A 64027-nucleotide genomic window follows, 5' to 3' on the forward strand; every position below is an offset into this window, starting at 1 on the left:
AACGAATCAAACTTCGAAGCCTCACAAGCAATGCCAAAATCAGCAATTTTGAGGCGAATTTCCCCATCAACAAGGACATTCTCTGGTTTAAGGTCTCTATGAATGATCCCTTGTGCATGTATATACTCCATTCCACGAGCAATATCCAAAGCAAAAGCTATCACCCTCTTCAGAGAAATTGGCTTGGACTCTACCTTGTTCAAATACACCCTCAAAGACCCCTTTTGTTGATACTCCGTGAGAATGTAATAAAAATCAGTGTCTTTGTATGCGCCTATGAACTTTACAACATTTTGATGGTGGAGACGAGGTAGATGTATGACTTCTCTTAAAAATTGAGCCTCCAAAAGGGATTTTGGGATTCCCTTTACATCATTATCTCGTACCTTGACGAATTTGACAGCAACATGTTCCTTTTTGTATACACCATGGTAAATTTGACTATGTGCACCTTGAGAAAACTTGCGCCCAATGAAGAGATTAGAAAAATCAACGTTACATTCTTGTGCAATTCCAATTGCATCATCTCTTCCACCACCGTGGTGAAAACAATTTGTTAATGGCCATGATGATGATTCCTTGCGGTTCTTGCACTTATCGTGCAATTTGATTGATAACTTCCCCATAATTAATAATTATCTCTCTTGTGAGAACAATGGTGTCTTTTAATGATTTCGCTGAACCTAAAAACTCTTGATCAAAACCTGAATCACGTTTTTTTTTTTATCTCCGCATCTTTCCATAAATTGAGTAGTGTTAGTTCCTAGTTAGTCGGATCTAATAAAAAGTTTCTTTGTATCTTATTATATCAACCTCCCGCCACGATAATTTAACAAATGTCCATTTTTATATCTAGAAAAAAAAAAATCTGTTACACGAAAAAGAATATATTCATTATTATAGGATTTATTCTCAGCTTTCGGGTTAGTTAGTTAAATTTGCCTTCTTAAAGTATTATTCTAATTCAAATTTCAAAACTAGTTAGGCATTGTTTTTAACTAACCTACACCACGGGATAATTGATGTTATAACCCGGCAAACAATCTCTCTCTCAGCCTTTATTCCGCATGATATTAGCTCTAATATCAATTGTTGGATCCTCTTCTTATTAGTAGGCCAAAAGCTTAAACTAATAGTTAGGGTATCATTCTTTTTACTTAAGATCGTAATTAACTCTCTTTCTCTCTCTCTCTCTATATATATATATAACTTTTCCAACAAACTTTTTAGCAATATAAACAATACAATAATCGAACAAGTACACTCAAAATATGACATAATCTTTCTAAGTTTTCATCATAAAATCCAACACTAAACTTAGACATTTTTCAAGGGTTTAATTATAAGAAAACCATACGACATTCTTCAAACATCTATTATTATTATTATAATAATAATAATAATAATAATAATATCTAAGGTATCTCTAGTAAAATAATTTAATATAATAAAACAATAGTTCAAAAAAGATTTATTTCTAATACTCAAAATTTAAGTATTACATGAAATCTGCCTAAAATATTGCATAGCTCAACCTTTTCAAAACTTTATCATTGCATGTTTTAAAAAGTGTTTAAAAAAAGGTTTGCAATAATATTTTGAAAGCACAATTATACTTTTTTTTGTCTTACAAATTTGATTAGTTTTTATTGTTGAACAATTAGATTTTTTTTTACATTTGATATGCGTAACTTATGGAATGTATTTGGACAAACAGAATGTCCGCATACATCTAGACCCAGTCCATAGAGATACAAAAATAAAGATGTCTACACATGTTGTGTTTGTTTGTTGTTTTCTGGAACATAAATAAATATTTGCAAATTATATGAGAAAAGTTACGTCATTTTCACAGATCATTAAATGGGGCATTATAAGCAACTTATTTTACATTATTTTTGTCCATTTAAAATTGTTTTCTAAAATATACAAGAAAATTCTGTCATTTTAACATAACATTAAATTCACATTTTTTACTTAATCTATTTTATAATAATTAGTGTCATTTTAGAATGTTAAGAAAAGATTAAAAGAATTCTGAATTCTAGAAGAAGAAAAAAAACGAACAAAATTATCTTTTTTATAAGAGTAAACATTATTAATATCTCCTGTAAAAATCATTATTAATATTTCGTCTCCTAAAGTTGAATATTTAATGAGTATTAATGTTGAATTCTAGAAAAAAAAAATACGGAATTAAATTATCTTTTCTTTTAAGAGTAAATAAGCACTACTAATATTTTGTCTCAAAAAAACAAAAGGATAGTTATTGAGCATTAATGCAGAAAAGGACAATATTTTAAAAATAACGAGTAAAGTTAGCGTGTTATGCACAAGATAACAGTTTTTTAATATTAAATTTAATTATTTAATTGAATCATATGTTTATGAAAAAAATATTTAAATATTAGAGTTTAATGTCTATATATAGAAGATATAAAATCTTACATTGTCCTTTAGTCACACATCATCCTTTAAATTAATATAATATAATATAATAATTATTTTAAAAGTTAATAAATTTAATAATAAATTTGATTAAATAACTATGTATAACTTTTATACTAATAATATATAATAATTTTTCTCTAAATAAATATTAATAAATAAAAGTGATTAAAATTTAATTATGCATATAAGGGATGAGAAATTTACAACATTAAACTATAAAACAAATATAATATAAGAAATATTATTCTATTGATATAAGCCATAAATTATTGAAATGATGATATGAAATTTATAACATCTTGAAATTCACAAAAATAATATAACAACAGTAAATTCAAATTTGTGTTAAATATTAAAACTTCTTTATAAATCTCATAAATAAATATTTTTGTACACTCTTTATCTTTATTGTTAACTATCAAAATATTTAATCCCTTTTTAAATATAACTCTTATACACTGATCATGAAAAAAAAACTTATTATAGACAAAAATATACGAGATAGATTCACCTTAACTTTTATTAATAATAATAACAAATGAAACAACTATTTGGAAAATAATAATTTAATGTTGAAAAGTAAAATTACAAAAGTTATTGGAAAAATAAAAACCAATACTACAAAAAGGATTAAATTAAATCACATGTTTCACCAACCAATTGTGTCTCAAAGTCTTGTCCTTCCAATAAAAACATGTCTCATTACTTAGAAATATGAAATTAAATTATCTTATGTCTGATCTTTAATTGATGTAACATGTTTTAGTGGATGAAAAGGAGATGAGACCCATTTAGCGGAAGGAAATTATTCAACTTATTAATTAAACTCCATTAACTTATAAAAAAAAAAAAAGCATCGGCCATTAAATGATTTAATTAATCAATTATATTAACTATGCAATAATCTTCTACATTAAAGCAAAACGTACAACTGACCCGTTTTACGGTCACAACGTAATGAACGTATAGTTATTATATTATAAATAAACATAACGTAAGGGGGCGTGGTCTGTCATATACACTCCAGAAAACGTATCATTCTTTCATTTCTTTGTTTGCAGAGAAGAAAAAATGACGTTGAAGGTGTTAGATGCCACAGTGTCGAGCTTTGATGGAGTGTTTGAGAAGTTCCGATCAGAGGCTCCAAAAAATAAGGCCAATCTCATCCTCTTCTTGGCTGACAAAGATCCTTCTACCTCTCTCAGCTGGTGCCCTGGTCTCTTTCTTCTTTCTCTTTTTCATAAACTGCTCTTTACTATGTTCTTGTTTTGTTTCCTCTTTTTGCTCTTACCCACATGAAACTCTCTCTCTCTCTCTCTCTCTCTCTGCGTTCACACAGTTAGCCAATGAGAATCATTAGATAAATAAAAAGACGACTCGGATTTTATCTTGACAAATGAAATGGAACTTAAAACATGTTTTGAAATTGAGCCTTTTTCATCTTCATGTAACTGTTCTGATTTAATAGCTATGGGTTTGTGAATTTGGTTTTTGCTCTCTCATATAATTAGCATGTGCATGGAGAATTTGACTTCATATTTTTCTTCTCCTAGAAGTGTTTATGGATAAACTTACCCAACCAGAGTCTGTATTAGTTAACTTGTGGGAAAAAGAGCTTCTCATTGATTGATGTTCTGTGGAATGTGGATGTTTTAATTTATTTATTTCATTCTGTGGTGGTGAATATAAATTACCAATAAAAGTATTATAGTAAGTATAAAAAGATAAAGTATTATATTAGACAACAAAAAAAGGTTATATTGGCATTGATCATAAGAGGATCTACCTGAATTAGTAGTTGAGCAAAGTGCATGAGTTGTTTGAAACTTCTTAGTACCTGTGTTTGATTCTGGATCAAAAAAGATTGATATTGATTACTTCTTTTTTGTCAAATTGTTGGAATTTGGTGATAGTTTGAGAGGCATGATTAGACAGACTAGTTTACCAGAATCCACCAATATAACTAGTTTTCTCCTCTCTTTTTTTAATATTTTCCTTTTCCTTCCTAGATTGTGTGAGAGCTGAACCTGTGATCTACAAGAAGCTAGAGGCTTCATCTGATGAGATTTCACTTTTGAGGGCTTATGTTGGAGATAGACCAACATGGAGGAACCCCCAACATCCATGGAGGGTGCAACCTAGGTTCAAGCTCACTGGGGTGCCAACCTTGATCCGTTGGGAGAATGACACAGTCAAAGCTCGCTTGGAGGATCATGAAGCTCACATTGAAAACAAAATTGAAGCTCTTGTTGCTGACAAGTAGAAAATGATTCCCATTGCAGTGTCTTGGATAGTTGTTATCTCAAATATAGTTCAAACAATGTTTGCTGTACTCTTATCAGCAATTTATCCCTATCATACTTTTAAATTTGCTGCTAAAGCATTAATATTAATAAATGATGAGTACCAATGGTGACAAGGTAAGTCTAAAAATCAATGGTGTGTATACAACCTAAGTAAGCGTGAATTTTGCACCAGTTACCTATTTGGTGTTTCTGCAGACTGAAAAATAGTCCATTGAAAATTTTGATTCAGAATTTATTGTACCTTCATAGTTCCTACTGCCTAGTCGAGAGCTAAAACCATATTTAAAGGCTTTTTAAAAATCAAGTAAGCTGCTGCATTTTACTGTGCAGTCACTCCTTTCATTGCCAGAGTCATCAGAGAAAGTTGTCATTGGCAGCAAAAAAATTAAATTCAAACACCATTGATTATTGACGATGCTTGTGCCATGTTGAACATGGAGGGCTGTTACATTATACCAAAACTATTCACAGTTTTGAGTTGCATGGAATTCCTTCAAGGCAATGGAACATCATCTTTATCTCCCAAATTTTTGCATATTTTTTATTTTGTACGACCCTACTAGAGTGTCTAACGTATCCATGCCTGATTGTACCATTATTTTTGTTGCATACCTTTAAATTCATAATTAACACAAATTGTACTTCTAAGTTCTAAGTATAAAAAATAAAAAACTCATTTTTGTAAAATGCCTGAAAACATAGTAATCAAATTTAATCATAAATTATGTTCTTTTCAAACTATATATGGATTAAATAAATAAAAAATAGTCAATCATTACATTACAGTTTAATATAAATTAAACAGGATGCAAATATACATGCAAAACAGTGACAAAAATATCTCTTCAAGCTGGTCATATTTGCCTTGTGTCTGCTAAACACACCCCAACTGCATTTCCGTTCTAGAGAAGAAATCCATCTGCAAATCAAAGAGAAATTGAGAGAACTACCTTTTAACATGTGGATCAGCAAACAAAGACATTTCAAACGAATAAAAGAAACATATTTTGGGTTGTTCAGTAAGGGTATCCTCTAAGCAAATATTTTATTGGAATTTATAAGTCACCCCTAATATTTACACGAATCTTATAGTGGCTATGTTGCATGGATACAATATCAAATGAAAAACTCTTTATTGTGAAAAATAAGAACTATAAATACAAACCATTAAATCATATTCTCATTTCTCACAATAATGAGTTATCACTTGATACACCCTATATATGTGTGTAAGTAATATAAATTTCATAATAATTTCTTAATAGAATAAAATATATGTAAATTGTGAAAATGGAAGAAATTAACAAACTTACATCACATATCTAACAAGTAGGATGAAAATGGATATGATATAGCGAGCAAATATGGGAAGCTGAGAACAAGGGGGAAATCCCTAAACTTTAACCAAAAAACTCACTTTTTTGGGGGAAGGGGGAATCTAACTAACACCAAGACATACTTAGTCTCAGTTAGAGTTAGAGCCATACCCAAGCATGCCCTTTTAAAACAATTTTCATGAGTACATGGACTGATCTAATGTTTACACCTGTACCATGATACCTTGCAATGAAGCATGCATGCTTCAGCGGTACTTGTATTCAGATAGCTTTGCCAAAGAACCAATTCACTTTTATGCTATCAATAAAGAAAATTTGTCATAGGTGTCTTAAATATTTATCACGATATCGTTAAAATTAATCACAACCACAACCATAATTGTTTGCCACTCAATTAGTTTCTATAAAATTCTCAAGAGTACGGAACTCTTACCTATATACATAAGGACCTGCAAACGATTACAAGGAACTCAATGAAAATATCAACTTTGACCATTTCAAAGCATAGGGACCAACTTCAAGCTGACATCACCATAAGGTTCTTCTTGTTGTACATCAAGAAGTCCATTAGTCTTCAAAACCTGTAATTCAACTTCCACATCAGTCCCAAAAGATAAAATTTACATGTCACAATAAAAGAAAAGTTGGGGGAGGGGAACTATAACTGTTCACAAGGATGCTTGCTTTTGAATAAAGCATTATTTGTAGGACCTAAATTCAAGTATGGCATAAAAATATACATGCCTTATTTTTACAATCAAATTGACTACACATTTTTCTAGCAAATATTAGCAGAACCAAATCTGTAGGCAGGGTTTAAAGCTATAATTATGTTGATCACAAAAAACATAATCATCCAAAATTAATAGGAAGACACATATAATTATATAAATATAGGAATTCTATATAGTGAGAAAGCAACTTTTATACAATAGAGAGGAATAAAACTTAATACAACTATATTAAAGGTTAATTAAAGTAACATTAAAAACATACACACAAACAACAAATATTCAGATTCTTTGGACATAATCGAGGGTCTTTTACACAGATGAAAATGTTTCAGAACTCAACCCACCAATACTTCAAAGAACATACGAGCGGCAATATTTTTAGTTTTCCCTTTCAAGATCTTGTTTAAGCTGAGATCTCCAGCAGGTTCCTCCAAAATTGGGGAGATTGAAGAAAGTCTTTCAAAATATTGAGCTGCATGCCTGGAATAACAATACTGGCAATGTTCAGACACTATAGAACTACAAAGAAGAAGCAGAAAGTACTATGAAGAAACAAAAGACATAAAAAACTTATGCATGGTGTGAATTAACACATTCTATCTTCTGGGAAAACATACAACATAAAGAAAATGGTTTCAATTGCTATGATTTATTTAAGGATTTCCTCACCTATCACCACATCATTCCTCTAGTTATATACATTTACCAAAAAATAATTACCACACTGTTTTCAAACTTAGTTTTGTTTGTTATCTGAAATTAATTCCACTCTAAATGAATAATCTTTTCAGGCCCAAGGAAGAGGGAAGAAAGTCAGGTAACAGTTTGGAGTAGAGTACCTGGCAAATTCATAATGTGCATGTTCCTAGGCTATATGTGTAAAAAAAAACTATTAAAATGATAGGATCATTTCACAAAATGGTACTTGAACAGAGTATCCTAAAAGCAAATTTTATTAGGGAATTACTATTAAGTCAAATTTCATTAACTTAAATTGTTGATAAGAAACAATTAAGATCCATAATAGTTGTTAAAATCAAGGGATGAGGGAATAGGGATAACTGCAGAGTGTTGATCGCTGTCTATTTAGCAAAATATCATCTGCCTCAGAAAAATGTAGTTTACAAAATATGAACAACTTGAACAAAAGCATGCACATTCTGTTAGTATAGAGGAATGAATAAGTACTTGGTCCTTTCAGACAATGTCTTGTTACTTCCACTTGTACCTTGTGAACCTGCAAAAATTACTTGTGTTATATACAATAAATCTGATGTAAAAATAGATACTGGCCATCTAGTATCATATAATACAAGCAATGCCACAATAAATAAGTAAAACATTTCACAGGAAAATCAAACTGAAGATGGCATTGAGAGAGAACCTACTGGCTGGTGTGGTGCTGTCCAATTTCAGAAACCAAAACTCCTACAAAAACAAGTTTGACAAGCTATCAGATGCATTCAACAATGCAACCATTTTAAGAGCATTAAAGGTAGGATAACTAGCAGCAAATTTTCTTCTCCCCATTCCCCAACAAGAATGGAAACCACAGATGGTAAAAATTTAGATAGAGAGAGAGAGAGAGAGAGATCGAATAACTAAAATAGTTACTCCCCATCCTCACCATTCATTTTCTTGAAATTTAACGGTTAAAGATTAGTTAGTTGTTAGAACCATTAGATTTCAAGAAAATGAAGTGTGAAGATGAGGAAAAACTCTTTGAGTTACTCTTTGGAGTAAGTTCATTCCTATATATATTGCAAATAGAAATGCCAAAAGCAAAACCATATAAGTCATGTGCAGAGTAGAATATACAAGGTTGTAAGCTATTGCTACTAGTTTGAAGAATATGATCCGAAGAGAACTTGTCACAGAAGTATTTCAATTAAAATGAGCATTAAGTCCTAAAAACTTTAAAACTGATTATTGAAGCACTTGACTATCAGAAAGACTCAACATCATGGTGCATACATATACAACAATATCTATCATAAGGGAGTTAAAAGTTAGAGTTACATTTATCCTCCTCACATTCCTTCTACCAAAAAAGTAATCAGAATAGACACATTGTACTGAAAGGAAATGGGATGTGATTAATCGAGAGACTATATGAAAGCATTCATAACAAAACCTAAAAGCTTACATCTGTTTTATCAGAACTCATCAAGTCATGAGTATCTGAATCTGGTGTTTGCATTGCCTCCAATCCATGAACTCCAGGTGACACTGCATAATCTAATGTATGCATTCTCTCAGATGCAATATTTGTATTCAAAGAAGCAATGGATATGTTATGAGATGAAGGCATATTGAAGCAATCTCTTCTATTAGGGCTCGTATAATCATCTTCATGTGGTGCTTGGGCGGTGGCAGGGGGGGTGACAGCAACATTTCGATTGTGTTCAACTTGCATATCAGTAACAGGAGAAGTAGCAGTTATTGCCTCTTCAGAGGTTTGGTCAGTAGTAGCTATTGGCTCTTCATGGGGATGGTCAGTAGCAGCTATTGGCTCTTCAGGGGGTTGGTTAGTAGCAGCTATTGGCTCTTCAGGGGGTTCATTAGTAGCAGCTAATGATTCTTCAGGGGGTTCGTTAGTTGGAGAAAGAGTTTCTTCACCCATCCTAACATCTGCATGATCTTCCTCAAAGATGACCAAATGAGATCTTGAACGTACATATTCACTTTTGGATATGTCCAAAAGATCCTTGCCAATCCCTGAACACAGCCATAAGTTTTCAAATCACATGTTGAAAAGAGTTACATGGTACAAAAATCTACAAAATAAAATATAGAGATCAGCCTACCAGTTAACAAGGGCTGGTCAAAAATGTGTTCTTTTCTTCGAATATTGTTCAATTTCCAGGTACCCAAACTAGATGAAGGAACATCCCTTCTTTTCCGCAGTATATCACGAGTGTTATTAAGTGCACTCCTCATGAATCTAAAAAGTCACATCTACATATGAGTAACAAGCATAGAAAGAACAAGAGGAACTTATAACTATACAGGTAAGAACAATAAGTTGCATGAGGAGAAAGCATTCAACAAAAATCTTAAATTATTACCCATTTGTTAACACTATGGGTTCATCAAAGAATTGTTTTCTTTTTCTTCCTCTCCGTTGTGGCTGCTGTATGGGTGGACTTTCACGGACCACAAAATCGGGAACATTAATCTCTGAAACAGTGTAAGGAAGACAAAAGTAAAGTTTTGTATCTAGGATCTATATACTATGCAAGAGACATAGACAGGCAAATGTATTAACCATCATGAGCTTGTGCATCTGAGGCACCTCCTTGAGAGGTAGGTGGAGTTAGTGGATTCATAGGAGATGGCACAGACATCCTAAAATTCAAATCACGCATCATTCCAGGAACATGATCCTTTTCATTCGTAGTTTGGTCAAGACCTCCGTTTGGTTCAGCAACATCATTATCCTCACGATTTGTAAATACCTGAGGGTTTTCTACATTATCATCATTGTTGGCATCCCGACCAACCTCAACTTGGGTTCCCTGTGAAGGACTGTGAACACTGGGACACAATCCACCAGAATGCTGAAATACTTGAATATTGTCATTGTTGGCAGTGCGACGAAGAAGCTCAAATGGCTCGGGTTGGATTGCCTGTGAAGGACTGTGAACACTTGGACCATGATCTTCAGCACCCACCGCATTGCTCAATGGAGATTGGGGAATAATGCTGTGTGAACAAACGCATGTTATCCAATTGGTTCATAAGCCCAAAAAAAGAAAGAAAAAAATAAATGCAAGGCAAGCTTACTCCTCCATTGGTACAGTCCCCCCAGAATCAGGCAGCACTTCTGTACGCGAAGAATCCATTATTATATCCTAAGTGCAAAAATCGGTACAGTAAATGAAACAAATTTACAAATCCAGAACAACACTATTCAAAAGAATGACAGGAGTTACACATAGTTAATATCAAGGAATAAGGCTGCACCTCATCAAAAGATACAGCTACATACTCATCCATTGTGACAGGAATTAGATCTGCACATTGAGAAGTGTTAAAAAATTCTACACTTTCATGTGCTCACAAAAACTTTTCAAAAGGCATGCAACAAGTGCATAATTAAATTAGTCCCTGAAAGATACAGTGTATCATAAGAGTCTCTGAAAAAATAGAAACAACACCACTCAAGGTCCCCCCAAATGTGCATTTCTTTGATCAAATGAGTCCCCACATCAGTAGCCTTCCATTCATCAACAAAACACACATACAGGAACTAACTCAAGGACTAGAAGCATATTTAGTCAGTGAAGCATCATTTTGGCCCTAAAAGATTTGGCATTAATCACAATAGAGCCCGAAAGACAAATTATTGTCTTCATAAAAAAATCTATAAATTTTCCATAGACTAAATTGATCAACTTTTTCATCTTTCAGATTCCGAAACGACAATTTCCATCTTTCTAGGACTAACCATAACTTAAAACCTCCAGGGACTAACTTAAGTAATTATTCCAACCAACACAAATACAAATTATCCAATCATATAACCTGTCAGCGTGATGTCTTCTGGATTCCTCATGTGAAGATCCTCAGCCCTGAAACACACCACAATCATCCATCCACACTTGTAATACAAATTACACACTACAAAATCAAAATAAAGAAGGCTTAATTGCACATTTAACCACCCAACATTCATTATTCTGCGAATTTTACCAACTAAGTTTTCATTTTTTGTGCATTTTACCAACCTTGACGTGTCGCTAAAAAAAGTCACCAATTTGTGCAAAACATCGTTTTGTTACCACCATCGTGATAAATTTTCAAAAATTGAAAACTTGAATGGTAAAATTCGGGAAAAAACAAACTTGGGTGGTAAAATGCACGAAAATTGAAAAATCGAGTGGTAAAATTCACGGGAAAAAAAACTTAGGTGATAAAACTCGTGAAATGATGAAAATTGGGTGATAAGATGTGCAACCAAGCCAATAAAGATACCTGATGTACTCTATTTGGTCGTCTATGTTTTGCGCATCGAGGTCGAACGTTCCGGGGAGAGTCACCGATTGAAACGGTGCCGGCCTGGCCTCCTCCGGCTGGGCGAACTGAAGCGTGGCGAACGCCTTGTGGAGACCGGTGAGTGCATCCTTGCAGTCCTGGTGAAGGTATTCCACTTTCTTGGAGTATATCCTCACGACGCCGAGGAGAAGGTGTCCCGACATTCGCAGCGCTATGGGGACACCGGGGTCCATGATTCGCACTGTAGTGAAACGACACAAGGAAGCAAGATTTTGTAATTGAGAACAAACAAAAACGGTATTTGAAACCACGAAAACTAACAAATTAACAACTAGCATTGGCCTTTTCGGAAAATGAAGAAAAACAGTGTTTGAAACGGCGTGGAGTTTTACTTACGGACGGTGGAGGGGATGTCGGTGGCGGTGTAGTGCGATTTCTTGAGGCGGTGTTGGAGGTGAGCGGCGATCCACACGGTGGAGAGTGGGCCCTTTCGCGCCAAAAAGGTTTGAGAATAAAACATGTTCTTCTTCTTCTTCGAGTTCGCTGAGGTTTTTTTATGGGACGAGGACGAGGATGAGAATTAGGATTTCGGAGGGGACGAGGTTTGTTTGGTTAGGGTTAATGAGATTGGAGGGATACATTGGGTTTGGGTGTGTTAAAAAACATTTGGCGCGGGAAACTATGAATTGCGAGAGTGAAGAGGCGCGATGTCGGAAAGCTTTGTGTTGGATTTTCAGATTTCGTGTTTTGTTCAAAGGGCCTCACTTCATCCTGATATTTACCGTAACTGCCATTGGGTTTTTTAAGATTGAAACTTGCAAGTGAAGTGCCATCAATTGTGACTTCCAGGCGTCCAGCCAAGTTTTTCAAAGATTTGATTTTTTTTTTATTTGTGATAAAATTAATATTTTATTGAATATTGCCTTCTCCTGCCTCAAATGTATTTTTGGATATTAACGGATCTATTTTAATTAGTTGAACAAAACATGTACATGTTATAAACTCATTAGTACCGTATTTAATTCTTATAAATAAAAAATAAATAAATCATTAAATTTGGTTGAAATTTATACTTAAATTATTGTTTTAATTTGTGTATTTTATAAAATAAGTTTTTAAATGATTGGGATGTAACATGTTAATTGAAACCATATTATTTTAAATAGTTTTATTTGATTCTTTATATTTTTAAATGATTTCATTTTAGTACTTTAAGTTTTTTCATTTCAAAAATAAAAAATTTATCCTCCAATGAGAACTTTTTAAATATGTATCAAAAGTAACATTTAATCTCAAATTTAAATCATCAATTAGAACTTTTTAAATATGTATCAAAATTAACATTTAACCTCAAATTTAAATCTTCCTCCTTGATTGAAAACTTTTTAAGAATTATTCTTAAATGAAAGCATTTCTAGGGATTATAACATGAACTGAACCTTGGTTGCACATCAAGTGAAGGTTTGTCTAGGTGAATTTTCAGGATGTTGATAACTTAATTCAGCATTAAACCTTCACATTATAGAATATTGTTTGATGGCATTGCTTTCTACATCCTGAAGTGCAATTTTTCTAGCCCGATCTGCCTGTGACCGAGTAATACAAATACAAAAATTCATTTAAATGTCATTAACAATTTCGGGCATTGACATCCTTGAACTTGTTCTAAATTTGTTCTTGATAACTTTGGCAATCCATTTTGATCCAGCATTTTTGTTCTCAAATACTCTTCCACATTTATGTTAAGGCACCAGAGTAATCATCTTGTAAGTTTTCTTTTCTTTAACCTGACTAACATATACAAAGAATGGACATCCCTTTTACTTACAACACATCCTTACCTTGATTGAATCATTCTTACAACATTTCACTTGTCTACCATTCAATACAAAGTGTTCCAATATGGCTTCTCTTCTTGAATAGATGAAGGTTCATGCCAAGTTTGAACTTGTACTCTTTACACATGTCATCCTTTTTAAAAATGAGAGGTGCAACTTTTATAGTTAAGGGAGCATCTTTTGTAGTTATATGAGACCGGTCATTATCACTTAGATCACTTTCACTCAACAACTCTTCACTTAAGTAATCCTCATCAATTTCATGCACCTCGACATTGATTTCGGCATCAATATTCTGAAATTCATAATCGAGATAATCTGAAAAATGCTTATTGCGACGCGCATTTTCCTCCATTGCATGTACACTGGCACCCACTTCATTAGACTCGCATTCACACTAGGTAGCCCGTGATTCATACCATGTTCAGAATTTGGCTCACTTCTACCTATATAATCATCCTCATCAACATTACAAGCAACTTCATCTTCAACAGTTTCAACAGCTTCATCGTTACAATGTCTTGTAACCTCCTCATTCACACCCTGACAATGCCCATCTTCTTCAAAGCATATCTCATGAATATAATCTGGTTTTGAGAATGTGTTCAACATAAATACCCACTTCACATTTTTTTTAACTGCATAAGTGACCAACTCCATTGCATCATTGTCATCCAAAAATGGTTTCAGGTTGCCTTTAAATCTAGCATGCTATGTTTTTCACCATAATTTCACTAACCTATCATAAACTTCACCCTTCAACAATCCCACGACATCAAAGAAGCACCATTCATTTATGTCTTGACCATGATATGTTACGGCTTCACGATCATCATAAATTGAGGATGTCTCATAGTTAAATTTCCCTTTACGATGGAGTGCAACAGTGCATGTTCCTTCAACCATGTTAAATAACCAAGCAAATGAAGAATTTGGGTCTCAAATAAAATCATGTATCTTGACATAACCACTTCAGAAAGGAATACAAAAACAACAATTCAAAAACCCCAATTCCAATACAAACCCAAATTTAGAAATTGCATAGCACACTTTCAAAAATCCAATTTAGCAAATAAAATCCTCATACCATAAGGCACAAACCCAATTTAGAAATTAACAACCACAACCCCAAATTAGCAACCATAAATTAATTAACATGCTAACACACATACATCAACGTTGTCCAAATATGTCACGAGAAGGATGCCTTATGAAACGTCATTGAACCTCAAAAACGAAATATTCTGCTCATACCTTCTACCACACAACACAAACACCATTTGATTCTCACCCAAAGTCGTCCAAACACACTGAAACATTGTTTAGGCCCCCACAAATGTCATTCAAACCAACCAACTACACCGTTCGCATAGCGAGACAAGCCTAACACTATTTGTTACTTTTGGGAAAACTCAAGAATCCAATTTAGGGTTCTATCTATAATAATACAATTTTAAAAAAAATCTACCTCCACTTAAAACGCATGGCAATAACTAACTAAGTTTTTGTCTGGCACATCACCAACATACTTAACGTCATTTTACCAAAAGGAACAAAAAACACAATTTAAAAATTTTAGGAACTAAAAAAAATATTTTTAAATTTCAGAGACTAAAAAAACACACATCCTAAATTCAAGAACTAAAATAGTAATAAGAAAAAAAAGAGTTTTGAATTCCCATTAAACAAAGTGTCCACATTAAATGTCTATTTGAAACTTTACAAGAGTATAATAAATTTAAAATCATATTATGTTCGACTAAAATTGAATATTGAGAATATAGAAAGTTAAGAACAAAAGTCACCTTCCATATTCTATTACTGGAATTGTTAAAAAAAACATGTGAATTATTAATATGGTAGGTTGATATTATCTAAAAAAGGACAAGACTTGGTTAAAATTGGTGAAGGCGTGCTGGATGCAATGACAAACATTTGCATAACGACTCCAAGATTTGCACGTGCATATTCATTGTAACTGAAATTCAGGAAGAAAAAAAATGGAATTGAATACATGCATATATCAACAAGAGTTGCAACACTGAAGCAGAGTAGAAAGGTGCAACAACATGATCATGAAGAAAAAGTGAGGTCTCAATATCCTGGACTAAAGGAGCAATGCCTGCAACAGAAGCATGAAGCACTATTTTTTCGTAGAACCTTATCAACTGAAAATGATTAGGTTTATGCTATACAAGAGACAAGGAAATTTGCTAGTGGTTTCAGCCTCACACAAAGTATACATTGTTCCGGCTAGATGACACGTGGTCAAACATGCTCTCCAACATTGCTAATTCTCTATGCCTTGTTTACACGGATTGTTTGGCCTTCTAACAACTGCAGTCAACAGGTCATCAGACAAATAATAAATCACTTACAGCATAACATTTAGAACTAAACTAATTATTCGTTAAAAGTTGCATATTTTCTGTCTACAAAATTCAGCCCTATTAAAAGGCACAACATGCAAAAGCATCACCAAAAAGGGAGATAGATGAGATGAGATCAGCTATTACATCATTTGGCGATATGGATGTGCACTTCTATGTTTTTGTCTTTATGAGGAAACTAGATAATGGAAATTAAGCAGACCATTTTTTTGTAACTATTATAATTAGGGCTTTTGACTTTTCAATGGAACCCTCACAATATGGGACTAATCCTTTCTCGGGGACTTAGTCACTTGTTCCTTGCCTCTCCCCAATGATATATTTTGCAGGAATCAAACTCAGGTCTTTCTTGACAAACTCAGTGTGTGTTATCAATTAAACTACACCCATTGGATAATTGAGCAAACTATTGTGGTTGTGTCAACAAACATTAATTCCATTCATTACTTATATTTAAAAAAAGTTGATGCATATTGACAGTCACGTTGGGATAAACTTAAGATATGTAATGGACTAAAATATGAAATTAAGTTAGATGCACTCAGTAGATTGTATGCAATATTGCAATATCTATACATTGCTGACCGCAAACTACCCTAGCAAGTATATAAAACCTGCACCACTATTATCCGTGAGCATGATTAGGAAAAGGATGGTAAGAACTAGTTCAGATTATAGAAAAGCGAACAAAATTGGAATGGAAGAAAGAAATTTTTGCCGAACTAGATTCTTTCTTCAATCAAAGTTCACTGGAACTCAAATACAAAGAAGATGAACCAGCAGAATGCAATAGGTCTCTCTTGCCCAGGAATATCAAGAGTATGTTTAGGATTTAAATTTTAGAAGGAAAAGGAAGGACAGATTTTGTATTTTTAAATTAAGAGATATATATTTGTAAAAATAAAGAATAGACCAGGACATTAAATTTCATGCTAATCTATCATTTTTTCTTTTATTATATAAAGTTATCAAAATAAACAATATATTTAATAAAACAACTACCTTCCCTTCCATTTCTCTCCAAAGACCCATTTCCAAACATAGCTTTCTGAATACACTCAATCTGTTTACATCTTACTCCCTATCCCTTTTTTATATCAGTCAATACTAGTGATTAACAGAATTGGTTGCAACTGCCAGATTCTTAACTAATGCATCCCAAGATGGGCACAAGTAGCCTAATGTTCTCCATATCCTTTCTTCTGATGTATGCTTTTCTAATTGGGGATCTAACATGGAAATTCATCCTCTAGGTGTTATATTTAAGGTATCATGTATTTGGGGTATATTTGGATGCCTCGGTTTGCAAATAAACAAGAGAAGTAAACAAACTTACAGAATTGTTGAAAGATGAGATTGCAGCTTCTACATCCTCTTCTGACGAAAAAGTAACAAACCCATATCCACTGGATTTTGAGGTACCAGGGACCCGTGAAACCTTGGCACTAAGAACTTTTCCCTTCTCAGAAAAAAAGTTTTTAAGAGTATCAGTTGTTACTGTTTTGGCCAGATTTCCCACATACACCTTGTGGGGACTGTCAATAAATTCAGATTCCTCAGCTTGGAGTAAAGGCAAATCTGGTGTTGATAAAGGTTTTTCCGTTACGTTTACTTTGACCTCACGTCCTCCAATTTCCTGTCATAGAAAACAGTAAGTTCACAAGTTCTAACAGAGATCTAAAGTCTAAACTGCTGAATGAACATCAGTGATCTTTCTAGGGGTTCCTGTAAATTCTGCAATGAAACTTACAGTGCCGTTAAGTTTCTCAATCACAGCAGTTGCATCCTCAACAGTTTTCATCGTAACAAATGCAAAGCGGCGGCTCCTTCCAGAGTATTTATCATACATAACCTATGAATCATGCATAAAGAAATGTTAATAGTATCCTTGACTAATACTACTTTGTGTGGTATTAAAAACAGAAAATTAAAAACAAGTCACACTCATTGGATTCTCAAATAAAATAATAAGAATTAAAAACAAGTTAATTTTATTTTATTAGAGACTTAGTGTCAAAAAACTTTGCAACACAGGAAAAACTTTGCAACAGAAAATTCAATCCAACAAGCCACACTCATTGGATTCTCAAATAAAATTCAATCCAACACAGGAAAAACTTTGCAACAGAAAATTACAAATACAACAAGTTAAAAAGGAACGAAAGGGCGACAATATGAAAATACCTCAGCTTTCTCAACAGCACCATGTTCTTGAACAATCTTGGCAAGCTCTTCGTTGGTGACGGTGCGGGGAATGTTGCCAACGTAGAGCCTCCTCGCGGACGCCTCGGTCGCGGTGGCCGCCTGTTCCGCCACCGCGGCAAAGGGTGGTCTCCCGAAACCGTGTCGTGTGGTGAGAAGAAGGGGTCGCAAGTGGGTCGTGGAGAGTCTCATGGGAAAGAGAACGTGAGTGGAAGAACTTGATGGGGTTGTGAGGGAAAGAAAATTTGATGTAAGGAGGAAAGAAGAATGAAGAGAAGCCATTGTTGTGTGATGTGTGAGAGTGACGAGGATGTTACGACGCCTTGAGAACAGAGTCGGAGGTTTATCTAAACTAGTTCCGGACTTATCAGTAACTTGTAAAATTATATGTATAATTGTATGTATTTAATTTTGAATGTAAAAATTATTAAATTAAAATTAAAATTAATATGATTAAAATATATAATATATTATATAAAATAATACTGTTTTTTTAGTTTTGATATTTATGATAAATTTTATAAATAATGAAATATATTTAATTTTATTAAAATTATTGGTGTTAGATATGTTGTTAATATAATATTTATAAAAAAATTAAATTATGAAGTAAAAATCTACTAACATATTGAAATGTATTCATAATAAATAAAATTAAAGAATAATTATAAGACTAATTTAGAATATCAGTTTGACAATGTCACATGATAAATGATTTAATAAAAAAATAAGCTGAGAACAAATCAAAGTATATTTGTAGAATTTAGAAAAAAAATTAAACTAAAAAAATAAAAATAAAATATTTTATTTTATGTTTATATATAATTATTTAAGAAAAAGATATAAATGATGATTAAGATAAGCATGAAAATAAAATACTATGAGATTGAATATTATTATTCTTTATTTTTATCATCGTCTTCATCGCATCCCTGTAACAACGATAATCAAATAATATTATAATTATAAATGTGTAAAACATATTTAATGATAACTAAAACTAATATGATTGAAATATATATTATACTTGATAAAATAACACTATTTATTTAGCTCTAATGATATTCATCGTTATTCATGTTTTAAAATTTTATAAACAATGAAGAACAAATTTAGTTTTACTAAGGTTATTGTTGTTAAATATTTTGTTAGTATATTATTTACATAAGACTAAATTATGAAGTAAAAATCTAAAACTATTAACATATTGAGATGCATTCATGGTAAATATATTAAAAAATAATTGATTGACTAATTTGGAGCATGAGTATGAGAATGTCATGTGATAAATGATTTAATAAAAACATGAGAACAAATAAAAAAATTATAAAAAATTAGAAAACAAAATTAAACCCCAAAAAAAAAATATTTAATCTTATGTTTATATATAATTATTTTTTTGAAAATATATAAATGATGGTTAAAATAAGCATATTGTATATTATTCCTTATTTTTATTTTCTAACATCGTCTTCGTCACCATTACCATACATATTTACTTTTTTTTTTTTGAGATTTTGGATGAGTTTTGAGATACCATTTTGGAAAACTTCCTTAAAATATGATAATTTATATATATATATATATATATATATATATATAATGGTATAGACCAAATATCAAAATGACATCATTTTCATATAAAAATGTATATTTATATTTCTATTTTTTTAAAACAGTCTTTATTAATCAAACTTATGTGTTAAAGAATTTATAACAAATAACAAATAACACATATTATTTAACTCACCAATTTAAATTTTTTGATGTTGAATTTAAATATAGTCAATAATATAGAATTTTAAATAATTTTTCTATTATTAATAGATGTTAAAATGATTAAATAATATTGAATTTAATATTATACTTAAGTTTTATTTTTTTTTAATTAAACCACCTGTAATAATTATATATTATTTCTTTTAAAAAATTACTAAATTAATCTTATTTTCACCTACTTTTGTTATTTTTTTTATCATAAATGTCATATTCCTGATCGCATATAATCACTCTGTTAAATACATCTATATATCACGACCAATATCATATATTATTTATGTTTTTTATTTTACCTTTTTTGTGCAGTTATTCATTATAAAATTTATTTAAGAAATGAAATTAAAGAAAAAATTAATTAAGTTAATTTATTTGATAAAAAATATATTGAATAAGATAATATATTTTTAATCTATTTAAATATGAATTTTATTTCAAATTATAGTTTCTTTGGTACACAACTACACATTATTTAATAAATTTTTAATATATCAAGTTATAAATTTGATAAAAAAATAATACATTTTAATTTAAATATTTTGATCAAATTAAATTTAAATTATTTTTTCCATAACTAATATCAACTTTACTACTTAGATTTTAAACAGTAGAATTTTTATTTGCAAAATTATAATAACAATACTTTTATAATAAAAGTTTTATGTAATAATTCACTAAAATTTATGATTAATTTGAATGGTTTACATACCGATCACAAAATGAGAAAGAGATGATGGATTATGTCCCGTCGGTGCAATTTATGAAGCGTTGAGTCATAACATGACCAATTTTTATACTTTTTATGTTTTTCATGTTCATGTAAGAAATTTATTTGTATACTAATAATTTTATTTTGTTTAAATTTAACAAAAGCAAATTATTACTATTGTTTTTTTTACCTTTTTTTATCATCCAATGCTTGCAGATTTTTAAACATAAAATAGATGAAAAGACCTGTTCAATCAAAATTCTTTCGAGATTGAAAGTGTGACGAGATGTTTCAAATTGATTTTTTTTTTTTTTTTGCCTAGAACGATTAAGCTATAATTCTTATGATAATCTTCTCTTCCATTTTAACTCCACGTTTGTATGTGTTTTTTTTTTATTAATAACAAATAAAATAATCTGATTATTATTATTATAAAAAATAAAAGAAAATATATATTTTTTTTGTTATTTCTCAGTGTGTGCAAGGAAGAGTTTTTTTTTGTGTCCTGTACTTTTTTTTAGATTCTAGATTTTTTCAATCACCTAATTTTCTTTATTTCTATAAACTAAATGATGATTAGGGAGAAAAGTTTCTCACATCAAAACTTACGTTATATTTAAATTATTTTTTCCACAGTTGATATCAACCTTACTAACTAGATGTCTAAATAGCAGAATTTTGATTTGTAAAATTACACTAACAACACTTATATAATAAAAGTTTTACGTAATAAGTTCATACGAAATTTCATTCATTTGAAACACTACTGGAAATGTTTATATCAGAATAGTTGCCCTTATGCTTCCTCTTTCGATGTCTGCTACCTTCTTTTCAGAGCATTGACATCCACTTCCATAGTCAGGTTCAATCAAAGCCTAATAAAAATGAAAAACCTCTTTTAAGAGTTGTACTTAAACAAAATGATACAAATCATTTAAATCCAAGGAAGGTAAGTTATGTTCGAGACTTTAACACACTTAAATTTCCTCTTCTTGCCGCCGCCCAAAGATGTGTTTAAAATTTAATAAAATTTTAACTATTTCTAATAGTTACGTGAGAATGGAACCCAGCTCCTCCCCACAAGCCACATTCATTGGATTCTCCAATAAAATTCAATCCAACACAGGAATAACTTTTACAAATACAACAAGTTAAAAAGGAACGAAAGGGTGAGAATATGAAAATACCTCAGCTTTCTCAACAACACCATGTTCTTGAACAATCTTGGCAAGCTCGTTGTTGGTGACAGTGCGGGGAATGTTGCCAGCGTAGAGCCTCCTCACGGCCGCCTCGGTCGCGGTGGCGGGGTGATCTCCCGAAACCGTGTCGTGTGGTGAGAAGAAGGGGTCGCAAGTGGGTCGTGGAGAGTCTCACGGGAAAGAGAATGTGAGTGGGAAAACTTGATGGGGTTGTGAGGGAAAGAAAATTTGATGTAAGGAGGAAAGAAGAGTGAAGAGAAGCCATTGTTGTGTGATGTGAGAGTGACGAGGATGTTACGAAGGAACAATGAAAATTGAGGTTTTGGTTTTGAGAACAGAGTCGGAGGTTTATCTTGTTATCTAAATGGTGTTTGGTGCCGGAGAAGATCCATTTTCGATTTGCATAGATGGATGGTCCGGTTGGCCTCTTCATCGGATTCACTCGTATAAGGTGAATGCATTTAGCAAAAGAATAAATTATATTTTTAATTTATATTTTTAGTGTCTGAATTTTGTAGTCCCTCAATTTACTTTCAATCCTTTTTGTCCTTTGTGTTTTTAATCCTTGGATTTTTTATCGTTATTTTTGGTTTCTTACCTTTTTTTTCAAGTAAAAAGATAGAAAAAAAGAAGTTAAAAAGACTAACAATAAAGATGAAAAATTCAAATTCTAAAACAAATAAATTCAATGACTAAAAAATAATAAACACATTTAAATATGATGAAGCGTCGAGCGTTACCTATTTTATAATAATAATATTATTATGATAAAGAACATACGCCATTGCAAACTGTAATCACTAATCATCATAATAATATGATTCAAGCCCAGGATTTGTTGCTCAAAAACAAGAGTGGCAATATAAGTCGGAGATTTTTATTCAAGGTATCTTGGGGAACATGGCTCTGAGGAGTCGTTCCATGAAAAGCAATACAAATACAATTTGGAATGAGGATTTGATGTTTGTCGTAGCAGAATCCTTTGATGATTCCTTGCTTGTGGAAGTTGTGTGGTTCCTTTGAAAAAGAATGTGGAGCAGAGAATTGATGCCACTCCACCAACTAGTGTATGGCACAACCTTCAGAAGCGAAAGGAAAATGAGGGTGAAGAAGAGGTTGGGTTTTCTAGTAAACTTAATATGAGGATCTCTTCGGATGGAGGGTACCATGTTCTTGATGAGATCACTCACTACACTAGTGATCTTAGGCCAACATCTAAGTATTTGAGCAAACCCAGTTTTGGTGTTCTGGAATTAGCTAGGAATTCTAAATGTTGTGGGGATCTCTCCAATGAAGAAGAAAAATCGCACTTATGCCTATTGTGTAGCTAAGTATGGTCCCAAGTGGGTGAAGACGAGGACTATTATAGATAGTCTTTCTCCAAAGTGGAATGAGCAATATACTTGGGAAGTGTATGACCCTTGCACTGTGATCACAATTGTTGTGTTTGATAATGGAAAATTACACTCACTCTTATCTGCTTATAAACCTGCACACACAAGGAGCCAGGAAGATGGGGGAAATTCAATTGGCTGTGAGGTTTTCTTGTTTATCTTTGTTAAGTGTTTTGCAAACTTATGCACAACCTTTGTTTCCAAGGATGCACTTTGTCGATATTTCAGTTGGATAGTTTGAGGAACCAAGTTGCTGCAATCACTACATTGAGGTTCAAAAGGGCTGAAGCACCACTTAGTAAAGAGGTTGTGGAGTACATGCTAGACGCGGGGGAAAATGTGTGGAGCATGAGGAGGGGGAGAGCTCAATTTCACAGGATTGCTGTTCTTCTAAATGTTTTGGTCTTTGTTGCTAAACATTTTGACGAGAAAAAAATTACCACGGTGCTTAGCTACTTCATGTTTCTCTATGTTGTTTTCTGCCCATGGATAATTTTGCCATCAACGATCTTATTCCTCCTTTTGGTTGGGATTTGGTGCTATAGAACATGGCCAAGATATCCTTCCCATACGGATATCAAATTGTCTCATGTTGATACAACCACTGTTGAGGAATTAGAAGAAGAATTTGATAATCCTTTTCCATCTAAATTTAGTGGTGATAATCTGAGAACAAGACTCACACTCCCCCACTCATCTTTGTGGTGAAATTCTCTAAGTCTATGATAAATTTTTTAGAAAATGTGTTTTGATGCCAAGTATTCTCGTTCTTGGATTTTGAAATCATATTTCTGCTAGTTAATAATAAGCCTTTGACATATTTCTTAAAAAATGCCTATCTTAAAATGTCTTCTATTGGTGGGAAAAGAGGGCAAAAGGATTTGCAGTTGGAAAAATCTAAACTTAATTTGGAGAGTAAATTTGGTTTAGTGATGGTTATTTTCAAAAGTACATTTGTACATTAAAATTTTGTTTGGAAAGTAAGTTTTGTAGAAGTAAGACATGAATTGCTATTTTAAATAATTGAATTTGCAAATATAAGTTTAACTCAAACTAAATTTACAAACTTTAATTTAAACATGCACTTTGTATCACACTTTGTATCATATAGTTTGCTTTAAAACCTAGTTTATATGCAACATAGTGCATTTAATTCTCTTGCACAAGTTGTTACTAAATTTAACTAATCTTAAATATATTTATCATATCTGATAAATTAATAAATTTTATTTTGGATCCTTAATAAAAAAAAATTATTTTGGATCCTTAATAAAAAAAATTTACATTGAGTCCTGATGATGAAGTGAAAATTTAGGTTTTGGTCCTTCTTATTTTGTTTTAGTGCTTCTAAGATATTTTTATTTTATTTTATTTTAATCCTTATAATAATTTATTCATTTTGTTTTAATCCTTTTGAAAAATATTTTGTTAGGGATTAGTAACAAATTATCTATAAATTTTAGAGACAAAAATGAAAAAATAAACATATTAAAAAGACAAATAAAATAATAAGAATTAAAAACAATTTTATTTTATTTTATTAGAGACTTAGTGTCAAAAAAAATATTAGGAACTTAAAACAAAATTTGTTAATTTTTTAGGAAACCCAAAACATATTTAAACCATTTAATTAATATGATCGCATCCAACAATTATTTTGATGACAAGAGAAAAAGCCTCCTTCCTAACCAAACATCTTATCATTTTTCTTTAGTTGAATGCGTAGGTAGCTACAATAACGTCTTATATTGTAATCTTTTAGGATTTAATTTTATAAAAGCTATTTCTTTTTCCAATATATCATAACCATATTGCTCAAACTCTATCAATCTTAATAAAAATCTGTATTCATACAATTTCTTAGGTAAGCAAAATACACAATAAAGAAAAACAAATAAATAAAAAAAGAGAAGTATGTAATAGGATATTTTTTATATATAAATATGAAGGAAAAAGTAAGAATAAAAAATGAGAGGCATGTAATAAGATAGATTTTTTTGGCACATATGTGATAAGATAGTTGATACAATGAAGATAAATAGAAATAAAAAATATTGTACAAGTAATATATATAACTTAACTTAATTACCAATAAAATCTAAAGAAGAAGAAAATCCAAGATTCTACCACATGTGCATTCACGTTTTACTTCACTAATTAAGCAAATTAATGTCATTTTTTAAAATATATTTATGATTATATAGGCATGAGTATGTTAATAAATAATAGCAAATTTAATGATATAATCATGGATTTTTCACGATGATGATCTTTTCATATTTTAATCTGGTTCAAGACACTTAAATAATCTGGTTCAAAATTTTAGACCCTCGATCTTCATCCTTTAGGAAACTCATAATCCTTTCTCTAATTTCTAAAATTACGAATCTGGGCACCTCCCTTCCCGTTAATTACATTCATACAATATTATAATTGGTAGAAATGCTTGGGCTTGTAGTGAAGTTTATGCTATCCTTATTTTTACGAACAGGGAAGAAAACTGGCGTCACTTTAATAATCTCCCTTTTACATTTTCCCTTCCTTATATGGCTTTTGGTGTTCTTAATTACATATAAGCACGTCTTCCTTCAAAAGTTCACGGAGGCGATCTCTCTTACAAGTTTGAAACTATGGTGGATAATTGTTAGTTTCTGGATTTTGGTGCAATTGTAAAGTGGGAAACATGTAAGGAATTAGTAGTATCTCTACCAATACTTTGAATACAATAATTTTTTTTAAAAAGGAGAATAGAATTTTCGTTTTCAATAAATATTTTTATTTTATAATTTAAAAAATAAATTTAGAAAAATATATCTATCCATAATGGATATGATTTTGGTAACCATGTTCGTCGTCCTTCCATTAATTTATTATACTAATTAATTTGATCAATTTGATAACACATGTAAAACCGTAAAGATGTCATCAAATTGATAGAAAAATCAATTTATTCTAAAATAGACGTTAAAAAAGATCAATATAAAAAATTTAAATTTAAGAGATTAAATTAAAAGAAAAATTAAGAAAAAAAATATTTAAACCTAACATCTGGTACCACCCGTACGCAGTAGAATATTTTAATTTTAAGAGAAAGATCGAATTGTTAACATTAAAATATAAAAAAGTTGTCGGAAAAAATTGTTAACATTAATAATATACAAAGATAAAGATATTTGGTAAGTTCTGTGTTCCATCTTCATTTACAAATTAGTTTTTTTTAATCTCTTGTATATTATATTTAGCTGTGGATTATTATTTTATAAATTAAATAACTAAACTTTGACAAAAAAAAGGACAAAACTTAAATTTTAACATAATCTTTTCCATCTTCTTCCATGCCACACACATAATTGAGTTTTTTCAATTTAAGAGAAAGTTAACGTCCAGTGTCACACAAATGGAGCAAAATAAATAATAATAAAGACTCTTACATATTAAAAACTTCATAAATATGTTACGTACATACATAAATAATTTGTTTTGCATCCACACCAATTGAGATAAGTAAGAGGGATTTATGTCAGAATTAAAATCCTATGTCTCCCAGGCACATAGAATAATGCTAATCATCATGATCTTCTCCATCTTCTTGGTACTCTTTCTTCAAATCCTATGTCGATCTTCTCAGACATATGGCCTGGGTGGTTGAGCAGTGTTTCTGGATTATATTGTATGGTAATGCAGAGAGAGTGGCCAAAAAGTTTGATGAGGTCATTCAAGAACATATGCATATGAATCGTCGTCAGAAAGGAGCATAGTGATTTTGTTGTGGACGTTTTGCTTTCGATACAAAGGCCAAACGAATTTGGCTTATTTAATATAATGCTATTACTATATTAATTGAATGTTATATTTATATATTACTAACTTACTAAAACTAATTATCTAATTAATTTATTTTTACTTTGAAATCCTATAAAATTATTTATACTTAAAAATCATATAAAATATATTTAAATAAATTTATAAATAAAAATTTACTGATCACTATTTATATTAAAGGTTACAATTTTTATACCAAAAACAAATTTACATTTAATGGTTAATATATTCATTATAATGCAATATTTTGAATCTATGTATAAATTCATTTATTAATATGTTTATTACAAAATACTTTTAATTTAATTTATCAATAATATCATAAATAGAGGAGATAATCCTACAAAGATTATTATTTGTAATAAAACTCTTTCTTAAAATATTTCACATAAGTACATACCAAAACTCAATATATTAAAATTAAAGTCAAATGGGTTATTTAATATTTTTTTCAATTTAAATTTTTATCTTTTAAAAAATTAAAATAGACCTTCCTTCCATGCAAAATTATCGTCATTAATAATTTAAAAATACTAGGCATTAAAAACCGCTGTTTTTCTCGGTTCTTCCCTTTCCCCTCATCTTGTTTTCTCTCTGAAACTGGAACCCAAAACCCTCTCCCCCTTACTCCCAACTTTATTTCATTAATCCACCCAACAATAAACCACAATCTTGAATGCAGATTCAAGGAACTTTCTTTTTTGGTGGATGACTTTTTCATGGGTTGGTAAAATATGAATATTCTCATGGATTCCATTTTTCCTTTTTCTCTCACTATAGTTTAGTGATATTTTGTTTTGTATTCCTAATTAATAGTATATGTAGATGAGTTTCTAATCTCCGGGGGCAGAGGATTTAAAAAATAGGTTGGACTTTTGTTTATAGGATGAAAATCCTATAAAATTGTTTTTACTTACAAAACATTTTGACATAAATATATAATATTTATATTATGATGAATTTATTAAATATATTTTTACTACAAAACAATTTCAAATTACTTACTAAACAAACTCTTTCGTTAAGTATTTAACACATGTGAATACTAACAATTCAATAATATTATAAATTAAAATAATTTTAATTATGATAAAACCTCAATTATCATTCACAGAAAATTGTTTTACTCAATAATTTCATAAATAAATGTTTTTTAATAATATTTATATTTTGCAGTTGGAATTTGTATATTAAAAATTAATTTAAATCTAATTAGTTAATATATTTTTCATAAAATAATATTTTTGCCTTTAAGTTTAATAACTTCATATACAAATTTGTTGTTACTTAATAGTTATATAATAAAGTTAAATATCATTTTACGTAATTATATAATAAATATTTTAATATTAATTCACAAATATATTTTTATTACAAAACACCACATACTCATAATATCATATAGTAAATTAATTTTAATAGTGTTGATTTTGTACATAAATATATAATTAATATATTAAAATAAAATTTATTAACATGGAAACAAGGCAAGAGCAAAAACAATGATTTCAGTTCCCAAATATTTTATAGCAGACAATGATTTAACTAGCTTCAAAATCAGGATTGAGTTGATTTTTTTCTGCTTAATTACCATATTTAAAAAAAAATGTAAATACTAATTATGTTTGTTTTAATATGAAAATTTATTTTTTAAGTAAACGCAGTTTAAAAATACGTAAAAAAATAAAAAATGAGAATGACACATGAATATGTTGTTAGTTAAAAAAGAAAAGTGAGCAATAGAGATAGCAAAACAGTCAGTGTAGTTCGCATGGGCCTTTTAGTCCACGAAAGTATTTTCACAAAGCCCGGCCCAATAGAAACATCAACCCGGTGCGTTTTCAGGCGCTTATATAAACCAGAGTTAGGGTTTTGCGTCACAAGCCTCAGTCTCAACACAGAAGCAGAAGGAGGAGAAGCAGAAAGAGGAGACGAAGCAATGGCGCCGAAGAAGCCCCGAACCACGTCGAGGAACCCTGATTTGGTCAGGGGAATTGGCAAATATTCGAGGTCGCAGATGTACCACAAGAGGGGCATCTGGGCCATCAAGGCCAAAAACGGCGGTGTTTTGCCCCTCCACGATCCCAAGCCCAAACCCGAGGCCCCGGCCCAGAAGCCGCCCAAGTTCTACCCGGCCGATGACGTGAAGAAGCCCCTCGTCAACAAGCACAAGCCCAAGCCCGCGAAACTCAGGTGCTTGGTTTGATAGTGCTAAATGTTAATTTCATTCGTTGTTTATATGATGCTGTGTGTTTGTGTTTAATGTTTTTATTTGTTTGATTTGATGTGGGTTTCTTCTTTTTTTAGTGGTTTTATGATTAGAAAAAGTTAATGTTAAAAAAAGAGTTTTGTTTGGAAACTTGTTTTTGAGCTGCTGGGAGGTGGACTGTGGTGCAGGTTTAAATGTAAGTGAATCAAGGGAATGTTAGATGTTAGCTGGGAAAATGATCCTTGTGTGTTAATAATTTGAGTTGTTATCTATGATGGTTTTTTTAGTGGTTCTATGGTTAGAGAATGTTAAAAAATTATTTTTTTGTGATTATTTATTTTGAAGATTTGGGGTTGGAAGGAAGGAGGTGCAGATTGGGATTAAGGTAGTATGCCAATTCTAGATGTTAGCTGGTAAAATGAACACTTGGTTGTTCTAATAATTTAATTTGAATTTTTTTAGATGTATTGGGTACTGTTTTTGTTATAGCATGGGAAATGGGATATGAGGTGTAGATGGGTTTGGAATAAACAAGATGTTGAATAATAAAATGAATTTTTCTCCCATAAAACAAATCCCATTCTTATGAATTTTAATGTGTCTCTTCATTTAAGTGTGGGATCTTATATTTGGTTTGCTTTGATTTTCAGGGCTAGCATTACTCCAGGGACTGTTCTGATCCTGCTTGCTGGGAGGTTCAAGGGAAAGAGGGTTGTTTTCTTGAAGCAGCTTCCATCTGGATTGCTTCTTGTAACAGGTGTGTGATGAGATTAATTTCTATTCAATTAGAGTAGAGACCACAAATATCATTTAAGGGAGAGGAGATAATCCTACTAAAGATTATTATTTGCAATAAAACTCTTTCTTAAAATATTTCTCATAAGTGCATATTTTGTTTTTTTTCACTTGTGTATTGATCTAACAAAAAATCAAATCAAATTCAAATAACACAAGTTTAGCCCTTTGCCAAAAAGCCAAAGAACCTAGGTGCCGAGCTACAAATGCATTACAAAGTACATGCTTAGTTATTCTGATTGCTCTTTTGTATTCTCATTTTACTTGTGGTCATTATACTTAATTGAGTTATTCTGATTGCTCTTTTGTATTCTCATTTTACTTCTGGTAATTGATTGATTGACAAATGCCCCCTCTTATGTTTGCTGTTGGCTGCTTCTTCAACATGCTTAGTTATGTTTTTGTAAAACATAATGTTTAGGGGTAACAATTGCTTCCCTCTGCCCCTACCCCCAAAACCCCCAGAATAAAGTCTCTGGTAGTGAGATTTTTATTTTACACAAGCTATTCCAAACTGAGACTTAATATAGTGTCTCTTTAGATTATTATTTTTCATTGTAAGTTCTTTGCATTTTCTAATTAGGTTTAGATGTGCATTGATGATTGTAGTTGCTTTCAAATTGTTACTAATATGTGCTTCCCTTCAATTAGTGGGTCTTGCCATGTGATCTGTACCTTCATTGAAATGTTGTCTTTCTTATCTTTTAGTATCTTTGCTGTTTTAGGTCCCTTTAAGATCAATGGGGTTCCTCTGAGAAGGGTGAACCAATCGTATGTTATTGGTACATCCACAAAGGTGGATATCTCTGATGTCAATGTTGATAAATTTGATGACAAGTACTTTGCCAAGGAAGCTAAGAAAAAGAAAACAAAGGGCGAAGGCGAATTCTTTGAGGCAGAGAAGGAGGTTAGTTTGACAATCGTTTTGTTTTGATGTTTCCCATATCTTGAGTTGCTTCTATGATGCCGATCTCTATTATCATTTTTTTTCCATTGTAGGAGAAAAATGTGCTTCCCCAAGAAAAGAAAGATGACCAAAAAACCGTGGACACTGCTTTGTTAAAGGCCATTGAGAGTGTTCCAGAGCTCAAGTCTTACTTGGGTGCTAGGTTTTCCTTGAAGGCAGGAGTGAAGCCCCATGAGCTAGTTTTCTAGAGTGCTAAAATTATTTTCCTCATTCTGTTTTGTCGAGCTTGTTCCCAATAGTTGTACTGTTTTTTCATCATGGTAATGAACATTGTTCAAGAGTTTTTTCTTTCTAGTAGTTTTATTCTTCTGTAGTTCTATAAAAAAAATGAAATAACATTATATGCCAGTGCCTTATACATTATTGATAATCGATTGTGACGTTATCTGACTTTTAATATGCGTATCTTTTACACGTGGTTCTTTGTACTTCGTAATGCATTAGTAGCTCGGCACCTAGGTTCTTCGGCTTTTGGCAAAAGGGATAAACTTGGGTTATTTGAATTTGATTTGATTTTTGTTAGATCAATACACAAGTGAAAAAAAAACAAATATGCAGCTCTGCTTAAATTTTATTCTAAATGGAGGATTATTAAGGAGTAATTTATTTCCTTCAGCATGTTAGAAAATTGAAACGGCTGAAAGATAGAGATGAAAGAAAAAAATCGTTCTGATTCATTGATGAAATTAGTTTTTTTAACCAATAATTTTTTTTTTAATTTAATTTGGTCCTTTAAAAGTGATTTAATTTGGTCAATAATGTAAAGAAATTGTAGATGAAATTGAATTAGTTTTAAAAATAAGAGTAGTAAATTAAATTCAAAAAAATTAAAGGAATAAATTGAATTTAAATTATAAATTAGAGAAAAAAAATTAATTTAACATTGATTTTTATGTCTTTGTATATGTATACCTTTTCAAGCAAGAAATTATAAGCATTAATTTAAAAAATAGTAATGGAAATGATAGCATGTGCATGTATAATAAATTATGTAATGGGATCTAATTGAATTGATGTGAATTTTTAATTCTTACTGATTAAAAAAATAGTAAATTATGTACACGGTAAACCTTATTCTTTGTCTTAGTGGTATACTATTTGGATTAGAGGATTATTTGAAAAATTATTTGGTGGTACTAGACATTAATCTCTACGTAATTAATCATTATGTTTCTTTTTTAAAATTGAAAATTCTGGGACCTTATTTTCTGTTCTATTGAGATTCGCTAGTGATACATTTATTTATACAAGTTGAGATGACCACGACCAAAACTATGTTGAGATTACTACCGTAGATTGACCTCAGATATTTTTTCTACTATATAGTCCATTTAAACAAATGATGTTGGACTTGGACCAAGAAAACAAATAGCGGTTTTCATTAGTATCCTTTAACCGCATGTCAAACTTACAACTAGCAATTCGCATAATCAGATGCGAGTCATCATTGATATTGTTATTGCCTAGAAAAATTTACAGAACTGACAAACTAGGAAACATACAACCATTTCAACTTTTTACAAAAGTATAAATTCAGTGATGCACAATCTTAATCAGTTAATCTGTGGTCTAACATTTATGTCAAGTAACATTGTGAGAAACATTGATGTTAGACATCAGAAATGCCATGAAGTTACAAGTGAAAAGAAAACTACACGAACTGAATAAAATCCACACTGAAGCCTTAAACTTAGCATCACTCACAGCATGCTATCTGTTCTAGCTGGAAGCCTCTTGAAGAAGTTGCTTGGCACAGAAGGAAGCTTGCTGCGAAACTTTGGGTGCCGCAGATAGTACAAGCCTGCTACCATAGCCACCACTTTTGGTGGTGTTGCATAGAGAACCACAGCAGAACAAAAGCTGAACACTACAAAGAGGCTGGTTGCTCTTGTGTCTCTCCAACTCAGTAGAGACTGAAACCTCTCTCCCTGTGTTGCTATGTCCCCAACAACTGTTTGAATCCTTCCTGCCACACTTCTAAGTCTGTCATACCTCATTCTCACCACATCATGTGGTCTAGAAGTTGGGAATGTATCGAACTCTTCATCGAGTTCATCGGGTTGAACAACTTCTGCCCATGAGAGTTTTGTGTCCATGTGGGGTGGGTGTCTAGGCCTAAACCTATAGTTCCACAGGCCAATCAAGAACATGTAGAGGAACAAGGTTGGAAGTATCAATTCAGGGTAGCAAATGAGTATTAGGAAGAGAATGTTAACTAGGATTGATGTGATGGGGTTCTTCCAATGGCAAACTTGGGTAAACCATTGCCCCATTGTGATGAATCCAGAGAAAAGTGACATGATTCGGAAGAAGTTGGCTTTGCTTCTTCTCATGCTCCACATATGGGAATCAACATCTAACATGTACTCTACTACCTCCTTCCTGAGGGGAGGTTCAGCTCTTCCAAGCCTAACAGCTACAATGTTCATGGCTTGGTACCTCAAACTCTCTACTAGGTTAACGGTGAAAGGGCGAAAGTAATGCAGCTTTGGAAGCAAGGGTTGGCCATAAATGTAAACCATGTTAGCCAGTGAGAGGCTAGTGAACCTCACTGCTAGCTGAAGCTCACCCATTTTCTTGACACCATGAGGGTGCAAAACAAGAAGTGGATAACTATGAGTGTATATCCTATGAGCTTCAAGTGTTGAGAGCCTAATTCTTACCTTTCCAATTCTTGAATCCCTGGCTGCAGTGCCAGCAGTGGCTTTTTCCCCTCCACCTAAATGGCAGTTGTCAAAGACACCAAGTGTTATAACAGTGCAAGGATCATAAACCTCCCATGTGTATTGCTCATTCCATTTTGGACTAAAAGTGTCAAGAATTGTTCTGGTTCTGACCCATTTCTGGCCATACTTGGCAACACAGTATGCATCCAGGGTGCCACGGCCATCCCTCATCTTCATTGGGAGGAGTCCTTTTGCTCCTAAGATGCCTACTTCAAGCACCCCAATAGGCTGCTTCCATAGCTGTCTAGCTGTTGGTCTTTGGTCACTGGAGTACAAAGTGGACTCATCAAGGACATGGTATCCACCTTCAAGGGAAATTCTTAGGTGAATCCTGCTTGAAAACTTGAGCTCATTTCTCCTATCAGCTTCCATCATTCCAAAACCAAACTTCTGAAGATTGAACCAGCGCGAATGAACTGGCCGGTGGTCTAGCTGCTTCTCAAAGAGGGTCAGTGGCAAGATTATCTTACCAAGTACTTCATCTCTTGAAGGGTTCACTCGATCCTCCACAGTGATTGTCAACTGCTCCTCAAATGGTTCAGCTGCCACAAATACCAAATCTTCATTCCAAAGTGGTGTGGTTGTTCTACTTGGACATATCTTGGTCCTCAACACTTGGCTCCCCATCTGAGCCTTGACAAAAACCTCTGGCAGCCGGTTTCTGTCACTTGGTATCACATCTTGTGCTTCAATGACATTCACCCTTAGATACCACAGTTTTGGTGACACATAAACCTTTGATCTGACATTGAAAACACCCTCTCCATACACAGTGGCAGCATCAGAATGCCATGCCTCTGAGAAGGCTTCATCAGCTTGAGTTCCCATCCACACTGCAAGCATGATATCACCCCTCACCTTCCCTTCTCCTCGCCGGTCCTCGAGTCTGTACCACTGAGGAGCCAGTGGACTGTCTGGGGGAACTCTGGTTGGAACCTCATTGAGATCAAATGCCACCCTTCCAATATAATCATCTCTTCCCAGCATTTCTCTGTCTTTCACAATGACTTCCAAAACAGAAGATTGAAATCTGTCTTTGGAGAAAGCATAGACTTGGTTCCATTCCGGGTTGGTTTTCTTCTCTATGTGCTTTGTTCTTCCTTTGTAGTTCCCCAGCTTCACTTCCACATAAGGATCACAGCTTGAGGTGAGAGTGCTGGGGGAAAGATCTTTGGCTTTCACCACCCTAACATACAGATAGAACATCTGCTCAACAAGGTCATGTGTGCTTGAGAATCTTTCACCACCACTCATCCACCCTCTTGTGGCATTAGGCCACCGCTCCCCACCAAGCTGTGGATCGGTCTCCCTCAGATTGTAGTCTTCATCATGGCTACTAGGATGGACTTGAGGACCAACTGGGTGCATTGTGACTGGAGCACCTCTTTGTCTTCTCTTTATTGAAATCATTGGCTGCTGAATGCTGATGAACTTGGTGTTTGTGTATTTTCTGTGTTATATCTCTGGGACAGGATCTATGCTTTCGTCTTTTGGATCTTGATCAGTATCAATGCCACTAGACTGAGCTGTTGAAGAGTGGAAATTTGTCACTGCAGCTGAGTTTACTTTCTCAGCTTCTTCTGTGATTAATTTTGGGGTCAGCTTCTGATGTTATGTCAGTAAGCTCTATATTTTCTATGGTTGGGGGTGGACAATGAGGAAGATTAGTAATGTTGGAATTTGGATTTGGATTCCGGTACTTTTGGTGAAGTTGGAGATGAAAATTTTCTAATTCTGAAGTAATAAAGGAAGAAAGAGCTTTGGTTTTGGACTGTGATGATGCAATATAGATTTTCAGGTCAATCTCACCCTTTACAGAAGAGAAAAATCACTTCTTCTCTAAAGGGTAAGTTTGATAAACTTCCTCACCTTCATTAACAAGATTAGAGCAAGGAATTCTTACCCTTCCAAGGAAGTTTCGGCCCGGAATAGGTCTCCTCTCATGGTAGACTAAGAGATTTCAATAGTTTGGTGATGTTAAGATTTGGTTGCATCCAAATGGAATAACAGTTTGTAATTCCAAGTGGGGTTGAGGTTCTTGGGACAATTCTAGTTCTGCTTAGTTGGTTTTCAAAGTCTACTTATTCCACAAATGTACTTGCATATCATGATCAACAATGATCTCCACCACCACCTTTCATATCCTTTTCTTCCTTGTGTCTATGCCACAGGAAGCTAAAGCTTATGTGGCTATCCACAAGTAACCCAATATTCGATTCTGAAGCAACCAAATTCTACTTAAGAAGGCAACAGATGGAAGAAAACACAGTAATGATTGTCTCACTTTCCTACACAATAGAAGCCCTCACTACTTCTTTGGTTTAAGAAAGGAATAATTTGATGAAGAAGCTGCATGAGCTTTAGTAATCTTAATATGAGAAATTAGAAAATGATGGATAAAAAGCTACATATTGAACTAACATAAAACTGGGCCATTGTTTCACTTTATGTATGGAGGGTCGTAATTATTAGAGTCTTATCTTAATAACTATAAAATACATGAGACTATTTACTTGGTATCAAACGTAGAATGTTAAATGGTGAATAATGTAACAGTAAAGGCTTTTGATTTATTTTTACCTAGGTTTTTGTTAAGGTAATGTAGTTACTTAATGAATAGGGTTATTTGCTTAAAGGGAACTAGTTGAAAGGATCAGTTCTTTCTTCTATGTGCAGCAATGCCAAAGTAGAGAAAAAGGACATGTGTAAGGCAGATTTGAATCTGCAAGAAAGCAAAGGTGGCTTAGCTCCAAGGGCTTGTGTTGTGTGACATTGCCCAAAGATGCTTTCCCTTGTGCTTTATTTTCCTTCTCTTTTTAAGAGTGTATATTATAGTTATATTTTCTCTCTTCTATCTTCAGATTGCTTACATTTTTTATTTTATCTTTTTACCACTCACTAATCCCTGCCAAAAGTTGTCATAGGTGCTTTGGTGTCAATTTTTTAGCTGGGATTGGTCATTGACACAACCTACAAAGGATGGGCAAAGAACAAAGGGTGATGCGGTGACATAAAATTTTTAACTAAAAGTTGGTTCTGGCTATAAGATACACACTGATGCTTTTTAAAGTTGTACATTTCTTCCTGGGATGAATCTATGCCTCGAGATTAGAAAGTTTTCTTAGTTACGGAATTTATCACGTGTACAAATGTAATTAGATCTAACTCATGTTTTGGAGATGACTTAAAGGTTTTAATACGAATTTATTGAGACACACTGATAAAGGTTTTAATATTTCCATTTAATAATAAATTGTCATATTTCATACTATAATTGAAAATTGATAAATTCTGAAACAATTATTTTAATATTTTGTTTGGAGTTTTTTTTGGACCACAAACAATTTTGTTAGAACAAGTTCAATTATTATGGGTGACAAAATTTTTCTTTTCAATATTTAACACAATTATATATATTCAGGATTTTAACTTGAGATCACTGGTTAAACTAAAATAGTCTCACATCAATTGATTCAGGCATTTAATGATATTTTTGTTTGGATCAATAGAGATGAAAAAATTTAAAAAGATGAAATTAATAAAACAGAGTGAAAATTTGTGTTTTTTAGATGGGTAGAGTAAGAAAGAAAGAAGTGGAAATTTTTTTCTCCAATTATTAAGATGAGTAGAAAAGAGAATGGACAAATAAAAAATTATATGAATTTTTTTTACGTTGATTAAAAAGGTAATTTTTTACTTTATTGTTTTCTAACAAAAATTATATTTATTATTGCTTTTTTAAATATCTTCATTTAATATGTACGTATATCGTAAAATGTAATAATTCATCGTTACATGATAACTAAATAATATAGTGGAAGACTTATTTTAGTTTATTTCAAACTCTTCAATTAATTTATGTATAAAAATCAACAGCTAAAACCTTATCATTTTAAGATAACAATCCATATATAACATAATCAACTAAAAAAAACTATGTTACACAAGTTACAACATCACAACAACTCTACACACATCCATATATACACGTGTACAACTCTTTAGAAAGGTAAATATCTTAAATACCTAGTTAACACTATACATAAAAATATCAAATAAAAGAAAAGAAGGATCATGTATTTTACGTCCATGAATGTCTATATATGATGTCTCCAAATGAAATATTCACCTCCCAATCATTTGATTCCAATAACATAATGTTTTAGGTCATTATAAACATAATTTCATGTGTCACAATGTAAGGATAAACTTATCAAATATAAATACTTACCAATTTAAAACTCAAAAGATAATAATTATCTAAAGTGTATCAATTTCAAAACATGGCAGTCGAAAACAAAACGTGGTTGGATAAAGTAGCTGTGAGTTGATTTTATAAGTGATTTTAAAACACTTTAACCTTAGTTTTGAAAACAATAAAAGAGATTTTATAATTCATGTTTTTAGTTATGAATCAAACATCAAGAATGCATCTCGCTCAATCTGGGGAGATCCCTCAACTCCAACAACAATCTCATATTCCATAGCAGAGTTTGATCTGTACTAACATTGCCTTCCTCATCATCTGTGATATCGTTGATTACATCACCTAGAAACCCATCTATCTGCGAGCATTGCACCGAATCCACCATTGCTTCCTCCTCTTTCTCACACTTTCTTCCATCTTCAACATATTTTTCTTCTTCTCTAGACCAAATCAAATCACAAATTGGGACGTAAGTCATAACCTATATTTAACAGTCGCGTAAACAAAGGAAACCTCAACTTTTGAAAATTGTAGGTTTCGCCTATCAAATTGCTCTCCTTCGTCAAATCCTAATTGTTGCTCTTGCTTCAACCAGATTGACTTGAGTTATGTAGTTTTGTTTACACATAGATTTGTTGAATTTGAGTGCGAAAGAATGTAGAGTATGAGGAAACAGATATTAATGAAATTTGCGACTTTTATAAAAAAATATGGAAAAAAACAGTTTTGTCACCATATGTTAATGGAAGTGGAGATGTATTTGTTATTCAATACATTTGGTATCATTTTTAACAAAATAAAAAGGTGTAGATTTGTAAACCGTAAATAATTAGTTTTTGTTTTAAAAAATCCCCAGTTTTGGATAGCTGACTAGTTGGTGTGTGGAGAATGAAGATAAATTTGCAAAGAATTTTACAAATTTGAAACTAAAAGTTCAAAATGAAAACTAATTTTAATTTTTAAATATTTTGAAACTAAAAACTAAAAATGAAAACCCTCCAACAAGGCCTAAGTAATAACAACATTTAGTGCATCCATTATAAAGGCAACAATTACAAAAAGCGGGATTGAATTATAATTTAAAAATTTTTGGCAAGCGTTTTTATAAGACCAAGTTATTGGCTATTGATACAAAGTTTTCACAAAAAACCTTTTATGTCATACAAAACTTTGAGCTAGTTTGGAAACATGTGTTTTGAAATAGATGAAAGCACAACCTTAGGTAAGTTAAACAAATAAAGAGAGAAGCAAAGACCCAATAATTTTTTTATTGATTTATCTCTACTAACTGAGATTATATTTAATTCTTCTCAATCAACCAAGTTTTATTATCTTTTCACAGAGATATAAGTATTTTTCAAGTCTCTTATAAAAAACTTATCCCCAAAAACTTTTAAAATTCAAGTATTGTTTTCTATCAAGCCACATTTGATTCTAAAGTAAACCAACCGATTTGTTGAAGGTTGGGTGCACTTATACAAGGTTATTGTTTTACATATGAATTTTTAAATTATGCATGGTCTTTTTCTCTCTAGATATACAAGGTGTTTTGATAACTTTTTACAACTTATGAATTTTACAAGAATGAGAATTTAAAGGTTAGAAAAAATATGTAATTCAAAATTCGCACATTTAACTCTTGAGTATACATAGGCTTCTTCGAAAGTAATCATTGAGAGTAAACAATCTTCATTTTTGTGTCTGGTGTAGCACTTGGAAAAGGTGTCTATTTGGAACATTAAATACAAGTACCCTCCATAATAGAAGTATAATATTTATTTAAGTGTATTTTTTTTTTACTTTATTTTAAGCTTCATTAAAAATATTTTAAGATATAGCATAAGATTAATAGTAGAATATATAATTTGAAAAAAATGTAATTATTGAAACTAAAAATATAATGAAAAGAATTTACCTATAGATAAAAAATACAAGATTTTAAGATTAATTAAAAAATAAAATTATAATACCTTAAAATACATTTTTATCTATAAAATAAAGTTGAAATTTATATAAAATTAACATATAAATATGTTCATTTTTTTATTCTACAATTTTAAATTACTTTAACGATAGTTTTATTGAATACTTATGATTTAATGTGATAGAATTTTAGGTTTTAGTTATTACCTCTTTAGCTCTCAGTCGCATGTTAACTTTTTAGCTTTCTTGAACATAATTTATATATACTTAAATTTTAATTTTTTATTAATCAATAAATTTATCATCTAATATTTATTGATAAAATTAAAGTATTTAACTATATAAAATCAAGATAATTACATGTTATTGTTATATCTATTTTTTATTAAACGTAATTTTTAAATATTGTTAAAAAACATTATTTATATGTTAAAATACATAATTATATTATTATATTATTATAGTAATTACGACTAATATATATTGTTATATGAACTAACTAAAGTAACTATGATCAATATAAATTTCAAATAAGATAAAAAAATTATTTTAAATAAAGGTAATATGATTATTTTCTATTTCATAATATGAAAGATATCTAGCAGAAAATGTTATAGCATTGTTTTTATAATATTTTAAACAAAGGTAATATGATTATTTCCATTAATGTTGTAGCATTGTTTTTATAATACTTTAGATTGTTTGAAATATTATTTCATAATATTTATTTAAATTACCACTTTACCTAACACATAAATAATTTCATTTCTTTGTTTTATTGTATCTTCAAGATTATAGTCTAATAGATATATAATAAACTATATATCTATAAGGACATAAATAAATAATAACTAAAAATATTATACTTTACAAAATATGGTCAAAATAAAAAAAAATATTTGTATATAATTCCTAACATAAAGAAAATATTTTATAAAAATGTTCATAAATAAATAACTTTTATCCATAAGATTGGTTTGATGGTAAGAGATAAAAGAAAGATGACTCATGGGTTCAAATTTTCCAATAATAAAAAATTAACAAACTAATTATTAGGCACTTGTTGATAATAAAAACTTTTATCCGTGCATATGACATCTAATATTGAAATTTAATTCTCAAGTTATATTTAAGTAGTTTAATAATTGATTTAATTTTAATTAACTTAACCTTTTTATGTAATAGGTATTTTTTTTTTGTAAAGGAAATGACTATTGTTGTAATTTCAAAGTTACGAAAATGCTTTTTAAGAATTTAAAGTTTTACAAAATATTATAAACGTTTTTTAAAATTGAAAAGTAGATGAGATAAAAACAAGTGAATTTAAAATTATTAATTTAACTATTCACCAAAATTTATATCTATTTTCTTGAAATTTTCATTAAAAAAATTACAAATATTTTTTAAAAACTAAAAAATGGGGTTAAATAAGTAATTTTGAAAATTATTAACTTTAACTATTTAAAAAATCTTATGAATAAGTAATATTGAAAGTTCAATCTTTTAAAGAATATCTTTTAAATGGTTTATTGAAACTAAATATTTGAGATTATAAAATTAAATTAAAGTTTTCTAGTTTTAATAATTCACAAATTTTTGTAAATTCTTTTTTCTTAATTTTAAACTGTAAAAAAACATTACAAATTCTTTATTGAAAACTAAAACTATGAATATTTGACATTTATTTATTACAAATTCTTTATTGAAAACTAAAACTATGAATATTTGACATTTATTTATTGAAAAATCGTTATAAATGTTTTATTGAAACTATCAATAGTAAACTAAATAATTATGTTTATATTTATTAGTTTTAATTATTTAAATATTTCAAAAATTTATTTTTCAAAAATATTTAGACTTAGATATTTTTTCCCTATTGCATTTAATCCCTAATACCCCCCCCCCCATCCTTATGTCCCTAAATTTTTTATTATGTATTAAATTATTTTAACATTGTTATAAATAAATTTGTAAGGTTTTAAACTTTTTTAAAAATATTACAAATGTTTTATTAAAATTGGAAAATTTTCAAATCACATAGTTAAATTTAAATTTAATTATTTAGAAGTTATTGTAAATTGTTTTTTTAATAAGACACTGACAAATGAAAAACAAGACTAACACTTGGCATCCCAACAAGATTGTAAATTGTTTTTATAAATTGTAAACTTTTAAAAAAAATATTAGAGTCTTATTGAAATGGAAAATAGTTGGCATTAACTAATTAAACTAAAATTTATTAACTTTAATTATTTATAATTATTATAATAATTTTGAAATTCAAACATTTTAAAATATAAATTATTGTTTGGGTTTTTGGCGGAAAATTACTTTTTGGTTTAAATTAGTATTTTTAAATAAACTAATTCTAATAATTAAAATGCATCCTTATTTTTTTAAAATGTCAGAAATGCGTTTATGAAAGTAATAATAATTGGGGGTTAAATGATTAAAGTCATATTCACTGCCTTTAATTAATTAAAAAAATTTATAACTTAGTTCTTGAAGTTTTAAATATTTTAAAATATTATAAGTGTTGTTTTGAAGCTGAGAATAATTGAAGTTAAATTAGTAATTATAAATACTTATTATTAATAATCAATTTCTTAAAACATGATTCATATATACAAATATTTTAAAATCCTATACATAATTTTTTTATATTAATTACTTATAAATTAAAAAAAATACTGCATCTTTTACCAAAAAATTTACCCCATACATTGCATTAGTCCATGCACTAGTTATTAAATATTCAAATATAGTACTGTAAAGATGAAGTTATATTTTCAATTGTAATATATATATATATATATATATATATATATTTTTTTTTTTGGTTGAATTAATTTTTATTTATTGTCAAATAATTAAAAAATATATTTGATAGTAATTTTTAAAATAGTTTATTATGAAGCTATTGATGACGATTTTTTCTTTTATAAAATACAATTACAATGTCATTAGATTTAAATTAGATTTTATTTTATTATTTTTTCTTATTAATTAATAAATACACTGGATACACTTTATTAATTAATTAATACTTTTCTTCTCTCTCTCCCCTTTTACGTCCGTTGCAACGCAACTGGAACCTTCCAATTGCTATTAGGGTTTTTGGAAGGGGTTTTAGGGCATTTTTTCGCAACCAGAAAACCCCCAATTCTCTTTCCAAGGCTTCGTCAATTCTCCTTCCAAAGCTTCCAAATGCTTCGCTCCAATGGCTTTAGGCTCCTTCGATCGCTGCCCGAAAAACTCCTCCGCCACGCCAACGAACCCGTACTCAACCCTCTTTCTCTTGCGTCTTGATTTGGCATTAATTATTCAACTACGATTTTTAAGACAATTTCTGTGTCAACCTTGATTGAGCAATTTTTTCGGATTTTGTTTTGTTTTGTTTTGTTTTATTTTGTTTTGTTTCTCTGATTTATTTTGGGGTGAATCTTAGATATATGATGGAGTGTGCCAAAGGGGTTATAGGACATTGAGTTCTGGTCTTTGTAATCCATCCAGAGTTATTGGGAATTTTTCTCCAAATGGTATGTGTTAAAGTTACTTAGTCAAGTTTCGAAGTTTTTTTGTTTTTGATTTGGTTGTGCAATTATATAGAGGAATGAGAACCTTTTGAACAAGTTAGTTTGACAATTATTGGTCCTATTATATCGAGCATTTTATTAAAAAATGAAGGCTATATTTTTTTTTTATGTTGTTTTTGTTGATCTTTTCCCGCCCTATGTAATTGCAGTTGGAAATGGTGTTAATTTGAAGAACTTGTTGCTTTTTGGAGCCGCGGATACATATTGGGGGACATCTAGATCCGTTCATGGGTCAGGTATGAAATATTGAATTATGCTTCTTCGCGTGGTTGCCTTACTTTTCATTCTTTCTGGAGTCATATGGAAATGCATTTGGAAAGCTGCTTTGGTTATTCATGGCTTGCATTTTGTCTACTATTTTGCTTTGGTGATGAAATAGAAGTGGCCTGAAGTTTACTTTTGTTGAATTAGCTCTGCATTTTCTATTTTGGTCTTTCCCCTGGATGGATAATTGTTTATTGCCCCTTGCATGTGATTGATTACTTTTTCTCCCATAACTCCTTTTCAGCATCATTGGCAAGGGACTATTACGAAGTGCTTGGTGTGAGTAAGAATGCTAGTTCTTCTGAAATAAAGAAAGCATACTATGGGGTAGGTTTTGCTTAACTAGTATCACTATTCATGCATTTTTCTATCAACAAACAATTTGTTTTTAAAATTTGAGGTAAACATCTGACTTATTTCCTGGTAAACATTTTTGTGATTTTGTATATCTTTTCTGGTTAAAAGGGATCACATTTTCACATTCCCACATTGTTTTAAAAATTCAAGTCTTTCCCATATGCTTAGCAAACTTTCCATTTTCCTTCTTGTATGAGGATATTGTAGTCATTCCCAAGTGGGCGACATTAAAAATAATTGTTTGAATTGGATGAGGAAGAGTTTGTTTTATATAATGTTGCTCTTACATATGCAATCACTTATTTACATTCTATAATATGGAAATATATTTTTCACCTACCTTTTTTATGATTTTCTTTTTCAGAATATATTCTCTTGTAATATTTTAATGTCTGCACAAGTTGTGTTTGTGAACATATTCCATGCAGGTCCCTTTATTTTTCCTTTATTCTCTCTTGACACAAAAACACACTTAATAAGTGCGGGTTATTTGTCTGAAATAATTCATTCTCTTTTCCTTTTGTACTCTTTTTTCTCCATGTTCTGCAGCTTGCAAAGAAGCTCCATCCAGACACAAACAAAGATGATCCTAAGGCTGAAAAGAAGTTTCAAGAAGTTTCAATGGCATATGAGGTGTACTGTTGTTGTTGTTGTGCTTGTTACTACCTATAGCTCTACTTGAAATTGTTATTTGATGAATGAACTGGCTTCTGGATTCTTAACTTTCTCCTCATTTGAATAACTGCATTGTAGGTTTTGAAGGATGAGGAAAAACGTCAACAGTATGATCAGGTCTTATGTCTTTCCAGATATTTTTTTTTGGCTCCTTTGTTGAACATTTTGTTGTTATACTGTATTGGGTTAAATTTATAGAATAGGTAACTTACTTTTTGCACTAAAGACCTGAATTATAGATCATAAGAGCATAGCAAAGTAATAATAGTAGGACTTAAGCAGAGGACCTCTGTTTTATGGAGAGATTGGAGAAGAGATATTGAGAGGAAAGAAAAAGCGGAGGGTAGGGGTTGGAGAACAATGACACTTTTTTAGTTCATTGTTATTTATCTTACCTATCATCGATTTCTTTTATTTGATTTAGTTTAAAATGAATATGTAGGTTGGCCATGATGTGTATGTAAACCAAGAAAGCACCAGTGGTTTTGGAGGCAACAGTGGCTTTAATCCATTTGAGCAGATGTTCCGTGATCATGTAACAACTTACTGGTTTCTATATTCTTTTTTATTGGTCATGCCTAATTATATATTAGTTTATCCTATTTCATTTTTTTGATAGTATAGTCTGCATTAGAAATTTTATATATTAGGAATTGTGCTTAATAATCAACTTTATATATAGTTTTGATGTTAAATGTATGCTGTTCAAACACTAATCACACTAATCATACAACTTAATCAATTACTAGTTCAATCCAAAGGCAGAATGATCTATTTAAATAGTGTACAAATGTGCATTCTTTCAACATTCATACAATCAATCAAGCATCTTAATTTGTATATGGTATGTTTGGTTGTGCATCTGTTCTGCTTTTAAATTTTAATTGTAGCACATTATAAATTTTATAAATTATTTGCTCTATAATTTAACATAAATGTCTATGAAATTTTCTCTGTTATATGTCCCTTATTTGAAGATTAATATGATTTCTTTTAATTCTATGGTATTTGCCTCAATGGTGATCAGGATTTTGTCAAGAACTTTTTTCATCAGAATATTGGTGGAGAGGATGTCAAGGTTCTTGTTTTTCTTCATATCTTCTGGACATCTTTAAGTATGCGAGGACTTGTTTGAGGAAATGCATCTTGTTCTGTTTTTCACAGACTTTCATTGAACTATCTTTTATGGAAGCTGTCCGGGGATGCAACAAAACTATTACATTTGAAACAGAAGTGCTTTGTAACACCTGTGGTTTGCTCATGACTTAACCAACATTTATATGCCGAATTGTTAGCTGTCTCTACTATATGTAGTTTAGTTTGTAAGGCCTGTGCACCTTGAAGGTGATAAAGTCTTTCTCTTGCTTGACTATTGCAGGTGGGAGTGGTGTGCCTCCTGGTACAAGACCTGAAACCTGTAGGCGCTGTAAAGGGTCAGGAGTGGTCAGTATTGTCTTAAATTTATCCTTTACTAACATATTATTATGATGGTGTTGATGTTAAGCTGATTGATTTGTTATATGTCCAGACATTTGTACAAACTGGCATATTTAGGATGGAGAGTACTTGTGGTACATGTAAGGGAACTGGCAAAATTGTATCGGTATGATGCAAACAATCATTTTTTTCATATTGATTCTATCATTTTTAGTTTATTGTACAAGTTTGGATATGTTGGATTTGACTGTGATTCATAATGTTGGTTCATCATATGCATGAAGTTATGCATACCGATCACTAGTAATTTTTTCCTTTTCTTGTTGGTGCCAGAATTTCTGCAAGTCATGCAAAGGTACAAAGGTTATCAAAGGAACGAAATCTGTCAAATTGGATATTATGGCTGGTAAGTGGTAACCATTATTTTTGAAATTTTGTGATCCATTGTCATCATGTTCATATGGCTTATTATGAAAAAATAAAATGAATGAGCAATTTCTCTTGGATTTTTCTTATCCTGCTTTGTAGATTAAAATTTGTTTGGTAGGAACTAGGAAGAGACCAAACACTAACTCTGATTTTTGCCATTATATATTAGCATTAATCTGACAACAAATACAAACAGAAAGAAGCTACAAATGTTTAGCATATTAAGAGCATGATTATCAGTTTCGTATGAATAGTACAATACGTATCCCGATTTGGAACAAAAATATGCCCAACAATACAAATTGTAGCATGACTTGTTTTTAAGCATGAATTGCTTTGGTATTGGATGATTCGTAATTCTGAACTGTCTCTCACGATCCAAAAATCATGGATCGCAATAGGAATCTAGGTCGGGTTTACAGGATCTGACTATTGAAAAAGCATTTCAGTTCACTTTTTTTGCAAAACTTTTCAGGAAAGAGGAAAACTGCCGCTTTCAGATTCACATGTGCCCAAACTAAAACTTCATTAATTTTAATTTTCAATTGGCTATTTTTCCCTTATATTTGAGAGAGAAGCTCTGTTCTGTTTATTATGCTTCAACCAATTTCATCGTGAAGAGAACTGGAGATGTGAAACTGTGCTGTGCCGACTGCTTATGCTTTTTTGTAATTTTCAATTGCCTTTTGTCTTCTTGTGGTGGTTACTTTTTCTTGTGGTCCCATGAGTCTATTTCTTGTAACTTGTAATTTCCTTTCTTTTACTCTCTTTTTGTCAGTTTATGGCTTCTATTCTTTTAATTTCTCATCTCTTATTTGTTGGGTTCTTTTTTGAGGTACAAGTCTTATTTCATCTTATTGGTTTTACTTTTTAAGGGGTTGAACACTTTGGACAGTTACTATTTTTTGTTCTTTTGATTTATGACTTGAATATATGAAATATTAGGTTATATTTTTATTTTATTTTTTGCAAGTCGCTCATTTTTACCTAAAAATGTGATATATTTTATTCATAATGTATCTTATGATTCATAATATGATTTGATTCACGATTCATAAAATAACCTTTCTGATTCACGATTCGAATCTCGATTTGATAACCATGATTAAAAATATTAAAAGTGATGCTTTTGATCATTAATTTTTTTACTAATTTGGAGTGATGTTGGGTGTTGACTATCTTTCTATTCATAAATTTGATTTAATCAATTATGGGAGAAAAAGAGACAAAAAGGGTTCACTTATTCACTTTTACATGTATTTACATTTGCAGGGATTGACAACAATGAAACTATAAAGGTTTATAGAAGTGGTGGTGCAGATCCTGATGGAGATAATCCTGGTGATCTTTATGTTACCATCAAGGTAACTCTTCAATCTATTCATAGCTTGGTGAACATTTCCATTTTTATGCTATATCTTCTCATAAGCCCAATAACTTTTTTATCGTTTTCCTTTGTGCAGGTCAGGGAAGATCCTGTCTTCCGTAGAGAAGGATCTAATATTCATGTAGATGCTGTCTTAAGTATCACTCAGGTAATGTTCCTTAATGAAAAAGTTTTGAGCCTATGCCTGGTTGTTTATTTCAGGTATCTATTAACTTATGTGTGCATTTTGTTAGTATTAGTTTATAATTCTGGGGATGCAAATTGGTGGCATGGCCTAGATAGAGAAAATGTTGGGACCATGTGGGGCATGTGTTTTTTGTATATTTGCTGTCAATTTGAAATCATGTGAAATGCTCCACCTAGTCTAAACCCTATTTGGAGTTGAGACATCTTCATTGAGGTAAACCTTTTCTTTCTACTAAAATAGTCATACCTTTAGCATAAATCACCTTCCCCTGGCATTACATGTGTGTTTGGTAAGACAGTTACCTCTAGAAGGAACTCAGTTACTTCTGTGTTATTTCCTTATTTTTGACACAGTTTTTAAGAGTAATGTAGATCAGAAAATTAGAGCAACCATGCTCTACACTCTACAGCAGATTTGAATGATACACTGCCAAATCAAAAAAATTATTTTCCCATCAAACAACAAGATCTCAAACTTTTGTGTGTTTCCCGCCATAGCTCTGATAATACTGTTGGGAAAAAACACATCAACTGGATTACCAACATGCCCAAAAGATGGAGCACACTATAATTAATGTATGAAATTGTCTCAAAAGAGTTTTACTATCTCAAATATGATTACAAGAATTGTAACTCATCCCAAATTATGTATCACTTTACAAACCTAAGTACCCCTACTCAATAATTATAAGAAATGATAACACACTCATTACAAGAGACTTGCACACTTGCTCTCTTCTCTTGCTTTGGTTGGGATGCTTTGTCTTTTCACATGATACCCTTTCATTATGGTAGTGAAGGACTCCGAGTGTCAAAATACATTCCACTACCTCTTGGCTTTTCACCTACTGCATTTATTTGGAAAATTGAATTGTTCTTCCAATATGATATGATGCCAGCATTCAAATGACTTTCCATTCTAACTCATTCACCCTTTTCCCCTCTTTCAATTACACAAAATATCATTTGCAAACTAAATGTGCTCATGTGGACTTCAGTTTTTAAATCTAGAGACAAAATCAAGTAGCTCTGCCAATTATAAATCTTAAAGGATTAGAAAATAAAAAAATAAAAAAGTGGTTTTGGGAGCAAGGTAGTTTGTTCCTGATTGACTTAAAAGGCTTCGGAGTTTGGACATTTAATTTGATTTGTGGTTGGATACCTAGCAATCATCAGCCATGCTAATTCTGGTATATTTATGGTCTTCTTTCTAGATTGGTAGTGGTGGTTGTGGTGTGTGTTATAAATTTTATTTTTGTGCATGTTTAGGATCTTAAACATCTTGCTAGTTGTTTTTGTGGGTACTAAATGTTTCTTGAAAATAATTTAAACACTTGTTTTTTCAGGCTATTTTGGGCGGAACCATTCAGGTCCCAACTCTTACTGGAGATGTTGTTCTTAAGGTTTGCATTGCTATTGCAATATAATTTCTCATGGAATTTTGGTTTTAGTAACCGATTAAGTTTGATGATGGGTTCTGTTTGGCAGATTCGTCCTGGCACCCAACCTGGTCAGAAGGTGGTTCTGAAAAAGAAAGGTAAGCTATAGTTATATTGTTTATGGATAATTTGAGAGTATTTTGTAGAATGGGTTGTTTGAAAATATATTTTAAATTCCATGAACCTGTTGGATGGATTTTTGAAAGTGTTCAGTTTAAGGTGATATTTTCACCTTTATTAACTTGTTTGTTCTTTTTTTTAAAATGATTAACTTGTTTGTTCTCATAACAGGGATCAAGACTAAAAATTCTTACACATTTGGGGATCAATATGTTCATTTTAACGTCAGCATTCCAAAGTGAGTGTTACATTTGATATTGTTGAATATGGTTTATGAGTTACTAAGTGCATGTTTGGATTTCCATTAGGAAAGATCTCCAAACCTTGGTTTGAGTAAAAGTTTGTCTTGTAACTTTTGTCGAAAACATGATTTGGAGACTTCAAATGGGGAATTAAGTCCTATTGCTCACCCCACAAATAAAAATAGTGTAGGGTCAGGTTTTTAAGGGAAATATACTTCTTGGTGATGATAGTCTGATGGATGCTTAGAATATAAGTGACCTCTTTTTTGTGTGACATTCTGCAGCAATCTGACAGAGAGACAGCGGGAATTGATTGAAGAGTTTGCCAAGGAAGAGCAAGGAGATTTTGATAAACAGAGAGTTGCATCTGCTTCTGGTTGAAAACATTGCAAGAGTTATTATCAAAATCATATGCTCAACTAGGCGGTTGTTGAAGTTTTGTAGGATTAAGGATTGGTAATTCTTTTCTTAATTCCTTCCACTTTTTCGAGTGTATGTAATATTTATTTCTCGTCCCAAGGGATGATCACAATTCAAAATTTTTTTGTTAGAACTTAGAAGGCAATCCCCTCATGCTCCTCTAGGCTAGAATTCTAGTCAGTGCTGTATATAGTTTCCTTATAACATAAGAAAGGGCGCAAGTCACTCAATGTGATTCTTTTTCCTACTATCACGTCACATAAAGGAGGAGCCTTTATCATTGGACCATGGGTAAACTAGAATATAATTTCTGCATAGTGTCAACATGAAACTATATATATATTCATCTGTCTATTGATCAGTGCTATTTGTTCTCTTATTATGCCAGTGATGATTAAAAAATTGTGATTCGGTCCACATGGGCAATTTATGATAACTTATCAAATTTAACATTATCTTTCTTTAAATCTGTTGTACATTTCTGTACAGGTTAGTTTTTTTTTTTATAATAATATTTGTGGACTAGTTTACTTTGATTTGGAATTCAACTTAACTTTAACATACAATTTATGGATTATACTAAATCAAATTTGACTTTAAACCCAAAGATACTGTTTGGTCCCAGTTTTAAATCCTGTTTGTTACTATTTCAAAGTATGCTGATATTTAATATTTTAAGGTGTTCTGTTTTTCGAATGTCAACTATTTTTGGTCTTAACAGAAATTGTAAAAGTCATGTGTTTAGTTTTTGAATCTTGATAACGGGTGAAAGACTAAAACAACACATTCTTTGGGTTAGATATATGGACTTTGGATGTTTGTTTGAAGGTGTAAAATTGTATTAGTCTCATAGAGAATAACATTTTCAGAAATTAATAATTTTAATAAATGAAATGTATTTAATTAAAATTTAAAAAGAAAGGTGGGTATAAGGGCCGGTTTGGTCCGTTTAAGGCCCGATCTTGAAACTCGTGTTTTAAGCAAACTGAATAAATTTATTCTGTGAAATAAATGGACTTTTTTTTAGGTCTGTATCCGTTTCGTTAAACCCACGGATAAACAGACCGATCTACAAGTTCAATTAATAATTTAAAAAAAATAAAAATGTTTTTAGTTGTTTGGCACGATCATAAGCAAGAGAGAGGCGTGACACAATAGAGCCACAGTGACTTAGGGAGGCGCAAGGTGCAAGAGAGAGATGCAACATGTAGAGAGGGACGACACGTGCGAGCCAAGGAGAAGGAAGTGACTTTCTCGCGCAATGTTTGGCTGGGGTAAGGGAAGGGCGACACGGTGCTGGCCAAGGTAGAGAGGTCACATGCGAGCTGAGGAAGAGAAAGTGAAAGTGATATTGTCAATCTTGTCGCAAACTGAGGGCCAAGGAAGGAGACACGCAGTGGAGTAAGGGCTGGGGAACGGGAGGCATAGGGTGGAGTTATGGTTTGAAAGGAGAGACTCTGAAGTCTAAGTTTAAACTCTTAACTCAAATACTCAATATGTATAATTTTTATTTTAAAGTTAATTGTCTTATATAGGCTAAATGTGAGTCCACAGACTTTGGACTCAAGTATTGTTTATAATTATATAAGTTTGTAAAAAAAAGGACTCGTAATCCACTTGGTCCGCAAGTTTAACAGACTCGCTCGAAGATCTAAACTCATATACCCACCCCTGCCCAAGACCATCAATAATCCAATTTAGCAACTCCTAATTACATTTTATACATTTACCAATTTACCCCATATCACACCCCCAATTTATTTGAGTTGGAATGGCAAATGAGCCTTAGGAGCCCTAGGAAGAGGACTTTGTCGTTGGGGATGGACAAGGATCCATGGTTGGAGAATTGGTACTCTTCCTCGGCTTGGAGAAGAGGCTTATTGAAAAAATTTAGTTTATTAAAAAATAACTCAATTTAATAGTGTTTTCTTGGAGATCATAGGTTTAAGGAAGACAATCAAGACTACTGTAAAAATAAACCTCTTCACAAATGTGCAGTGGCAGAGCTTGAGAAAATAATTTGGAAGGACCAAAATAATTAAAATTTTAATAAACAAATTATATATAATGATTTTAATAATATAATTTTTATGATAATATTAGATATTTAATGATATTATTCAAATATTTGTTATTTTCTTAATTAATTGTCTTTTATGATACCAAAATATATTTTTTAAATTTATTAATAACACCTCTCTTATTATTTTATGACTTTTATTTTTGTACTCCATCTCCTACTGTATATAAAAAATCTCAATAATTTTTTCAGAAAAAAAATTAAGAAAATAATTATTTTTTAAAATCAAAATTGTAACAAAATTTGCAGAAAAAATTTTAAAAAACACAAAATTCACAAATTAAATTACAAAAAATCCACAAGAAAAATACGCAGGTTCAAATATTATTATAAGCTTTTTTATACTAAAAGGACTATATAAATGTTATAGAAAATAAGTAATAAAAATAGTTTTATTTTATGTAATTTAAATTTAGTGAAATAGTTCATTTATAAAATATTTTATTAAATAAATCATTAGGGCTGTTACTATAAAAACAAAAACATAAGGTGTAATATTAATATAAATTTGTCTATATTAATTATAACACAGAAAATGATTAAAAATTACTATCTTTGTGCTCTTTCAATGACTAAAATTTTATAAATTAATTTTTTTTTGTTACTCTTTCAATGACTTAAGCTATTGATAATTGAATAATAAATAATTTTAATTAAAAAATTATTAATAATTAAGATAAAGAACTTTAAATAATATTTTAAAACATTATGAAGAATATCATTACTAAAAACTAAAAATACAAATATTTTTTAAAACAATTAATCTGTTATATATATATATATATATATATATATATATATATATATATAACTTCTTATAATTGTTTTGGGGGGAATGGCCGCTAATGAAGATCCGCCCCTGCATATGTATTAAACTTAATTTGAGCTAAAATAATTTTGTGCCACTTGACCTATGAGCTCAATAATATTTAATTTAATATTAATTTTTAAAATGAAAATATTTTTTTAAGAGAATAAATATTATCAATCTAACATAAAATTAAATACTTGATATAAGAAAAATTACATAGCTTAATGAGAATGATTTGAAAAACGCTTTCATTAAGGAACGAGGACTCAAATATATATATATATATATACACAAGTCTTTTATCTGTCTGTCTTTTCAAAAGAAAATGATCATATTCAATTTAAGGGTATATATATTTTTTATTTAATTGAAAATAAAGTAAAAAAATTGTCTTTTAAAAATAAAAATTCAAAATATTTTTTTGTTTTCTTATATATATATATATATACATATATATATATATATATATATATATATATATATATATATATAATAAAGACAAATTAAATTCAAAAAGGGATGAGAGAATAATTGAAAAGAAATGAATTCTCTTTATGAAAAGTCGTACTCAAATGACCCACTCATTCTAAATTGTTTTTTTCTTTCATTTTATTTTCTTTGTTTTAGTCATTACCCTGCACCAAACATAACGACATGTCCTTTCTCCTACATAATTTTAAATTTCAATGGTAAGAACATTTCCAACTCTGGTTGTTTAATGATTTATTTATTTTTAGATATTGTTACTTTTTTTTTTTTTACTATTGAAGATGATCTACATGTTATGTTGCTTAAAATTAAACCACAGTCGTTTATATAAATAACAATTATTTATGACTAAAAAAATATTTTTGTTATTTAAGGATTATTTAAGGGAATAATTTAAGAATGACTTAAAATTATACTATTGAAATAAAATATATCAGTTGTTTAATTATGATATAACATTATAAAAATTAATTAACATAAGATAAATAACTCAAAATAAATTACTTAAATTACTTACATCCGGAAAGATGCTCTAAAAAAAATAGAATTGGAACAATTTCCCGCCAAACAATCTTGACCAAGTTTTATTACTTCAGCAATTAACTATTGTAACTCAGAACAATCAGAAAGTAGAACTTAGATTAAAACCTAATCCCACATATGGCATAGATCTCATATAGCATTATTAAGAAGCACTACATAAATTACTCCTAAAAATAAAAATAAAAAACATTTATTCCTAATAGGATTCCAGCTTCATGCTCCAATTAACTTCACTTTATCACATGATTTCACCTGCAAAAATAAAGAGCTAAAGAAGATTAATCCTCTCACCTGCTAAGCATAACAAAGGCCAAACGAGAAGGGAAAGCGAGCCACTACATGGGGTGTGGACAATTTTGATTCACACAACTTCTTCCCTTTCCCTATTATACGCATTATTTAACATACTGATTTTTGGTTAATATATACTATTAGCTAAAATTCACATGAGACTTTATTTCATAATAGGAGTCGCCCTCCTATTTAAAAAGTCATACATAACTTCTCTTGACAACCAAAAATTTGTTAAATTATGATGCGTTATTAGTATTTTGTCTAAATAGACTTTGTTATATATAGACATTCAATGATAACAATTAAATGAAGCATTCAAATTCAGAAGATGAGAGATGAAATTGTAAGAAGAGTGTATCTAAACTATAATTAACATAAATATAATGCTAAGATTAAAACTAATATAAACAATTTTAACCATTTATGTATATATGATTAAGATTTATTTCTCTCATCACCTCCTGATGAGAGATATAAATGTAAACCATGTAAATATATATAGATGGTTAAGATTAAACCTAATTGAAATGATCTTAATCATTAGTGTATGTTTGGTGAAGATTTATTCCTTTTACTTCTTGAGCTCTTCCTAGATATTATGCCCTTTTTTTTGTGTTTGTTCATTGAGAGAGAGAGAGAGATCTCACATGGATCAAAGTTAGCTGTGCACTTTTCTGGGAGCTGAGAGGCCATGTTACGGTCTACCCCAGAAATTGGAGGGCCATTAACAAGGACACACAAACATGGCTGCCCTAGTCCCTTTAGGGCATTGCAACAAGCATCATTTGGGGGAATAGGGCTAAAAGGAGCAACTGCTGCCCTACAAGGAATGAGTTGCACTAGTGCAGAGAAGAATGTGCTTGTGCAAGGATTGCTTTGAACTTGTGCAACTAACCCTGCCATGATCAACAAAATCCACAACAATGACACTGCCTTGTAACTAGAAAACTTTATCCTTGAATTGCTGTGCATTTCCACTCCCTAATAAATTAATTAAGTGAAACTATTTTTTTTATTACTTTTGCTATATACTATGTTGGGAATATCACTAAGGTTTTGGGTTTATTTATATATATGATATGATATGATATGCTCATGTCATGCATGATACCTGTTCTAACTAATAAGGGTCGTTCTAGTTATGCATGCTTACTATGTTTTCACTCTCAAAAGAGATAATCGTCAATGCGATTGTGCTGAGAGTGGCTACAGTTAGAAGATTTGAATAACGTGATTTCTCCCATGAAAATTTGTAAAATTGCTTCTGTGTACCTTACTTCATGACATTGTGGTGTAAGTGATATAAATATTTTCCCAATAGCAGGGGCCAGCAATTAAGATGTTTGATTAATCGGCCTAATCCTTACACGGTTTTACAGGGCATTTATATAAAGATACATTTTTCGTGGTGTTTAAGAAAGAGTCACTTGTTCAAGTGGTGGACTGTCTCAACTCAAGATCTTTCATGAACAATGAGTTTGGGGATATCATTAAAAGATGATGTGAAGCTGAATTGTTTCCAAAACTGTTTAGTTAGTTTTATACAAGCCAATCAAATCACTCATTGCTTAACAAGGAATGGAGTCTAGATTTTTTTTACTAGCTAACATGTTTTTAATTGCATTCCAAATTGTATTCCCTATCATGGATGAAATATGATTATCCTTTCTTAAAAAAGAAAAGTAAGAACAAAATAGTCATTTAATTTGTAATACTCGTATGCTACAGTTTAGGTTAACGTTGTAAATCAATTAAAACTATCGATAAATTATTTAAGTTTAAAAGTTATTTACTTAACTAGAGTAATACAAATATGAATTTAGGCATGATTTACACAAATGAGTCAAATTTAAGTTTAACATCAAGGATGTAGTGTGCATGAGTTGTGAATTCTTTGATATGAGTTTGATTCTTATGAAAAAATTACCAAATTTAATGTTGCGGGATTTTTGAGGATTTAAATAAGGATTCCATAGAGGATTGATTGTAATTATCATATTTCTAAGTATTTTTTAACATTATTTAAATAATGGGAATTTATGCAATTGTGTTAAAAGTATTTTTTACCTTATTTGAACAATGTTTTTTGTGAAAAGTATTCAATCCCTTAAATTATGACAAATTATGTCAAAAATCAATTCCCACAAAAAATTATTAATAATTTAATTAGAATTAGTTGAAAAAAATTAATTCAAAAATATGTCACCAAATTATTAGTTTTTTCAAATCATTAAATTTAATATATTTATTTAACTCCTTAAAACATGATTCTTAAAATATAACCGATTCAATTGGAATAAATAAAATCCAAATTATTGTAATATCAGTAATTTAATGCAGGGACATTTTTCATGCACCATTCGAATAATAAACAACTTTTATATTAGGAAATCAGTTTCTAAACTTAATTAAAAAAACGTAACTGTCTCGATCAAAAAATGTATTTACAATATATATATATATATATAAAGGAGATAGGGGAAGGTAGATTTGGAATATAAAAGGAGATAGGTGTTGATAGTTTTGGAAGAAAAATAAGGCAGTAGGTATTTTTTTACATGTATAATAGATATTTTTTTAAATAAGATTTATTTTATATTTAAGGATGAATCAAGATTCGAATAATAAATTATTTGACAATTAAAGAACATAAATCAATGTCAACCATTGTGATTGTGTAGGTTTGTTTCCTTTGCAATAAATCTTTATATAATTATGAGTTTTGATTAAAAAATTCATGATGGCTTGCATTTAAGAAACGTTGTAGAACTCTAAGCGATTAGAAACTCATGATGCTTGCGTTTAAAACTCTTTATTCATGATGTCATTAAAAATCTCCATATCTATCATTGAATGCATAATATAGGATTGATTGGAAATTAAGGATGGAGCCACCGAAAAATGTAACTTATTTGTCATTGAATTGACCAAAAAATTCAAACGTATATTACAATAAAATAATATTTAAATTTAAAAAATAATTTTTCTAAATGGTTAAAATCTTTATGATGCATGATTAAATTTTAATCATGGAATTACACATTTTAGCCATATATAAATAACATGGTTTTGAAATTGTTTTTTTTTTTTTCATATTTTGTTGCTTCCATACTAGGTTAAAGTTAAACATCTAATTTACCACATATTACAGTTATATTTTTTTGTTTTTTCTTATAAGATTGCAATTCATCATAAAAATTGAGAGGGTGATCCGATTTTATGCCAACAAGTTAATAGGTAAAAAGGAAAGATGAAACCACGTATCCATAGCTTATTCGAGCAAAAATAGTATATATGCTGATTTTTTTTAGGCAAATAAAACTATTTCATTTCAATAGAAATAAGATTGGAAATACAGATTGGAACATGATCAAAATGTTGGGTGCAATTTTGAAACATAAGAGCCTTTGCAAGAGAGTGGATTACTTGGTTTATTTGTCTCCTAGTAAAACTCACCAATGAGATTGGGGTTAATTTCAATAGCTTTCTAAATCTATCAACTATATTGTGAGATTAAGAGAAACCATGTTGAATCGAGTGTAGACTATCAACGAGGACCTTGCAGTCTGATTCTCCACATGAATTGCTTGTATCTGCATTGTCAGGTTATAGCTTGGAGAAGTCCCCAAGCTTCAGCTTCTCTTGGATCTGAAAGAGTAGTGATCTGTTTTTCACGAAAACACCTTTGAAATCTCTGATACATATTCCTTCCCCGAAACCGTGCTGATTCCTAAACATCTTTGCATATTCTCCTCACTGAAAATATATCCGAAGCTTTCTCATCATTTGATTTCCTAAACAACTTCCTTTTTTTTCTCTATGCCATACAAATTAGAAGAAGAAAAAATGATTATGCATTGTTATTGTTAGTTTAAATTTTTTTACACAATTATCATCAATCATATATTGATAAATTTATTGATTTTTAAAATAATTATCTCAAAATAATTTAAATAATAATTTATGATCGGATGAAACCTTATATCACCCTCCATCCTCCATTATGATATGTTTATTAACTTTTATCAAATTAGCTTAAAATCATAAATAATTTATGATTCAATAACAGAATAAAAAATTAGAACAAGAAATTCATTCTAATACTATTTGATTCATTCTAATTAGAAGTTAAGATATTATCTAAAACATTATTGAATATTCAATAATATAAAAAAATTATCATATTTTTATCTTATCTTTTAATTTCTTATTTGAATTCTACCATATTTTATCCAATCAAATTATAAAAAGAAGTCCACAGCAGCTGCTTCCACGTTGAACGTGGCGGGACCTACATCACTTCTAACCATGCAAAGAAGTAAGGTCCTTTAAAAAAAAAAAACACGAAACCTGAGCATGCCACAATACCGCGCCACTTCACTCTTGCAATTCATACTCCATAGTTTCCCGCGTCAAATATTTCCCATTATTTACGCACCTTTCCAATTTATCACTCCCATTAACAAGCAAGAACAAACCAACAACAACAAAGAACCACAGAGAAGAAAACCAAGAAGAAGAAGAACATGTTCTATACACAGTCGTTTTTGGCGCAAAAGGGTCCACTCTCAACATATACCACGAGCAAATAGATGATAACGGGTGATGTTTTGTTAGCTTTTTCTCTTTTTTATTTTGAGTTTTTGTGGTGTAAAGCGTAATTTGTATTGCAAGTGTTGATAATTGGGTGTGTGTCTCAGGAATGATGAGGATCTTCACCTGAAGAATCTAGAAGGCATCACACTAACAGGTTATATATATGATGGGATAAGCTGTGTTGGTTAAAATAAATAATTAAATTAGTCCCTCAAGGTTCTAAAATTAAATTATGGTTAGTCCTAGAAAGATATGAAAAATCATTGTTTCTGTATCTGAAAGATGAAAATGCATGCCAACAATTTAGTCTATGGAAAAGATTAAATTTATAAAGGCAATCGTGACTGATGCCAAATCTCCTAGGGCCAAAATAGTGTTTCACTAACTAAATATGTTTATAGTCCTTGAGTTAGTTGAGTTAGTCCCTGTATGTGTATTTTGTTGATGAATGAAAGGTTACTGGTGTGAGGACTCATTTTATCAAAGAAATGCACATTTGGGGACCTTGAGTGTTGATGGTGTTTCCATTTTTCTGGGATTAATTGGAACGACACTCTGTAATATCTTTCAAGGACTGATTTCATTATGCACTCATTGTCTTCATTTTGAAGTTTTGTGAGAACATGAAACTTAAGGATCCTTTTAACACTTCTTCTCGTCGTGATGCAGATCCGATTCCTGTCACAGAGGACTATTACGTGACTGTACCTTTTGACGATGAGGGGCAGCTTAATTCCCTTGATGTTAACTTTCTGTAACTCCTGTCATTCTTTTTAATAATAAATGTCGTTCTGGATTTGAAAATTTGTTTCATTTACTGTACCTGCTTAGGCTCTTAGGACATAACAATGGATTCTTCGCCTACAAAAGTGCTGCTTGATTCTGGTGCGACTTTACCGATAGAGGAGTAAGCTTGCCTTGTGTTAATGTTTTTCTTTCCTTTTTTGGGCTTATGAACCTATCTGATGACATGTTGTTTCGTTCCGATAGCATTATCCCCAATCTTCGTTGAGCAACGTTGTGGGTGCTGAATATCACAGTCCTAGTGTTTAAGATATTGTTTATTTTGTTGAACTGTTTTCTCCTCATGCAAATTATTGTTCTTACCTGCATAGACTATAGTTATAAGTCATTCCTCTTCTTCTTTCTATGCTTGTGTTAATGTCTTTGTAGATTCATGAGTAGTTCACTTAACAACACTCATGATATAAGGCGGAAAAAGGAGTGGTCCTTCACTGGCATTTTTGGCCACTCTTTTTGTGACGAGAGATCATGTCATTGTCCAGGAGGGATCAGGTTCGAATGTCAGTGAGAAAAAGAGAGACAGAAGTGATGTTCCTTCTTCTAGTTTGGGTACCTGGAAATTGAACAATAGTCAAAGAAAAGAACACATTTTTAATCAACCTTTGTTAACTGGTAGGATAGTCTCTATCTTTTATTTGCATATTGTGGTACCTTTGAACTGTTTTCAGCATGTGATCTGAAACTTATAGCTGTGTTCAGGGACTGGCAAGGATCTTTTGGACTTATCCACAAGTGAATATGTACGTTCAAGACCTCATTTGGTCATCCCTGAGGAAGATCATGCAGATGCTACGATGGCTGGAACTCTTTCTCCAACTAACCAAAACCCTGAAGATCAGCCAATAACTGCCACTGACCAAACCTCTGGAGAGCTAATAGATGCTCCATTTGTCACTGCATTTGATATGGAAATTGAACACATTTCTAATGTTGCTGTCACTCCCCCTCCCACTGTCCCAGCACACAATGTGGTTGAAGATGATTATATGAGCGCTGATAAAAGAAATGACTTGACTATGAAGACATTGGATTTAGCAGCGTCATCTGGTGCTCACAGATCAGAGAATATGCAAACGCCAGCTGAGAGAATGCAAACATCAGATTCAGATACTCCTCAATTGATCAATTCTACTGATGTAAGCTTTTTAGGTTTCGTTATGAATGCTTTCATATAGTCTCTCTTGATTAATCACATCACATTTCCTTTCAGTATAAAGCGCCTATTTTGATAACTTTTTTAGTAGAAGGAATATGTGAGGAGGGTAAATGTAAATCTGTAACTTTTAACTCCCTAAGATGGATATTGATGTATACGTGATACGATGTTGAACCTTTTCAATAGTTCAGTGCTTCAATCAACAGTTTTTTAGTTTTTTTGGACTTAATGCACATTTTAATTCAAATACATATTTTTCAAACTAGGAGCAATAGCACACAACCTCGTATTTCTACATGATCTCACATATATGGTTTTGCCTTTGGTGTGTCTATTAGCAATAGTTATACACACACACACACACATATATATATATATGCATATTTGCCTCTCCTATGCCTAGTATATTTCCACCATCCGTGATTTTGGTTCTTGTTGGGGAGTAGAAAATTTGTTGTTAGTAATCTTGCCTTCTATTCTTTAAAAATGGTTGAATTAAAGCATTGCCTCTAATAGCTTGTCAAACTTGTTTTTGTAGGAGCTTCAGTTCCTGACAATGGACAACAACACACCAGCCAGTAGGTTCTATTTCATTGTCATCTACGATTTGATTTTTCGTGAAATACCCTTTTTTACTTATTCATTGTTGCATTGCTTGTATTATATGATGCTTAGACGATACTAGATGGTCAGTTTCTATTATTGACATCAGATTTATAGTAGATATTAGATAACGCGAGTATTTTATGCAGGTTCACAAGGTACAAGTTGAAGTGCCAAATTGTCGGAAAGGACTTGGTACTTATCCATTTCTCTATATTAGCATAGAATATGCTTGCTTTTGTTCATGTTGTTCATATTATGTAAACTATTTTTTTCTGAAGCAGTTGATATTGCTAATTAGATAGCTATAAACACTCTGCAGTTATCCCTATTTGCTCCTCCCTTGATGTGAAGAACAACTATTATGGGTCTTAATTATTGATTTATTTCTGATAATTCTGATGTCAGTAACTGAAGTTAATAAAATTAGACTTAATAGTAATGCACTAATAAAATTGAATGTAGGATAGAATGTTCAAGTATCATCATTATTTATTCTGAAGCATGCCATTGTGATAGGTTTAGGTTGTACTTTACAAATTAAATTCCATTATGCAGTTTCCTTTTCCTTTTTTATTAACACTATATTTCTGGGTGTTTCTAATAGTTTGTTTTTACACAAATAACCTAGGGAGTTGCACATTGTGAATTTGTCAGGTACTCTGCTCCTCAGGAACTGTTGCCTGCCTTTCTTCCCTCTTCCATGGGCCCGAAAAGATTGTTCTTCTAATACATCATAAGACACATGCATTAGAGTCAAATAATAAACATCAGATAACAAGCAAGATCAAGTATGAAAATGTTCTCATAATTATTTTCTGGTAAACGGATATGACTAGAAGAATTATACGGTGATTGGTAAGGAAATCCTCAAAGAAATCTTAGCAATTAAAACCATTTTCTTCATGTTGTATTTTTTTTCCCAGAAGTTAGAACGTGCTAATTCATACCATGTATAAGTTTTTTATGTCCTTTTGCTTCTTCACAGTACTTTTTGCTTATTCATTGTAGTTCTATAGTGTCTGAACATTGCCATTATTGTTCACAATTCACATATGTAATTCCAGGCATGCAGCTGAATATGTGAAAAGACTTTCTCCAATCATCTTGAATAACATCTTGGAAGGGAAAACGAGACATATCAGCTGCTCTCATGTTCTTTGAAGTATTGGTGGGTTCTGAGTTCTGAAATATTTCCATCCATGTATTAGAATCTCAATAATGTCCAAAGACTTGTGATAATGAGAGGAAAAAAAATTACCATTAGACCTTACCACAAATGGACAAGATTAAAACATCCAAGTCATGTGATATTTTTAAAGACTTGCATGACATTTTAAACTAATCGCTTTTGACTATTCAAGTGTGGTTGTATAGCTAAGATTTATTCCTCTCACTCTTATAAAAAATGCTTTCTCACTAGATACAATCCCTATATCTATCAGTCTATCTACCTATTAAGTTTGGATATCTTGTGATCAAGCTAAATATAGCTTTGAATCCTGCTTACAGATCTAGTTCTGCTAATTTTGGTTGAAAAATATGTAGTAAATTTGATTGTACAATTTTATATATTTTTATATCATATTTGAATTCAAGTCCTACAAATAATGCTTTCTTCAAAAGCAAGCATCCTTGTGAACAGTTATAGTCCCCCTCCCCCCAACTTTTTTTTCGTAACACGTGAATTTTGTCTTTTATGACTGATGTTGAAGTTCAATTACAGGTTTTGAAGACTAAGAAACTTGTTTGTGTACAACAAGAACAATCTTATGGTGACATCAGCTTGGAGTTGGCCACCATGCCTTCAAATGCTCAAGGTTGATATTTTCATTATGTTCCTTCTAATCGTCTGCTGCTGGTCCTTATGTATATAGGTAAGAGTTCCATACTTTTTACAACTTGAGGCTGATAATAAAATCATTTTTTTTTGGCTGTGATAATAGAAACTAATTGAGTGGGAAAACTGTGACTTTCTGATTAATTTTAATGGTAACTTCTTGATAAATATTTAATTATTCAAGACACCCATAACAAATTTTCTTTAGATAAAACGGTGTATAGCATAAAATAAATTGGTTTATTGGCATAGCTATCTGAATAAAAGTACCTC

General features: G+C 31.1%; 9 protein-coding genes across 9 annotated transcripts in view; 4 read left to right on the forward strand and 5 right to left on the reverse strand.

Annotated features, from left to right (window-relative positions):
* LOC100814245 (serine/threonine/tyrosine-protein kinase HT1) overlaps positions 1–626 on the reverse strand; it is a 987-nt gene extending 361 nt beyond the window's left edge. Inside the window, exon 1 of the mRNA XM_003532822.4 lies at positions 1–626. This exon is cut by the window's left edge and continues 361 nt beyond it. Coding sequence (XP_003532870.1) covers positions 1–626 — 626 coding nt within the window.
* Positions 627–3447: 2821 nt separating this feature from the next.
* On the forward strand, positions 3448–4844 carry LOC100810656 (thioredoxin-like protein Clot). The gene is made up of 2 exons (XM_003531378.5): positions 3448–3667; positions 4461–4844. The coding sequence occupies exons 1-2, from the start codon at positions 3523–3525 to the stop codon at positions 4712–4714; spliced, it is 399 nt and encodes a 132-aa protein (XP_003531426.1). The 5' UTR covers positions 3448–3522; the 3' UTR covers positions 4715–4844.
* A 643-nt stretch (positions 4845–5487) lies between these two features.
* On the reverse strand, positions 5488–12570 carry LOC102661287 (sister chromatid cohesion 1 protein 3). The gene is made up of 14 exons (XM_006585277.4): positions 12223–12570; positions 11806–12067; positions 11356–11402; positions 10795–10844; positions 10615–10682; positions 10097–10533; positions 9897–10008; positions 9636–9772; positions 8975–9546; positions 8217–8256; positions 8017–8065; positions 7173–7308; positions 6528–6675; positions 5488–5676 (listed from the first exon to the last, which is right to left on the reverse strand). Exons 1-13 carry the CDS (start codon positions 12344–12346, stop codon positions 6592–6594), a joined length of 2118 nt encoding a protein of 705 aa, XP_006585340.1. The 5' UTR covers positions 12347–12570; the 3' UTR covers positions 5488–5676; positions 6528–6591.
* A 3032-nt stretch (positions 12571–15602) lies between these two features.
* LOC100811197 (RNA recognition motif (RRM) domain-containing protein) lies at positions 15603–18579 on the reverse strand. The gene is made up of 4 exons (NM_001361092.1): positions 18239–18579; positions 17805–17906; positions 17391–17690; positions 15603–16001 (listed from the first exon to the last, which is right to left on the reverse strand). Exons 1-4 carry the CDS (start codon positions 18536–18538, stop codon positions 15963–15965), a joined length of 741 nt encoding a protein of 246 aa, NP_001348021.1. The 5' UTR covers positions 18539–18579; the 3' UTR covers positions 15603–15962.
* Positions 18580–23230: 4651 nt separating this feature from the next.
* LOC112997602 (FT-interacting protein 4-like) lies at positions 23231–24042 on the forward strand. Its single transcript, XM_026129396.1, has 2 exons — positions 23231–23479; positions 23563–24042. The coding sequence occupies exons 1-2, from the start codon at positions 23231–23233 to the stop codon at positions 24040–24042; spliced, it is 729 nt and encodes a 242-aa protein (XP_025985181.1).
* Positions 24043–29024: 4982 nt separating this feature from the next.
* Positions 29025–31421, forward strand: LOC100811720 (60S ribosomal protein L6). The gene is made up of 4 exons (XM_003531380.5): positions 29025–29349; positions 30016–30122; positions 30886–31067; positions 31160–31421. Exons 1-4 carry the CDS (start codon positions 29096–29098, stop codon positions 31313–31315), a joined length of 699 nt encoding a protein of 232 aa, XP_003531428.1. The 5' UTR covers positions 29025–29095; the 3' UTR covers positions 31316–31421.
* A 1201-nt stretch (positions 31422–32622) lies between these two features.
* Positions 32623–36909, reverse strand: LOC102661772 (FT-interacting protein 1). Its single transcript, XM_006585279.4, has one exon. It carries the CDS (start codon positions 35261–35263, stop codon positions 32828–32830), a length of 2436 nt encoding a protein of 811 aa, XP_006585342.1. The 5' UTR covers positions 35264–36909; the 3' UTR covers positions 32623–32827.
* A 6145-nt stretch (positions 36910–43054) lies between these two features.
* Positions 43055–50899, forward strand: LOC100815834 (chaperone protein dnaJ GFA2, mitochondrial). The gene is made up of 18 exons (XM_003532823.5): positions 43055–43265; positions 43435–43525; positions 43732–43818; positions 44091–44173; positions 44753–44836; positions 44957–44995; positions 45321–45413; positions 45906–45956; positions 46043–46130; positions 46257–46321; positions 46407–46481; positions 46649–46721; positions 48017–48108; positions 48208–48279; positions 49664–49720; positions 49806–49854; positions 50048–50114; positions 50403–50899. Exons 1-18 carry the CDS (start codon positions 43194–43196, stop codon positions 50497–50499), a joined length of 1335 nt encoding a protein of 444 aa, XP_003532871.1. The 5' UTR covers positions 43055–43193; the 3' UTR covers positions 50500–50899.
* Positions 50900–54699: 3800 nt separating this feature from the next.
* Positions 54700–55772, reverse strand: LOC102662037 (protein LIM1). Its single transcript, XM_006585280.4, has 2 exons — positions 55403–55772; positions 54700–54713 (listed from the first exon to the last, which is right to left on the reverse strand). Exons 1-2 carry the CDS (start codon positions 55725–55727, stop codon positions 54700–54702), a joined length of 339 nt encoding a protein of 112 aa, XP_006585343.1. The 5' UTR covers positions 55728–55772.
* Positions 55773–64027: the final 8255 nt, after the last annotated feature.

Source organism: Glycine max, chromosome 8 (genome assembly GCF_000004515.6).
Source record: "Glycine max cultivar Williams 82 chromosome 8, Glycine_max_v4.0, whole genome shotgun sequence".
Classification (NCBI taxonomy): Eukaryota; Viridiplantae; Streptophyta; class Magnoliopsida; order Fabales; family Fabaceae; genus Glycine; species Glycine max.

Excerpts from the sequence above, each read along its gene's own strand:
- LOC102661772 (XM_006585279.4), bottom strand. The coding sequence starts at position 35,263 with ATGATTTCAATAAAGAGAAGACAAAGAGGTGCTCCAGTCACAATGCAC.
- LOC102661287 (XM_006585277.4), bottom strand. The coding sequence starts at position 12,346 with ATGTTTTATTCTCAAACCTTTTTGGCGCGAAAGGGCCCACTCTCCACC. Across the intron at positions 10,683-10,794 it reads TAGCTGTATCTTTTGATGAG|GATATAATAATGGATTCTTC; the intron begins GTGCAGCCTTAT and ends TTTTGCACTTAG. Across the intron at positions 9,547-9,635 it reads TGACCAGCCCTTGTTAACTG|GGATTGGCAAGGATCTTTTG; the intron begins GTAGGCTGATCT and ends GGCTGTGTTCAG.
- LOC112997602 (XM_026129396.1), top strand. The coding sequence starts at position 23,231 with ATGAAGAAGAAAAATCGCACTTATGCCTATTGTGTAGCTAAGTATGGT. Across the intron at positions 23,480-23,562 it reads GAAATTCAATTGGCTGTGAG|TTGGATAGTTTGAGGAACCA; the intron begins GTTTTCTTGTTT and ends TCGATATTTCAG.
- LOC100815834 (XM_003532823.5), top strand. The coding sequence starts at position 43,194 with ATGCTTCGCTCCAATGGCTTTAGGCTCCTTCGATCGCTGCCCGAAAAA. Across the intron at positions 44,837-44,956 it reads AAGTTTCAATGGCATATGAG|GTTTTGAAGGATGAGGAAAA; the intron begins GTGTACTGTTGT and ends ACTGCATTGTAG. Across the intron at positions 48,280-49,663 it reads CTGTCTTAAGTATCACTCAG|GCTATTTTGGGCGGAACCAT; the intron begins GTAATGTTCCTT and ends TTGTTTTTTCAG.
- LOC100811197 (NM_001361092.1), bottom strand. The coding sequence starts at position 18,538 with ATGGCTTCTCTTCATTCTTCTTTCCTCCTTACATCAAATTTTCTTTCC. Across the intron at positions 17,907-18,238 it reads GTGCTGTTGAGAAAGCTGAG|GTTATGTATGATAAATACTC; the intron begins GTATTTTCATAT and ends CATGATTCATAG. Across the intron at positions 17,691-17,804 it reads TTGAGAAACTTAACGGCACT|GAAATTGGAGGACGTGAGGT; the intron begins GTAAGTTTCATT and ends TTTCTATGACAG.
- LOC100811720 (XM_003531380.5), top strand. The coding sequence starts at position 29,096 with ATGGCGCCGAAGAAGCCCCGAACCACGTCGAGGAACCCTGATTTGGTC. Across the intron at positions 30,123-30,885 it reads TGGATTGCTTCTTGTAACAG|GTCCCTTTAAGATCAATGGG; the intron begins GTGTGTGATGAG and ends TTGCTGTTTTAG. Across the intron at positions 31,068-31,159 it reads TCTTTGAGGCAGAGAAGGAG|GAGAAAAATGTGCTTCCCCA; the intron begins GTTAGTTTGACA and ends TTTCCATTGTAG.
- LOC102662037 (XM_006585280.4), bottom strand. The coding sequence starts at position 55,727 with ATGCACAGCAATTCAAGGATAAAGTTTTCTAGTTACAAGGCAGTGTCA.
- LOC100810656 (XM_003531378.5), top strand. The coding sequence starts at position 3,523 with ATGACGTTGAAGGTGTTAGATGCCACAGTGTCGAGCTTTGATGGAGTG. Across the intron at positions 3,668-4,460 it reads CTCTCTCAGCTGGTGCCCTG|ATTGTGTGAGAGCTGAACCT; the intron begins GTCTCTTTCTTC and ends TTTCCTTCCTAG.